This window comes from Lissotriton helveticus, chromosome 3_1 (genome assembly GCF_964261635.1).
Source record: "Lissotriton helveticus chromosome 3_1, aLisHel1.1, whole genome shotgun sequence".
Taxonomy (NCBI): Eukaryota; Metazoa; Chordata; class Amphibia; order Caudata; family Salamandridae; genus Lissotriton; species Lissotriton helveticus.
The window spans coordinates 869,851,992-869,924,080 of NC_136061.1; positions in this window are offsets into that span (position 1 = coordinate 869,851,992).

Sequence of the window (72,089 nt, forward strand, 5' to 3'; positions counted from 1 at the left end):
CGAGGGTGGGGCTGAGCGAGGAGCCTTGAGGTACGCCGCAGATGATCTTGGTGGCTTCTGCGAGGAAGGGCGGAAAACAGACTCTTTGGGATCTGTCGGAGAGAAAGGAGGTGATCCATTCCAGGGTCTTTCCTTGGATCCCGGCGTGGCGGAGGTGAGTTGTCAGGGTGCGGTGGCAGACCGTGTCGAACGCGGCCGAAAGTCAAGCAGGATGAGGGCGGCGGTTTCTCCGTTGTCCAGCAGAGTCCGGATGTCGTCGGTGGCCGCGATGAGGGCGGTCTCGGTGCTGTGGTTCGCTCAGAATCCGGACTGCGATGGGTCGAGAGAGCCGTTCGTCTCCAGGAAGGCTGGCAGCTGTTTGTTGACGGTTTTCTCAATGACTTTTGCAGGGAAGGGGAGGAGCGAGATGGGGCGGAAGTTCTTGAGGTCTGAGGGGTCTGCGGTGGGTTTCTTCAGGAGGGTGCTGATCTCTGCGTGCTTCCAGTTCTCCGGAAAGGTGGCGGATATAAAGGAGTTGTTGATGATGTGCCAAAGTTTGGGTGCGATGATGGAGTCGGCCTTTTTGAAGATGTGGTGTGGGCAGGGATCGGCTGGGGAGCCCGAGTGGATGGTGTTCATCATGTGGGTGGTATCTTCCGTGCTGACCTGAGTCCAGGCGCACAGGGTGGTGGTGGGGGGTGTAGGTTCGGTGGTGGGGTACGAGTTCTGAGCGCCGAAGCTGTCGTGTATGTCGACGATCTTACGGTGAAAAAAGGTGGCCAGAGAATTGCAGAGGTCTTGAGAAGGCGTGATGTCATTGTTGCTGGTGTTGGGGTTGGAGAGCTCTTTCACGACGTTGAAGAGTTCTTTGCTGTTGTGGGTGTTGTTGTACAGACGTTCTCTGAAGGATGACCTTTTGGTGGTGCGGATCAGCTGGTGGTGTTTGCGGGTGGCGTTCTTGAGGGCTGTCATATTTTCCGTTGACTGGTTGTGGCGCCAGGCTTTCTCGAGGTCACGGCAGGATTTCTTGGAGTCTTTGAGATCGTTGGTGAACCACGCGGCTTTCTTGCTGTTTGAGGTTGCTGGGAGGGTTTTTCAGTGGAGCAAGGGTGTCGGCGCAGTCTTTGATCCACTGTGTGAGGTTGCGGGCTCCTTCGTTGGGGTCCGTGGTGTTGGTGGGAGGGTTAAGGCTCAAGGAGGTGGTGAGTCGGTCGGTGGTGATCTTGCCCCGGCATCTTCGGGGGGTTTGTTGAGGGCGGTGGTGGGTCGTTGTTTTCCTGAAGTTGAAGTGTACGCAGCTATGGTCGGTCCAGTGGAGCTCGGTGGTGTGGCTGAAGGAGATGTGGTTGCTGGAGGAGAAGACGGGGTCGAGCGTGTGGCCGGCATAATGGGTGGGGGTGTTGACCAGTTGCTTAAACCCGAGGTTGGCGAGGTTGTCTAGTAGGGCGGTGGTGTTGTTATCCTGGTCGTTCTCCAGGTGGAAGTTGAGGTCTCCTAGGAGGATGTAGTCGGAGGAGGCGAGGGCGAGCGGGCTGATGAAGTCTGCGATGGCCTCACTGAAGTGTGAGCGTGGTCCCGGGGGTCTGTAGATGAGGGTTCCTCTGAGGGTGGTCTTGGGGTCGGTGTGAATCTGGAAGTGCAGGTGCTCTGCGGTGGCGAGGGTGTTGTCGGTGTTGGTCATGATGCGGATAGTGTTTCTGTGGGCGATGGCGATGCCTCCTCCGGTCTGGTTGATGCGGTCCCTCCGGATGATCTTGTAGACATCCGTGATGGCAATGGCATTGTCGGGGGCTGAGGAGGCGTTCATCCAGGTTTCCGTGAAGAAGGCGACATCTGGTGCCGTTTTGTCCAGGAGGTCCATAATTCAACGGCGTGCCTGTGGATGGAGCAGGTGTTGAGCAGGATGCACTTGAGGTGGTTGTTGTTGGCGGCTGTTTTGGCTGGCGCGGTGCAGGACCGAGTGCAGGTGAAGTAGCAGGCGTGGCAGGTGAAGGCTCCGTGGGTACGTTTTGGGGTGGCTTGGTAGCAGGCTGGATGTCGGCCGGTGTTGAGTGAGTGGAGGGTGGCGGCGTCGTAGCTTAGTCGGGTTGGCTGGTTCTGGTGGGGTCCAGGGGTTCTGGCACTGGGCGCGGTCCAGGCGTGGACGGGCATGCCTTTGGCGTGCAATCGGCGCACCCGCCGCGCATGGCCGCTGCGCGTACGCGTGGTCCCCGCCATTTATGACGAAGTGGGAGGGAGAGGCAGCTGGGAGGTGAGAGCGGGGCGGCGAATGGGGAGCGGGAGACAGGAGAAGGGGGCGGGGCCACAGGAGAACAGCGGCGGGGAGCAGAGGGAGGGGTTGGAAAGAGCAGGAAAGCGGAGCAGGGGAGAGCGAGGGCAAGCCTGGGCAAGCCTGGAGAGCGAGGGCAAGCCTGGAGAGCAGGGGCCCTAAGGAGAGGCGGCAGCAAGAGGGCCAAGCAGGCAGCAGCAGCAGAATCCAGGCACACGGGGGCCGTGCGGTAGTGTAGTGACCGGGTCAAGAGCATAAGCTGGATCAAAGTTACATTGATACTAGACATATAGATTTATTAATACACGTTTCCAGGAACACACAAAAGGGGCACACAGTTTTTCACCCCGAAACGTCAATGAATGTTTTAAAGGTTTAAAGGCAATGGTTTGGTGTGCGACCCCGGAATCGTGCTACGTCTGTGTGCATGTAAATATATACGTACGTACCAAGAAGCTGGAACCTCGTTAGGTATCCCAGGCCCGGGATGTACAATCGTGGAACAAATTTGAAAAGGAACTCTCAAATCAGAATGGATTTTTGCTAGCACTTAATGAGTTTCTACTTGTTACATTCACGCATGCAAAACGACCAATGGCTGTTTAGTGCTGTTTAGTGTTCTAAATACGTGTTTATGTGCAACAATTTAAAACTATGTGTCAGTGGTAACAAAAAGACACAACTCGTAACAAGTGAACTAAATATTGAAATTTCGTGAGTGAATAAAGTGCCCCCACAGTTTCAAAAACAAGAGTGTAGCAAACACAATATCCAAACGTCAAGCCCGAATCGATACCATCCTTTCTTCAGCTACTTAACCAATGGCCATGCTTAAGTCACCTTATTTTACCTTTCGCTAGTCGGATGAACCGAAACTCGTCAGTCTGTTGGGTAAAATTCAATTACTCAGAACGAGGTTCCAGCTTCGTGTTACAAGTAGCGGGGAAAGACATAGGAGAATGGGTGCGTGACTCACACGCAAACGTTCTATCAGAATTTTCATTTTATTTTTAATTGTGAGCCATGCATGCCACTGGAGATGACAGTGAAACTACTGCTTATCTTGATTTGATCGCTCTAGCCTGGCAGAAAAATGTGCACCATGATGCCCACCTTGCCCCATCACACTAGCTGAAATCCATGGTGCAATAAAAGACATGGTGGATGAGAAACCACTGATAGCGTTGTTTGATATTCTAATTTTTAAAGATTATCTCAATATTGTGGGACAGCCTATTCTTTTTTTATATTTTATTTCTGAAATTGTATTGGTCTTTAGTTATGTGACTGTGTGTTTTTTTTTGGAATTTTGCATACTAACAGTACATTATCATTCAGGTACATCAACTTACACAATCTTTGTCTCCACGTTGCGGAGATACAAAGGGGCATATTACCAAGCAATAGCTATAATTATCGCTATTGCTTGGTTAGAGACAAAAATGTATCGCCGAACTGCGGCGATTTTTATCGCAGATAAACCTTGGTATTACCAAGGTTTATCGCAAATGCGATTAAAATCGGCCGCAATGCATGAATATCGCGGAAAAGTCAGCGATATTCATGCATTACCGAGCAAATGCTCTTAGCCATGTTATCCACCTCCCATTGGATAACATGGCTAAGAACTGCTCAGGGCAGGTGTTAGCTTTTGGAGATATTAGCGCTTAGCGCGAATATCTCCAAAAGTTGGTAATAGGAGATAGCGATGTTAGCGACTGTTTCCAGCCGCTAACATCTTGGCACGCCCACTTTGCATGTCATTAGTGATAAATTTCTCTGACATGCAAAGCGGGGCCCAAGATGGTCGCTATCTCCTACTAGCTGTCGCTAACTGGTGTTAGCGACAGCTAGGTAATAGGGTGATAATTTTATCTCCGCTTTCTTGGCTTTTAAAGCCAAAAAAGCGGAGATAAACCCCCTTGATAATATGCCCCAAAGTTCACGTTTTACAGGCTCCTGTTGTCATGGCCTCCTTTGAGAATTTTACAGCATATATTCTACATATCCCATTTTTTCAACAATGTTTAACAATAATGTTTAACTTATTCCCCTCCCCCCTCCTAAGGCTGTGTTGTGCCATAGCTTCACTGAGGACAGAATCTATTCTATTTTAATATACCTCATCCTTTAATGCTATTTTTGATCGCTGGGGAAACTCCAGGGGCCACTTCTGCATCTCTTCCTGTCCCGACTGCATCAAGTCTGCCTCCCCCATTGGGGGTCTTTTTTCTTAAGTATGTCTGCTGCCATGAGTTACCAGGTCCTCGCATCTTCTAGCTTATCATCTCATCTGACTTTTTTCATTCGGATTAGCTCCACTGTGGCCCAATCGTGGACGTCCCTAATACATCTTTCGACTGCGAGGGGGATCTGAGCTCAGCCATCTAATTGCTATCCTTCTTTTTGCTATTACCAGGCCCAGTTGAACACATTTTCTACCGAGTTTTTTGTTTGTTGGCATGGGCAGAAGTCCTAGCACCACCACTTTTATAGTGGTTGCTATGTTCCATACTGTTGCAGTTTGGAGGCTGGCAAATATGGTCCCCAAAAGTGTGTTAGTTCAGGGCAGTCCCACATGACATGTATAAAGTGAGCGTCTGTGCATCTGCATCTAAGACAGTGGTTAGGACAGCCTATTCTTAAAATATTCAAGTAGGAAGATGCAAAGGACAACTTGCAGTATCGACAAGGGAATCTCATGCAAGTAATGCTGTTCAAGTCAGTCAAACCTCTGCCACAGTGCGATTCCTACAACCCACTGTCTCTCTTTAATACTGATAACAACATCTTAGCAAAAGTAACAACCAATCAGATGCTGCTGCTCTCAAGTATTGTTTTGCCTGATCATCCACCCTTTAAACCTGGTTTTATACCTGGCAGGTGTCATAACTTGTGCACCCTCTTTGTTCTCATTTTCCAGATCCATTCTGCTGTAAATGCAGCAGTGGTGTTCTTGTGTACTGCAAAAGCTTTTGATTTTATTAAGTGGCTTTTCATAGTCATGATTTTTGAGCACTTAAGGAAGCGGCAAAACTATATAGCAGGGAACAAGTTATGATTCACACAACCAATGACCTTTGTTAAAGTTAAACTTATATGTTAATCAGAAATCCATATATCCAGGGGCTCACGAGAGGGCTCTCCCCTTTTCCCTATCTTGTTCACACTGGCCGAAGAGCCACTCACTGGCATATGCACTACTTTGAAAGTAATCAATGAGAAGGATTAGCTTTTCGGAAGTTAGGCTGTTTATCTCTTAGTATCTAAAAGACGTGACACCTTTCTCTTGTTCAAAAACGCCACACTAGACTTTCATGTTGGTGTGGAAGTTCCTCAAATTTGGTAGCCTATCGGGTTATGGATCCAGTTGAATAATTTAGTAATCTTTCCACTCACTCCTGTTAATATCAGTTGTGAGATGAACTACCTCCTGCAGTGGAGTGAATCATCAGTTAGATACATAGGTGTTCAGATTTTTTTAAAACCCTGCAGTGGCTGTAAGGGAGAATGAAGATGTGTCCTACAAAATGATAACTTATATGATTGATTACTGGATGCACCAACCATCGACCCAGGATAGAAGAGCTACACTATTTAAAATGATTGTCCCACCCATACTATTGTATTTTATCATGATCATTCCTATAATACTGTTGGTTATAAACTGGGTTGGTGGTTGACTGGGGTTTGAACCTTCGGCAATGAACAGCCACAAACCTAATCAGGGTAAGAGGCAGGCATCCACTATTTCAACCTATGCTCACCATCTGGTATCTCGTCAAAGAGCAGTCAGACTTAAATTTAGAGGCAATGTGTAAAGTATTTGTGCTAAACTTCAAACATTAAAACACTGACAACACCTCACATAAAGATTCCTCACCAGGTTAGAAAAAATAGATCTTAATTTAATAAATAATACAAGACCAAACAACAAGAATCCAATAAGTAGAACTTGAGATATTGAATTTAAAACGTTCTGGGGACCTAGGAGCAAAAAGCGATATTTGGGTCATCTAGTTGCACCGGACCGGGACAAAGTCAAAAGTTCAGGCCAACCACAATGGAGCACGGGCCAGCTACAGGGACCCATTTAGGCCCACTGAACATAGTACCTCAAATCAAGATGGCACAGCAATGCATTGATCCGCATCAAAGATGAGGCATGCAGAAGAGGCACTGCGTCATTTATGACATGTGAGGAGGCTGCGGTGCGAAGTCCTGATGCATCTCCATTGAGAATCCTGTCAACGGGGCATGCGAATCAAAAGCCAGAGTCAAGGATGCGCAGTGCAGTGGAGGTGATGTTCAGCATCATCGTCAATGCTGCCGTTGACGAGGGGCGTGAGGAGCTTCCACTGTGAAAAGCATCATGCAGTGTTGGTTCTGAAGGTGATGCGTTGATCCCAGGTGAGAGATGCAGCGGTGATGCCCGTCTCTTGTGATGTTTTGAATCCATGCAACAGTGACGACGAGTTGGTTCTGCTTGAATATGTGCTGCTGAGTTGAGGAGATGCATTAGTTCTGCTCGGAGATGCGTCAATTGTCAAATGATGCATCAATTATGCTGGAGAAACAGCTTAGGTCCACTTCTAAGGGTCCAGGACTCAGATGGCATCACTCGGCAGGGCAGACTCACAGATGGCAGAGTCCAGTTGCAGAAACAGGGTGGTTGGATCTCTTTAACGTCCCTGAGACTTTATATCAGGAGGCCAGACAGCTAGCCCTTGGAGTCACTCTGGGTTCAAGTGATGCAGGTCCAGTGCCCAAGCCCAGGAAAGAGGGTAGCAGGCAGTAGGTCAGCACAGCAAGGGTGTTCAACAAAACAGCAATGCATCAGAGTGGCAGTGCTTTCAGCAGCACAGCAGTCTTTCTTTCTGGCAGCCTCTTCACAGGTCTTGAAGTGCACTGAAGTGGTGATGTCAGAGGTCCAGTACTTATACCCAGTTGGACCTTTGAAGTGGGGAAGACTTCAAATACAGTCTTTGAAGTGCATAGTGATCATCCCTTCCTTCCTGGCTCCAGACTCACTACAGGGGGATGTGCAGCCACTTGTGTGGGGACAGGACACATCCTATTCAGGTGTAAGAGAGTCTGAGTCCAGCTCCTCCCTCCCATCCTGCCAGGGTGGGCCATCAAGACCCAACTAAGGGGCTCTTTATGATGGTGGGCGGAAAACAGTCTGTACGCCATCATAACGGTGATGGAACCGCCTGTCAGACATGTGGTGGTCCCACCAGCCCTATTAGGATGCCCCCGCCATACTGGTGGGCATATCCTGGCCTTTTACCATTGCAGCCAGCAGCACCGTCCGCAATGGTAAAAGGGCATGCACAGCATTTTCCTGCACCACATGGCTGGCACCACGCGGTGCCTGTCACTTGGTGCAGAGAATTGAATGGCCATGGTACCCATCCAGTGCACCCTCCCCAACCCCCGTGGGGGCCCGCAACGGGCCCCCGAAGCCAATCCCTGGCAGCCTTTCCATGGGCTATCATTCACCCTCATCCTAATAATGCGGAGGGTGCCTGCTAGGCACCACCACCATATTAGAGGCCCAGCTCTGCTCGACAGACAATCGTAATGACTGCCACCGACGGAAAAGCGGCGGACGGACTTTTCGTCTGCCACGATACCCACTGCCATCCTAATATTGCAGTGGGTAAATCTCATTTTGATGGTGTAATGATCGCCACCAACGACCTGGCGGTGGCGATCGTTACGCCATCGTAATGAGCCCCTAAGCTCCCATTTTGTGTGTCTAGGAAGAATACACAAACCCCAACTGTCACCCACCTCTGACATGTGATCAGAGACAGGCTGAATCCACCAAATGGCTAAAGTAAGAAATTCGCAAGTGACATTTTCAGAATTGTAATTTAAAATCCAACTTTACCATAAACCAGGATGTTAAATTAGGATTCCAGAGACACTAGACTTGGGAGTCTTATATCTTCCAAATTGGAAATTACACTATAAACTGCAATTAGTTAATCCCAATTTGATCCCATAAATGAAATTGGCCTTGCAGTAATGAAAAACGACTTTGGAACTTTTTCACTACCCGGACATGTAAGACTTAACAGTACATGTTCTGCCTTTGAACCCCTTGCATGCTCATGACGGCCCCCGGCCATCATGCGTAACGGTGGATGTGTGCTGACGACGGTCGGGGGCCATCCAAATCCCGCCCACTATGTAAATCGCCCACACAGCGGTGAAAATTCACAGTGCATGCAAGGGGTTAAGTACATTGCAGCCTGCCCTCTGGGGTGTACAGGGCATAGCTTAGAGGTGACAAATGTATAAAAAGGGAATGTTTGGCCCTGGCAAAAGATTTATTTTGTACATTAGAAGTGGTGAGATGCACACCGACATAATACAATTTGTCAGTATTTAAACCGATTCAAAACTTGGTAGGCGTGCAAGTTTGCCGTGCTCCACCCATTGCTCTGCAATATCAACAAAACACAAGGGTAACCTGCTAAGATTCCACCAAACTGCACAGCCATGTAACTGAATGAATCAAATGAATTAAATTAAACTATTTAAATCCTCTGTTTCTCCATATTGTCAACCTTTACATTTAATCCTTCTTTGTTTCAATGTTTGTTCAATCCATTTTATTCATTCCAGTATTACACGATGATATTCTCACAATCATAGGAGCGCCATTGAGTACCGCATGTCATGAATTTATTAAAAGTAACCCAATGCATTTCGGGATAACAATCCCTTTATCAGGGGCATCTAAAATGTAAGAAAATAATTTTACATGATGCTATCAGCATTAGCATTATACTGCCAATACAACTGACAACTACATTTTTACATCAATAGTCATTAAAAACAATATCACAAATATATTTTAAGACTTGTCCAATGGTGCTCCTGTGATTGTGAGAATATGGTTGTGTAATACTGGAATGAATAAAACGGATTTAACAAACATTGAAACAAAGAATGATTAAACGTAAAGGTTGAAAAATATAGAAAAATAGAGGATTTATATAGTTGAATTTAATTCATTTGATTCATTCAGTTACGTCTCTGTGCAGTTTGGTGGAATCTTAGTAGGTTCCGCTTGTGTTTTGTTAAAAGATTTATTTTGCCAGGTCGACATGGCAGTGTAACTGCCGACACAGGCTATGGAAAAGGCAGGCCAGAGACACGATTATAGGTTTCCTTTAGTGGGTGGCACAATCAGTGCTGCAGGTCCCCTAGTAGCATTGAATTAATTTTCAGGCCCTGGGTACAGGGAGTACCACTTGACTAGGACTTATACGTAAATAAAATGTGCCAATTGGAGATGAACCAATATTACCTTGTTTAAGGGAGAGAGCACAAGCACTTCAGCATTGGTTAGCAGTGGTAAAGTGGACAGTGTTCTAATGCCAGCAAACTCGAGGTCAGAAAAGCGGAGGAGGCAGGCAAAAATGTGTGGGGAAGAATACCCTAAGGCTGTCCGGTATAACACCTACCCAGAACTTTTTCATGTCAGTTAGGTCACTTATGATTAGGTCACTGTAGGAAATTGGGTTACTGGTTGAGACGTTGAAATCCTACTCAGGCAATAACCACAATTCTTGTCAGGGTTAAACATGAGCACACAACAACTTGACCTGTGCTTAACCCTCGGGTAGCTTGGTGCAAAAGCAATTAGGCTTATCTTAGAGGCAATGTGTAAAGTATGTATGCAGCACACAGACAGCAATAAAGGGAAAACACAGCACATGAAAAATTGCACACTAATTTAGGAGAATGGATTAAAATTAAGGGTCAGATGTATGACCTGCCAAATAGCGCCTCGTATATTGCGTCGCATTTGCGAGTCGCAAATTGCAAGGCACTATTTGGCATGTACAACAGTGTGTTTAAACTGTTTGCGATTATTATTAATAATAATAATAATAATACTGAAGTTTATTAAGCGTGACAGCTACCCCTAGACACAGGGGTGTCCCGGCGTTAAAACAACTGGGGTGAAAACAGGTAGCAAGCGCAGTAATGCTACTATTAGTTCTGTAACACCGCTGTCTTGAAAAGCCAAGTCTTCAAGGCCTTTTTAAAACAGAGTTCTGACTCGGCGCTACGAAGTGAGGCAGGAAGGTTGTTCCACAGTACAGCTGTCTTCACTGTGAAAGCTCTTCCCCCAGTCGTGCTTTCTTGAAGCCCGGAGTTTGCAGCCAATTGAAAGAGTTAGAGCGCAACGCCCTGTTTTGTTGGTAGGGGCAGAGTTTTTCCTTCAGATACTTCGGGCAGCTTCCATTTAGAGCCCGATAGGCCATTGTCATGGCCTTGAATATGATTCTTTTTTCCACTGGTAACCAGTGGAGTTTGTCTAAATGCGGAGAGACATGTTGTCGGAAAGGAATCCGGCAAACCAGTCTCGCAGCCGCATTTTGAATCATTTGGATAGCATATTTTGGGAGGCCAAGGTACAGCGCATTGGCATAATTTAGCCTAGATGTCACTGTGGCATGTACAACTGTTTTGCGGCAATCTTCTGGAAGCAGGTGCAGCATTTTCTGCAGATTGTTTAGCTTACTAAAACAGATAGCAGAAACTTGTTGTATTTGGGCTGAGAAGGTCAGATTTGTTTCCCATTTCACTCCCAAATTTCGAATAGAGGCGGCCGGGGATGGAGGAGTGCCCATTTCCACTGGCCACCATAGTTCTGACTCGGGCATCCTACCTTGCCCAAAAAACATAACCTCTGTTTTTTCCACGTTAAGCTTTAGTTTATTAGAATTCATCCACTTGGCTATATCGCGTAAGCACCCCTTAAAATTTTTAAAACCCTTCGCTGTCTGCTCTCTACAGGGAAAAACCAGCTGCGTGTCGTCAGCATAAGAAATAGCCTTCACCCCCCAGTTGGCAATCAGAGTGAACAGAGGAGCTAGGTAAATGTTAAAAAGAAACGGGCTCAATGCTGAGCCCTGAGGTACCCTGCACCAAAGTGCTTCGGTTGCGATTCACATGGCATGAGGACGACTTTCTGAGAGTGTCCACTCAAATAGGAGGTCAGCCATGTGAGAGCATTTTCCTCCAATCCCGCTTCTTTTAGGCGTTCACTCAGGGTAATGTGGTCAACAGTACCAAAAGCCGCTGACAGATCCAGGAGCACCAGTAATACTGGTGCTCCTGAATCCAGTGACCACCTAATTGACTCTGCCACCTCCAGTAGAGCAGACTCTGTACTAAACCCTGCCCGAAAGCCTGATTGAGTGTCGTGCAGAGACCTATTCTGCTCAATGAAGTGCATCAATTGCCGTTGAACCAATTTTTCCAGCATTTTTCCCGGGGCAGGGAGGAGAGAGATAGGGCGCAAGTTTTTTAAATCACCCAGGTCTCCATTTTGGTTTTTTTTCAGTGGGAGCAGCGTCGCATGTTTCCATATATCTGGAAAGGTACCAGTTTTCAGGGAGGAGTTCCAGATATATAGCAGCCCATCAACCACTTTCCATAATTTAGGCGGGCATGGATCATCTGGGACTCTAGAATGGCAATTCGGGATTTCCATTAGGGCATCCTGAGGCATAATAGGAGAGAATTCACACAGCCTAGGTAGCTCCCCCTGGCGTGGAGATATATCCTCTTTCACAGTGGCCTCAGGGGTTAGAAATTACTCATAGGCCTTTACGATCTTGTCATTAAAATAGTTTGCAATCCGTTCGCACAGGGCTGTGGATGGAATTACTTCTATCTCCAGTGCCCGGGGTTTAAGAAAGGATTGAACAACCTTAAAAACTTCACTGCTCGACTGCTTTGCATTTCGAATGCTTGACACAATATAATTCCGCCTAGCTGATTTTAACTCCTTGTGAAACACTTTTAAAGCCTCTTTGTAATTAGCTTTTAATTTTTCACAATATCCCAGTCTCCATTTGCGTTCCAACTTCTTACACCTACTCTTGTTCTCCCTAAGGGCATCAGAGAACCAAGGAGAAGTGGGTGATGACCTCCTTGATTTCCCCACTCTTCCTGGTGCTACCGACTCCACCGCTGAAGCAATCCAATAATGTAATGAAATTGCATCAGTATCTGGATCGGCTGATAGGTGGAGAGGATTGGCCCGCAGAATGGGGTTGAGTGTTGTTTCAGTTAAATTCTTCCAATTTCTTTTAAGCGTGAGGCGTGTTTCTTTAGCTTGCCCTGAGTTTGGTAGGGGGATAGAAAACGGGACTAAGTAATGATCCGACCATGTCGGAGGGATAGGTGTATCCATAGTAATACCATCGCAAATTGAGAAGACTAAGTTCAGAATATTCCCTGCTATGTGTGTGGGGCAGGAGACCCATTGTTTGAGGTTCACCCCCTCTAAAGATGTAAGTAACTGTAATGCCTGTGGGCAGCTTCCATTATTTACGTGCAGATTAAAGTCTCCCAGGGCCACGAAAGATTCCCAAGCGCAATTAGGGTCGCAAAACATTGGTACATAGCTTTGGGGTCACTATTAGGAAGGGATCGCCCCTTCGTAATAGTGAGTCGCAAAGCAGTATTTTGCGAGTCGCAAAATACTGTTTGTACATGGGACCATGCTTTTTACCATGTGCAAATGGGTTTAAAACCCATTTGCACATGCTAAAAAGTGTTGTGCATCTGGCCCTAAATAAATTATTTGACAGCTAAATGAGAAAAATCCAATTAGTGGAACTGGAGTTATGCAATTTTAAAGGTTTAGGTAAATCTGGTTGTGCTGGACCGCGACAAAGTCAAAGGTTCAAGCCAACCATGAAGGAGCATATGCCAGACACAGGGACCAAGTTAGGCCAGCTTAACAAAGTAATATAAATCCTGGTTGCGGAGCATCGCTAGGTCTCACGTTGAGGATGCATTGCACAGTGGCAGCTTTGAGGAGCTGCGGGCTGAGATGTGAGGTCCTGCATCAAGGATGTGTCGTGCAGCAGCAGTTCTGAAAGTTGCAATGCTGCATTGTGAAATCCTGCATCAAGTTATGGTACATAGAGGTGGTTCCCATGAGCTGCAGGGAGACACATCACGCTCCATCAGTTCCGTTTGGACCACAGCTTGCCTGGCAGAGTATCTTCAGGCCCAATTTTTTGTGTCCAGGACTGGGGTGGCACCACTTGGAGGACAGGACCCACAGTAGACAGCTTCCAGGCACAGGGTTTAAAGTTGTTCGAGCCTTTTCTGTCCCTGAGGTTCTGATCAGTACGCCAGCCAACGTGCCCTAGGACTCACTCTGGAGATCTTGGGTTCAAGATGCAGGTGCATTTCTCCTCACACAGGCAGCAGGGCAGCAGGCAGCAGGACAGCAGAGTAGCAGGGCAGCAGAGTAGCAGGGCAGCAGAGTAGAAGGGAAGCAGAGTGGAAGTCCTTCTTGCAGAAGAGAAGTACCGCAGTCCTTTTTCTGACTCTACCACAGATCTAAAAGGGTTCTAGAGTTTTCCACCACAAAGGTGTTGGAATTTCCTTACTCTCTGCCCTAGACCCAGTTTTTCTGGGGGCATAAAGATTAATGTGAGAACTTGTGATGTGCAAGAATGGTAGGGGACAGCTCTGCCCCATCAAGTCACTGTGTTTCGCTGTCTGGGAGTAATACACAGAGACCAACTGCCAGCCACAAGTCTTATGCACTGTTGCTTGACTAAACCACCCCCACACTGCTGCTTTTCTTAATGGGGGCTGATACTGCAGCACTGCTGCAAAACTGGCCCCAATTAAGAAAGCTGGCCCCCACTCCTCCAAAACCAGCCCGCCCTTTCAGACTCCAGGGAAAACACCCAATGTCCGCTACTGCCAGTCTGGCCCTGGTCCCAACGTCCTTGTCATTCAACAGCATATCACTCTGTTATCTGTTGGAGCAAAGAGAGCTGGACAGCTTGATAAAGTTTATATGATTGTAATAATTAATACCCATGCCACATGGGACATGTAAACTGCTAACAAGTGTTCTTTTCAGTCTCATATTGCTCTCCAGTTCTGTAACTGTGTTTGAACTTGAAGGTTTAAATACAAATAGAAATATGGCACATTCAAAGTTCTGTTAGATAGGTAACCGGGCCGTGATCCACCATTGAGACTCAGCTGTGCTTATGCCGGAACTTCCTAAGAGTGCTTGACCCGGGCACATTCGGTTGGGGGAGGACTGGTTCAACAGGAAATGCTCCTCCTCGAGCCCATTCAGAAAACCTTGTAACTTCTGAGCTCAAGGGGCACGATTCAGAGAATTAACTTAAGACTAAATCCTAAACTTACTACTATTTGGTATTCACAGAATGCACTTACTACTATTTGGTATTCACAGAATGCACTTACTACTTTCGGGATTCACAGAATGAACTTACTACTTTCGGGATTCACAGAATGAACTTACTACTTTCGGGATTCACAGAATAGACTTACGACTACTAACTTTACGTCGGCCGCCGGGCCATAATTTCCGCCATCGGGCCGGATTTTACAGCACTTTGGCGGAATTAACGGCAGATTATCGCAAAATCCGATTATGGGCCGTAATTTACGATTAAGGGCCGTAATTTACGATTACTGGCCGCATTTTACGATTACGGGCCGTAATTTATGATTACTGGCCGTTGGTCATGTTAGCCAAGGGGAAACACCTGGCCAAGGTCCACCCATCCCCCAACATGGATCAGCTGACACACAGCAGCCAATCCCAGCCAACAGCTCCATTTTGCCATGGTGTATGCTGCCACTGCCTACCACCCCCCACCACGCTCTAGCTGAAGCCAATTAACACTAATTGACCAGTACCACAAAACACATCAAAGTAGCACACAGTGAAGGACCAGGTTTGGCCACAGAGAGACTTTTACTACAACGCTTCCAGTGCCAGAGAACATGGAGATGAGAAGAAAAAAAAATTTCACAGCAGAGGAGACCACCATGCTTGTGGAATACATAGTCAGGCACCACAAGCGCCTATATGGGCTACCACCATACTGCACCAGTGGGGCACAAATGTAAATGTAAATGTACAGGAATTTATATAGCGCAAATCACCAAGCGGTTTCTAAGCGCTTGTTTAGGGAACCCGTCCTGGTATTCCCCTGTGAGATAACCCCGGCAGGGTATCCGCAAGGTGAAAGCCAGGCATCCCGCCACGAGGGGCTGTTGTGGAGATTAAGCAAGCTATTGCCCAGAGTCACAGAGTGTGAACCTGTGAATTGAGTAGGCACCGGAGCGAGAATTGTCGAGTCCATGGACATTTTAGGACTCAAGACCACGCCGAGCCGGGAATTGAACCCTGGTCCCGGGCTGACCTCTGCTTCCAGGTCTGCCTCCTCTAACCAGTGAGCCACACTTCTCCACAAAAGCAAGAACTAAGGCAGCAGATAGCCACTGCTGTCTCAGCCCTGGGGGAGGAGAGGCGAACTGTACAGGACATTACAAAAAAGTGGCAGGACGAAAAGCAGAGGGTGAATGAGAAATACTCCAGGATAGAACTGAGCAGAATCCTCCCTGCTGCATGCCCTGGACCCAGCATCCGGCTAACCCCACTGGAGGAGGATATCCTGACAACAATACACCACCACTTGGTCCATGGGCTGCCTGTTAGTGACGTCCCCTACGAGGTACCAGGTAAGTGGAATGAAAAGAAAAAGTGCATGAAGAGATTGTCTGTGTTACACTGTCATAGTGATCATGGAAATTGTCCAAAGTGTATATAAATATATGGTTATTCAGAGACTCATGTGTCACCCACTACGTAGCACCACAAGTCCCAGAATCCTTTGCATCAGAAAAGGCTAATACCCCCCACCCTATTAAAAACATGTGCACAGTACTGCTGCCATACATACACAACCCAGCTAATTCAATAACTGTACATATTGACTGAAAATGTGCAATAACAAATGGAAATTTAAAATTAAGTTAAATAAATAAATTAGCTAAAGACAAACATTAGCAGGGAAGCGCCAGTACCAATGTGACATGCAATTCAACCCTTGCGCAAACACGGATGTGTCGTGTACATATGGTGGTGCACTATGGTGCAGGGATAGACAGATGTGTGTTTGATCTGATGGTGTCTAGGGGGGGCTTTGTTGAAGTTGTGTCGCAAGAGCGTTGCAACTTCAACAATGTCCATGCACTGCCCATACCTAACGTGCTGTGCCACTCCTTACATCTGCTTCAAGCAGGCGTAAGGTTGCGTCGCAGCCGCCTCTGATAAGTGATACTGTGAAATCATGTAGATTACACTGACTCACTTGGACGCGGCATATCCCAAAGGAGTGCACACCCTGCCTACCTCCAAGCTGACGTTGCGCAGGGCCTCACAACATGACGATTCACCATAGTAGCGTCACGGTGCGAATAATCCTAAATGTGTTGTCTGTTGTACACCACTGTTGTGTCACAGAAGTGATGCAACAACAGTGTAAATTCATTTTCTAGGGGGTTGTAAACCTGCCACAAAATCTCCAAAAAGTACATCACCCTGTGCCAGCCTAAATCACAAAGCAGATGGTGAGAGTATCCTCTGATGTAAATATGTCCAACACATATCCTGTTGTCCAATTTCCACTCTGCCACGCCATTACATCCCCAACACACCACTGCTCCTACCTGCCTCGTCTGCGGCAGTTCCGCGCAATACTGTTATCACACAGAAGATATGGGCAAATCCCCGAAACGTTACACAAGCACATTTCCCATTTGACTACTTTTCTCTCTTCTCACCCATTGACACATCCAGCCAGAGCACAGACAACTGCAGTAGCAGAGGTCACCGCATCGCATATGAGGAATCGGCAACGTACCGAGGAAGGCATGTCAACCACACCAACTGGTAAGTCAAAGTGGACAGGAGATGGTCAAAATGCATACATCGTCAGAAGACGACAGAGGGACAAATAGTGCCCAGCTATGTAAGTCAACCATTTATGCTACATTTGCTGCATTACAATTGGAGTTGTCAATGGACATTCACCTTTAACATATGGCATTTGTGAACAGCGAAAGACAAATCATAAAATGTCTTGGCTCATCATACCTTTGTAAATGTGGTACACAACATGTATTACACCAACAGACCCAGAACGGGGAAAGCAATCCTGTAATCGAGGGGCGCAACAAGTCAAAAGGGTGTACACACCATAGTGTAATAGTGTTTGTAGACTTAATCAAGAAATAGCATTTGCACCGATACGGAAACGAAGACCAAACAGTGAGATACCAGTCTCTGTAGTATTGACAATGCATACACTGTCCAACTTCTAATCTTTCATACATACTTTATTCAGCACAGTCCACACAGCTGACCATGTACTGCGTACATTGGATGGATAATTTCCGGCCATCAACAAAACACGATAGTGGACTGTACCTCTGGATTCGTAGGCATGTCATTGTGATATAGGTAGCATCAAGGTAGTGGGCCCAATCTAAGTTATATGTGGGATCACTCATTACATAATGTATGACACACTTCTGCAACGGTGGTGACCATGACTGCTTGTGCCCGTCCTGTGCCAGAAATTGAATGCATCACATGTGGCAGCAGGAATGTAAAGTTGCTAAACAAACTTATCATTGTAGGTACAATGCGGTCCTCCCAGAACCCCAGACGCCCACTGACTTCTGCTACTAGGTTGGACGTGACATCTGTCCAGGGACTACATACTGCTCCGGTGCTGGGCCACGGTAAGTCAAGCTTGCTGAATGCTTATTAATTGTGTCTTTCACCTCCACCGTATGTGTTGTACAACACTGTTATCCTGCATCACAATATGCTTGTTGGGGTTCAAGGGGGCCTGGTTCCTTCTGTCTAGTTCCCCGTTAGTGCCAAGTGCATATGCGAATCTAATGACGCTCCCTAGAGCTCGCTTTAAAAGGGGGCTGCCAACAGGAAACAGGTGCTTGCTTTCTTTTTTGGTCCCTTGCCGTGTGTTTCCTGTTCCTGTGGTTCTACCTTGTTTCCCTTCCTTCGAGCTCCATTCCAGCGGTCTTTTCTAGTGCTGGGTTTTGATCCCCTATTTCCCCTGCTCCCTTGTTTTCCTATTCCCTTGGGCATTTCAGAACCCTTTATTGGGGGCCTGTTTTTGATCTTCGGTGACGTTCTGGGATTCGCGGCTGCGTTTCCTTTGAGTTTTAACGTCCCGTTATTATCCCTTTTTTGTATCCAAACCATCTTGTTATACGCTGTGTTTGGGTGGTTTCACGAAGGAGCTGAATAACTGCCGTTTTTGTGCTACCTTCGTGTTCTTTTTTAGATTCCAGGTTTTTTTTGGGTGTCTTTCGTATTCCCTTTGATACCATTTTTCCCCTGTCCTTTTTTTTGTCCTAAGAATTGTGAATTCCACCCCCTTTGTCATTCTCGGTGTTTCCCGAGGGGGCGTGGTTGGTCTGGGGTTACGCAAGAAACAGCCAATACGATTGCAGTGGAAGAATTCCTGTTTCGTATCAAGCCACTCCCGTTTGTTATCTGGGCGTTCTCGTCTGTGTCAAGCTGCCAGCTGCCAAGAAGCCAGAGGAGACGAGTTGTGTTCCCCAAGACCTTGGGTTCCCTTGTTTTGTTACCCACCTTCTCCCGGTGTCGTGTTCTCCACCACCCGTTTTGATTGCGGGTGTTGGGGGTCACGGTGAGGGTAGAGGATTGGGACGTTCTTCACTCCTGCGGTGTTGGGCCGGTCGGCATCGGAACAATGCTCACATAGGGAAGTTGAACACATGGCCGATCGGACCCTGGTGGCAAATGAGATGCTGACACAAAATGTATGCCAAGTGTGTGCACAATGGACATACAATAGAACAATGTGTCATAAGAAACGTCCACAACACAACAGGCTTGCAATTCAATGCTATGCTAAATCCCTAGCAAAATTAACATGGTCAAATCAATATGAAATTGGTATGGCTGAGGCACACACTGTTGCCAGTTGTGTACCTGAAAGATGGGTGTAGGGGCTGCTAATGTGAATCTTCATGCAGTTACACCTTCAAAATGATTTGGCTGAAGAGCAACAGGATAATCCAGTGCAGGTGGGAAGATTCAAAGATTCTCACCTCATCTGCAATGTGTGATCTAAACCAAATGTTGTCTTCTGCTTGCCTCCATTCTACCATATTCACATGTATAGGTGAGTATATGAAATATGAGGTTTGGATGTCTGCTGCACAAGACACTATCCCTTGTCATTTAAGTAGTACCATGATGTTGGAAATGGAACATGGGAACAGAGAACACTCAAAGGATGGACATTAGTAATCTGTGTTCTGTCATTCAAAAATGAGCTGTGTGACCTCATGGGTAGGGAAGCACAAATGGGCAACATCAGGCCCCTGACAACTGCACATCTCACACATGAACTCCTTTCTGACTTGTCAACAGACAACATTACACCCATGAAAAAAGTCAGTCGCAAGGGTGAAATCAGTAACCTTCTCATACAAGTTCGTCAGTTGATGTGTCATCTTATTGGTGTCAGTGCTGCCTGGCTGTAAGCTTGCAAATGCTGCTTGTGAGCAAGTGCCCACATGTTAAGTCAATGAGCTACACATGCTGTACATCGTCGTTGATTATCCACAAATGGCTAATGAGAATTTAATTTGATTTCATAGCTACAATCTGTTGTACTAAAATATGGACATGTATTTCTCATCACAGGTGCTGACAGGATGAGACCACTGCAGCGGACACCATCCCGGGGGATGCATGACATCCTGGCTGCAGCTGTGAAACCATCGCGCACCTGTCCCTCAGGTAAATCGGGCATGAGGAGTGTCAACAGCTTAGATTACAAAGCCATTACAGAGATCGATATCCCCTTCTACATGGAATCAACAGTTGTTGATTACAAAGTGAAATACAGACCAGGAGTGACACATATGCATGTCTGTTATTTGGTGAGGCAGATCGTTGAGAATGTTGTTTCTACCCTCTACAGCTATGTCTACAACAACTATGATGAGACAGGTGCAGCAGGATACACCAGGAGGGAACGTAAAGGGACAGAGAGTTGTGGCTGGAGCTGGTGAGTTTGCTAGTATCATGTAGATCTCCGTGTAACACCTCAAGGCTATGGTGTGAGCGGCCATTTGTGGCGGTACCCTAACCTGATCACATGATCCACATCTGCTGATGCAAAGTGCAGTAAATACAACCCTGGTGTTGCTGCACATGTAATACCTGGTCAATCACCAATACAGTTGCAACCTCTGTGTTTCAGATGATGCTGAGGGAGAGGCTGACAGACCGACAACCAGTGCTGGTCGACGGGCAATCCGAGGGGAGAATCCCCTGATCCTCCAGGCAGCAGTGTTGGCTGCAACTCATGCCCAAGAGGAGGAGGATCAAGATCAAGAGGACGTTGACTTTGAGGAGGATGATGAGTACATTTTCATTGACTCCGGGGATGACAATACTGACGTCCCGGCCTCACATCCTCTGACAAGCAACGCCCGTCTGCCTCCTCTCAAACCATCAATACCACGACATACATCAAACCAGCCACAGCTCCCACACATCCACTCACAGACATCACTCACTCACAGCCCTCACGTCTGGGACGGACATGGTGGTTCCCCTACCCACTCTTCCCTATGCAGTGTATCCCTGCTATCCTGTCCACCATCTGTGGGAAGTACCAGCCCTGTTGTGGACCAGGTATCCCCCGGGGCACCCTTCTCCTGCCCACAGACTTCTTCCTGCCACCCCCCCTGTTGTTGGACCTGCTCATCTCATCCCTGGCAGACACCAGCAGAGGGGGCCTGCACATGACGATGGTGGCCAGTGGGAGCAGGACTTCTTCCGATAGAAGGCAGATGTGAGGCAGGACATTCGGGCCATAGGGGCTACCCTGTCTGACATTTCTGGGTCCCTGCAGGACATGGCCCAATTCCCTCAGGTGGTGGACAGGGTGGGCCAAGCTTTGGATAGGATGGATAGCACTTGGCAGGAAATGTCTAGAAATATGACGGACCTGATATCCATCCAAAGGGAAGAGAGTGCAAGACACCATGCCTTGGCCATGAAGATGATGGAGGGCATGGTGAGAGTGATCCGAAGTCTACCTCCACGGCCAACGCAGGGAGGGGAACAATCATGTCGGCCTGTAGGACAGCACATCCCCACACCTGTAACACCAACTGCACAGCACCACAGCCAAGGTACACAAACACACCCACACCCTGAACAGGCACGCCCACCACCCCCATTACCTGGCCAAACACCACAAACCTCTGGATTGTCACTCCCCCACCCCCACTACCTGCCCAAACACCACCAACCACTGGACTGTCACTCCCACCACCCCCACTACCTGCCCAAACACTACCAACCACTGGACTGTCACTCCCACCACCCCCACTACCTGCCCAAACACTACCAACCACTGGAATGTCACTCCCACCACCCCCACTACCTGCCCAAACACCACCAACCTCTGGACTGTCACTCCCCCCACCCCCACTACCTGCCCAAACACCACCAACCTCCGCACAGTCACTTCAACCACCTGAACAACCAGCCCTTGTCCAGCCACAGACACCTAATGTGCAGACACCATCGGCACCTGCACCTCTTGATCAGCCTGGACAACACCCACAGACACGAAGGCGACAACCTCAACCTCACCCCTCGCCGCGTACCTCCCCCCCTCTATTGCGGAAACGCAAACATGACCGCCATTGACATGGTCAATTTGTTTTGGGCTCCTTAGGAGTATTTTGACAATAAATATCTACTAAAGTAATATCCTGTTGTGTACCATGTCCCTTCTGACGATGTAGGCATGTGTGTGTGCGTGTGAGAGACAGGTACAAGTGTAACACATCATAGCAACACGTTGTAATGTGCATAGCATATGACTTACTAAATATGTGTCAATATTTGGGAATAGACATTCAAAATGAAGTCAAACTAGTCAGACAAAGTATAATTCAGCAAAGTTATTTATGTAGGAACACAAACAAACCATCCGTTTGGAAGGGAGAAAGGAAAACAAATGATGATCTTAATGCAGAAGGAGAAGGGAACTTGGATTTGGGTGGGGCAAAACAAATATAATACGTCAGGTAGCGTCATGGGTACCAGTCTATTCACAAGGGGAAAAAGAAATCTTCGTCCAAAACAATGTCTCAGTCCAACAGTCAAGTGTCTTTCTGGTCATCCTCCAGGACCACAATGTCTATATCCTCATGGTCGGGACACATCCACACGGCTGGCTGATGCAGGAACAGGCACCACACGGGAACGTGACACACGAGGAGTATGGGGGGAAACAGTGTGGGGCAACGGACAGGGGGACACATTGATGGTGGAATGGGAAGGCACTTGGGAGATGAAAGACGTAATGGCTGTGTTCAGAGACTGGACTTGGGTGCCGAGGTTGTCCATAGATCGGACTAGGTCCGTGTTCAGGGACTGGACTTGGGTGCCGAGGTTGTCCACAGATCGGACTAGGTGCGCTTGCATCGAGCGTATCTCCAGACACACCTGTAGCAAGATGCGAGCGGACATGTCAGGTTGACCCTCAACCATCCAACTCAAGTCCCCTGGCACAGCCACAGGAGGAACAGCACTGGCACTGGGAGGGGGACACAGAAGGGATGTGGTGCCTCAGGTCCGGAGCGGACGGGTTCGGCTTGGTGGCTACGAGGAGGGGGACAGGTATCAGGGGATTGAGCTGGTGCCCCCGATGGCATGGGGGACTCTAGAGGTAGGGAGGGGCAGATGGCAGGCCCAGATTGAACGTTGATACACAGCACCAGGCCTGTCACCCTAGACACTCTTAATTAGTTTTTAGTATGGCATGGATTGTAGTGATAAAAAAACTTTTTTATTACCACGGGGCAGTTTTTCTTTGGCTATTCACATCCATCCAGGTGTCAAACATTAATACGGTACACACACGGTAAACGTTCACTCTGTCGTGATACCATCACCCACCAAACAATACTTGTGGAAAAAGTGTGGAGAAGAGAGTGAGCCCCTCACGGAAGAACCGCCAATCGGGTTGTCTGACTAGTATTTGCCAGTATACCCAATTATCATCATCGGTGACTCACTCTCATAACAGTGGGAAATGAAAACAGACACCAGAAAAAGACCAACAACATATAACAGTGCTTCTTCTCAACATCAGCCCCACAATCTGCTGACTGTTCCTATCAAAGCAAGTCAACGTATTACCCTTGCTATGCTTGTGTGCACATATAACACAAAAACAGAAACCCCCAGTGAGAAAGAAACGTGAATCTCACACAATTAAAATAGAAGAGTTCACTGGCCACTCTGGGTTTATTCTGGGCTGTGAATCCTTCTAACTTAAAAATGACTCACACCATACACAGTCTCAGGTGGGTCATAGTCGCCAACATGTTTCGTTGCTCATATTTTCTGCAACTTCTTCAGGGCAAATGGGGGTTGCCCACTGCTATTGCCACTGTCTTTCAACACACACCTGTGATGGTAGAAATGACAGATTTGTGAAATAAAATGAGCCGAGGGTTCAAGGCCCTCCCATATTTGCTAATGAATTTAGTTTTAAAATGTAATATAAGGTTGTGTTACTGAGAACAGGCAACCCTGCACATAATCACCTGGGGTTAGCGTCTTTCACGCATACCTGCTACCCCTTTTAAATAGTATGCCCGTGTCCTCAAAGATCACGTGTTGATTACGAGAACCCGTTATCGTCGGGTGTCCTGCACACAGAAACAAAGACAAGGACCGAATTCAGTCGATGTGGCACTGCATCGTATAATGTCACACACTCAATCACCTCATTAGAACATAGAGGACTTGTAATTAGATATAGGGCACCAAATTTTCACAATGCGCCCTTCTCAAAAGAGACCCGTCGGTAACCGCCCCTATTTCAACCAAATACCTCCACCATTCGATACTGGTTCGATCACCTTACCGATCGAGTGGGAAGGCTTACCCACGCTCGGTCATCGGCACTTCCAAATGTCACCCGCGCCCCGTCCCGGCTTCGGAAGCCGGATATCAGGAGACGCGTGATGACGTGTAAGACGTTGCGTGACACGTGACAGGGGTACGTACCACGTGGCGGCCATCTTATAGTGTGTTCCATGTCCCTAGCAGTGGGCAAAGCATACTTCTTGGCAGTACAAAGCATTGCAAACCAACATTCAAAGAACTGAAAAAACTGAAAAGGGAGGGGAATGGCATATAAATCAATATAATCTGGTGTCAATCTACCATGTCTTCACCGGCAACTCGTTCTAGAGGGGCAAATTATTTACAATCAAAACATCTGCAATCTATGTGTGGGCATATGTATCAAAAGGGGTTAAATAATGACGAGAGATACACGTGGGTGATTTAAACTATACTATATGTATTGTATAGTCGGGAGTTGAGGATCCAAGGCTACACTATCGATTTTTCAAAGATATACATCATCATGTGAGCTCATCGTTTGGTGATTTTATTCCATTCAATAAGGTCGTTCAACCCCTCACGATCAACCTGTTCTTGATAGATCCAGCGAGCTTCCTTTCTCGCCAAAATGTTTTCAACATTATGACTCTCACACATCACCCTCTCCAGTACAACCCACTCCAAATCCTTGGGATCATGTCCCATGTCATTAAAGTGTTGCACCAATCTCGTTGTCAATTTTTTCGCTCTGATGGTGCTAAGGTGTTCTTGAATGCGGACTTTTACCTTTCTGGACGTAAGTCCAATGTAGTGCAGCCCACATTTGCATGTCAATCTGTAGATTACATTTACAGTATTGCAATTACTGAACTTGGTGAGATGCCAAATTCTGCCATTTCTCAGGGTCACTGCCTTCGTAGTCTTTGTTAAATTGCATACTGAACAGCTCGTACATGGGTGATGGCCAGGTGGTAGCCTTTCTGTATATACAGGTTGTGAGGTCCGGGTGTGGACCAATTTATCCTTTAAATTTGTAGCTCTTTTAAAGGCAAACCGTGGCGGTGGCATCTTTCCCATATTCGTATCAAGAATTGACCAATGCTTCCTCACAATCTGCCTCAGTTTGGTGGATAAAGGATCAAAAGTTGTTACTACTGGTATACACTCCTGTTTAGTTCTAACATGGCGTTCAAGGAGTGCTTCCCGGGGCGTATTCAGTGCACGTTTACGTGCTTGCTTTACCACTTTTTGGGGATATGCCCTGGCGGCCAATTTCACAGCCAGTTCTTCCGATTGTTCCACAAATGAATCTGTAGTGGAGCAATTTCGCCTGTAGCGCAAAAATTGTCCCACAGGAAGATTATCACGTAAGGCTCTAGGATGGAAGGAATTGTAGTGGAGCAAGGAATTCTTGTGAGTTTTTTTGTGATGTACGGTCGTCACCAATTTATGGTCAACTGCTGCGATATCAACATCCAGATAGACTGCTGTGGTTCTATTGATAGACCAAGTGAATTTAAGGCAGTCATCTATCTGGTTGAGCCATGAGAGAAATTCCAGGAGGAGGTCCTCTGTACCTGTCCAGATACACAGGACGTCATCAATATATCTCCTCCAAAGGGAGATATGTTCCCTAAAGGGGTTGTTGTTCCGATGGAGGACCACATTCACCTCAAACTGGCCCACATAAATGCAGGCCAGACTTGGAGCAAAAGTGGCCCCCATAGACGTCCCAGACACTTGCAGGTATAGTTGGTTCTTATACTCAAAAAAGTTTTTAGTCAATGCAAGCTCAATGCACTGCATGACAAACGTGATGGGCGTATCGTAGAACCACTCCAGGTCCCCCAGGGCCCGCGCTGCTGCCACCAGCGCGGCGTCCTGGGGGATGCTGGTGTAGAGTGACTCGATGTCGATGGTTACTAGCAGTTGCAAAGCAGGGTCAAAATGCACTCCTTCAAGGACATTAAGAATGTCAGTCGTGTCCTGAACATAGGACTCCTGAGTGATTACTGCTTCACGCAGAAAAAAGTCCGCGAATTGTGACAGGGGCTCCAGTACTGACTGGATACCTGACACTATCGGGCGTCCAGGGGGTGGCCTCTGGGGTTTGTGGATCTTCGGCAAGATGTAAAACGCCGGAATGCGAGGCTTTTTGTTGAAAATAAAGTCTGCCTCTTTAGGTGTTATCCACTTCTTCCCTAAAGCATCTGCCACCATGCTTGTGATCAGTTCATGTAAGTCAGATGTAGGATCTCTGGCAAGGGGGTGGTAGTTGGTACGTACACTCAGTAGTCTCAGTACTTCTGCCTCATAGTCGCTTGTATTTAACACAACGACAGCGCCCCCCTTGTCAGCCTGTTTGATGGTTAACAGTGGGTTATCTTGAAGAGATTTAACAGCTCGCCAGTCTGATATACTCATATTGCAGCCCTGATGTACTTGGGGGGCTTGCTCTAAGGTGGCCACATCATAAAGCACTTTCTGTTCGAAAACTGCCACCTCAGGGCCCAAAGAACCACTGGGTGGACAGAAATTGGAAGGGCGACGGAGGTCCGTACTGAACAATGATTGGTCAACTTTTTCTTTATCAGTGAAGAACTTGTGCAATTTGATTTTCCTCATCATTTCATGTAGTTCTAATCTACAGGTAAAGGGATCATGTCGGGGGGTTGGCACAAACCCCAAACCCTTATTTAGAACCCTACCTCTGCTGGTGTTAACACATGATCAGACAAATTCACCACGATATCATTAGGTGCTCTCTGTGTTTCGGCGGAGCTCATAGCTGAGTTGTCCTGCCCCTCTGGCGGGTTACCCGAGGAGAATATAGTTGCCAATTGGGCTGGAATTGTCCTCTGCCCCTGCCTTTACCTTTCCCTCGGAAAGTTTGATTTCCGCCACCCCGTGTTCCTCCCTGGTTTTGGCCTAAAAAAGACCTCAACAATGCGCCTAGATCTTCGTCTGTCCTTGTTTCTGGTGCAAAGTTCACCCTGTTGGTATTTTGAGGGGCCTGGTTGGTAGGTACGTCCTCCTCTTCACTGCTAGTGTTGTAGAACACCCAGTTGTTTGGTGTTCGTCGCTGTTGTTGTCTATTACCCCCTCGCTGTGGATACTGCCCTCTTTTTTGAAAGTTGGATTGCCTTGGCTGGTCTATCTGGGTATCGTAGTATTGGTCCTCAGTGTATGGAAAGGCCCATGCGTGAGTGAACCTCTCCAAATTCTTTTTAAGCCCCCTTATCTTTTGATTGACCATGTAAGTTTTATAATCGGCCAAATCACTTTGGATCCTTTCAAGTTGTTCTTTTGCAACAGTGAGTGCTGAGTTACCTCTTATGTTTTCCTCCAGCTCTAGTATCTCTTTGAGCAGCTCATCACTGAGTCTTTTAGCGGTATTAATAATGAGGATCAGCCAATCCCGCGTGCATTTATTAGAAATGTAACTCCAATCCACGCGGAACTGTCTATCCTCCAAAAAGATCTTTGGCTCAAGTTTGACTATAAGACTTGGCGGTGCTGCTCCTGCCTGCAAGTACTCTGTCATCAGAGCCCCATGCAGAGCTACTCTAATCTGCCGTTTTTTAAGTGTCGACAGCTTGTCCCATTCCTCCCGTTCTGTAGAGCTAGACCCCAGTGGGACGTCGGGTAAGAGGGACGGGCCAGCCAATATTAGGGCTATTTGCTCTTCTGAAAATGCCAGGCAATTCATCACTTCCTCCAATGAAGGACCAGATCGCAAACCGATTATGTGCAGGGTCATCAAAAACCGCAACCAAAAATTATCGTAAAATAAGCTCAAATCATAAAAACCGTGAGTACCGAAGAAACCTGCAATCGCAGTTAGACAACCCGATTGGCGGTTCTTCTGTGAGGGGCTCACTCTCTTCTTCACACTTTTTCCACAAGTATTGTTTGGTGGGTGATGGTATCACGACAGAGTGAACGTTTACCGTGTGTGTACCGTATTAATGTTTGACACCTGGATGGATGTGAATAGCCAGAGAAAAACTGCCCGGTGGTAATAAAAAAGTTTTTTTATCACTACAATCCATGCCATACTAACAACTAATTAAGAGTGTCTAGGGTGACAGGCCTGTTGCTGTGTATTATGGTTTGAGTGGGGGGCGGCCTGTACCCTTTTCTTTCCCCCTTAGACTCCTATTATTTGGACCAGATTGAACGTTGGCCTGCCCCGGGGACACCTCTTCATGGCCCACTGGTGATGTATGTGTGGGTGAGTGGCTATCCCCCACATCATGGTTCGAGGTGTCCGGTCCTTCACCCCCCCTTTAATGTCCACAGCCTCCACCCGGGACATAGTACCAGTGTTGTGTTCTTCTTCCCCGGTGGGTGAAACCCTCTGGCCTGCAGATGTTGAGGGCCCCTCCTCCTCCTCCTCCTCCTCCTCCTCCTCCTCCTCCTCCTCCTCCTCCTCCTCTCCTTCATCGCTGGTAGAAAGAGGGTGTAGCCGCCGCCAAACTGATGGTCTCCTTCTCCAGACTTGTTCCTGCGGATCTCCTGTCTCACCAACCGTGCCTGCAGAAGTGTGAGCAAAATCCTGATGTGGTGCTTGTTCCATGCATTACGCTACACATTCATAGAATAGCCTAGGTCCGATTTTGTTTGCCTCTGATCACACTGCACAGTTATCAGGGGCCGATTTGCAACTTCTGGCGCATCTCCGCTAATCAGCAGAGGTGTGTCTGATGAGTTAAAACGCATCAGCCCACCCGTGCGTCACCCCTGATGGACCGCATGTACAAAGCGGCACACCGTGGCGCTTGGGTGGGCAGATGTGTGATGCATCCCCGGTGGAATAGCCGGGCTTTGCTGGAGTGGCGTGGCAAGTGCGACCCCGCCTCCAGCAAGGCTCGGGGGTGCACGATCGCTAACATGCTGCGGCAATCCTTACACCTGCTTCAAGCAGGTGCGTAGATTTGACTCCGCTTGGCCCTAATAGTGACTGAGTGAAATCTTGTAGTTTCACTCAGCCACTTTTAGGATGCGATCCTGCACCGTATGCGTCACGTTGTAATAATCCAGCAGCATGGCGCTTTGTGTGCTCCGCCGCTGCATCACTAAAGTGACCCAATGGTGGTGCAAAGAGGTGCAAGTGCCTTGTTGATCTGCCCATCAGTCCTTTTGGACTTAATGGTGGTTGGGAGCACACTGCCTCACAGTCCCAGCACAGTTTGCCCCTTTGCATCCGGGTAAATGCTGTTTACAGTACTAACTAACTCCTGAATCATCTGTGTTTGCTGGGAATGCTGCCAAGTTCCTCTCAGGTCACAGTAACACTCACAGGCACACAGCAAACCCAGATGATTTACTTTGCTCTCTGAAACTGCTGCTCTCTACTGATGAAGCGCTCATTCCAGGAACACGTGTCTAGAGATATACAGCAAAGTGAGCAGTAAATTTGGTGTATGACTCCAGATTATTCCAAAGTAAGTTAGAACTGTGTACTGCATTTACCAGGATGCAAAGGGACAAACCGTGCTGGGACTGTGAGGCAGTGTGCTCCCAACCCCCATTCTGTCCATGCACTTACATTACATGTATGCACACTGTCATATACTGATTTGAGTTTGACATGGACATCTCATGTGTATTATTGTGGCTTGCGCAACTGCATTATCCAAACCTCAACCTTGGCATTGTTGTGATCTGTGTGTCGTGTCACTGCTGCATGTGCCAGTTCAACTACAAGTCCACCAGAGGAGAACATGAAGAGTCCAGATATAATAGATATTGGCCATTGATATGGATTTGCAGCAATTTAACGTCTGGACAAGTGTCATCTGCTTTGTAGCATTGTATGGGACAAGACAAATGTGGGTCACACATCCACGTGGGGTCTGGAGTACTCCTCTAGCTACATTGTGTGTCTAGCCTTTTGATGTCCCCACACATCTTCGGACAATCCAGTGCCACATAGTGGCTTACTTGACTTACAAGGTAGTGCAGTACACAGCTGAACAGTGGTGGCCGGTTGTGACAGCTACCTGTAAAATGTCATACAGGCCACTGAGGGTGAGACGTCTGTCAGTGGACACACCTTGCAAACCTATGAAAAGGATCTCAAAATCTGTCTTGACTCCAAAGCACATGATGATCTGTCTCAATTGGAACACAACGCTACAGGTGCAATGCTATTATTTACAACAAGGGGTGGTGAGGGACAGAGTCTCTGAATTAAGCAGAATACTCTCACCCAGTCAAGAGATCAGGGCTAGATCCAACACCGTTTTTTAGCTCATTGCACCATCCCAGTTTCAGAACCTGGCTGTATGAAAATTAGTCTGTTCCTGTCCCAGTGCATGATGGGAACAGGGCAAACCAAACTACAAAAGCCAATTCTTACACTGGGAAGGAAACAAGCTCCCGGGGACCGGTTTCTGGCATTACAGCCGTCTTCGGCCCGGCTTGCTTGAATCCTGATGGTGCAATGAGCAAGGGACTCATGTCTGAGTATACCCTTCCACGCTTAGGGTGGACAAAATTATTTACAACAAGGGGTGGTGAGGGACAGAGTCTCTGAATTAAGCAGAATACTCTCACCCAGTCAAGAGATCAGGGCTAGATCCAACACCGTTTTTTAGCTCATTGCACCATCCCAGTTTCAGAACCTGGCTGTATGCAAATTAGTCTGTTCCTGTCCCAGTGCATGATGGGAACAGGGCAAACCAAACTACAAAAGCCAATTCTTACACTGGGAAGGAAACAAGCTTCCGGGGACCGGTTTCTGGCATTACAGCCGTCTTCGGCCCGGCTTGCTTGAATCCTGATGGTGCAATGAGCAAGGGACTCATGTCTGAGTATACCCTTCCACGCTTAGGGTGGACAAAATTATTTACAACAAGGGGTGGTGAGGGACAGAGTCTCTGAATTAAGCAGAATACTCTCACCCAGTCAAGAGATCAGGGCTAGATCCAACACCGTTTTTTAGCTCATTGCACCATCCCAGTTTCAGAACCTGGCTGTATGCAAATTAGTCTGTTCCTGTCCCAGTGCATGATGGGAACAGGGCAAACCAAACTACAAAAGCCAATTCTTACACTGGGAAGGAAACAAGCTCCCGGGGACCGGTTTCTGGCATTACAGCCGTCTTCGGCCCGGCTTGCTTGAATCCTGATGGTGCAATGAGCAAGGGACTCATGTCTGAGCATACCCTTCCACGCTTAGGGTGGACAAAATTATTTACAACAAGGGGTGGTGAGGGACAGAGTCTCTGAATTAAGCAGAATACTCTCACCCAGTCAAGAGATCAGGGCTAGATCCAACACCGTTTTTTAGCTCATTGCACCATCCCAGTTTCAGAACCTGGCTGTATGCAAATTAGTCTGTTCCTGTCCCAGTGCATGATTGGAACAGGGCAAACCAAACTACAAAAGCCAATTCTTACACTGGGAAGGAAACAAGCTCCCGGGGACCGGTTTCTGGCATTACAGCCGTCTTCGGCCCGGCTTGCTTGAATCCTGATGGTGCAATGAGCAAGGGACTCATGTCTGAGTATACCCTTCCACGCTTAGGGTGGACAAAATTATTTACAACAAGGGGTGGTGAGGGACAGAGTCTCTGAATTAAGCAGAATACTCTCACCCAGTCAAGAGATCAGGGCTAGATCCAACACCGTTTTTTAGCTCATTGCACCATCCCAGTTTCAGAACCTGGCTGTATGCAAATTAGTCTGTTCCTGTCCCAGTGCATGATGGGAACAGGGCAAACCAAACTACAAAAGCCAATTCTTACACTGGGAAGGAAACAAGCTCCCGGGGACCGGTTTCTGGCATTACAGCCGTCTTCGGCCCGGCTTGCTTGAATCCTGATGGTGCAATGAGCAAGGGACTCATGTCTGAGTATACCCTTCCACGCTTAGGGTGGACAAAATTATTTACAACAAGGGGTGGTGAGGGACAGAGTCTCTGAATTAAGCAGAATACTCTCACCCAGTCAAGAGATCAGGGCTAGATCCAACACCGTTTTTTAGCTCATTGCACCATCCCAGTTTCAGAACCTGGCTGTATGCAAATTAGTCTGTTCCTGTCCCAGTGCATGATGGGAACAGGGCAAACCAAACTACAAAAGCCAATTCTTACACTGGGAAGGAAACAAGCTCCCGGGGACCGGTTTCTGGCATTACAGCCGTCTTCGGCCCGGCTTGCTTGAATCCTGATGGTGCAATGAGCAAGGGACTCATGTCTGAGTATACCCTTCCACGCTTAGGGTGGACAAAATTATTTACAACAAGGGGTGGTGAGGGACAGAGTCTCTGAATTAAGCAGAATACTCTCACCCAGTCAAGAGATCAGGGATAGATCCAACACCGTTTTTTAGCTCATTGCACCATCCCAGTTTCAGAACCTGGCTGTATGCAAATTAGTCTGTTCCTGTCCCAGTGCATGATGGGAACAGGGCAAACCAAACTACAAAAGCCAATTCTTACACTGGGAAGGAAACAAGCTCCCGGGGACCGGTTTCTGGCATTACAGCCGTCTTCGGCCCGGCTTGCTTGAATCCTGATGGTGCAATGAGCAAGGGACTCATGTCTGAGTATACCCTTCCACGCTTAGGGTGGACAAAATTATTTACAACAAGGGGTGGTGAGGGACAGAGTCTCTGAATTAAGCAGAATACTCTCACCCAGTCAAGAGATCAGGGCTAGATCCAACACCGTTTTTTAGCTCATTGCACCATCCCAGTTTCAGAACCTGGCTGTATGCAAATTAGTCTGTTCCTGTCCCAGTGCATGATGGGAACAGGGCAAACCAAACTACAAAAGCCAATTCTTACACTGGGAAGGAAACAAGCTCCCGGGGACCGGTTTCTGGCATTACAGCCGTCTTCGGCCCGGCTTGCTTGAATCCTGATGGTGCAATGAGCAAGGGACTCATGTCTGAGTATACCCTTCCACGCTTAGGGTGGACAAAATTATTTACAACAAGGGGTGGTGAGGGACAGAGTCTCTGAATTAAGCAGAATACTCTCACCCAGTCAAGAGATCAGGGCTAGATCCAACACCGTTTTTTAGCTCATTGCACCATCCCAGTTTCAGAACCTGGCTGTATGCAAATTAGTCTGTTCCTGTCCCAGTGCATGATGGGAACAGGGCAAACCATACTACAAAAGCCAATTCTTACACTGGGAAGGAAACAAGCTCCCGGGGACCGGTTTCTGGCATTACAGCCGTCTTCGGCCCAGCTTGCTTGAATCCTGATGGTGCAATGAGCAAGGGACTCATGTCTGAGTATACCCTTCCACGCTTAGGGTGGACAAAATTATTTACAACAAGGGGTGGTGAGGGACAGAGTCTCTGAATTAAGCAGAATACTCTCACCCAGTCAAGAGATCAGGGCTAGATCCAACACCGTTTTTTAGCTCATTGCACCATCCCAGTTTCAGAACCTGGCTGTATGCAAATTAGTCTGTTCCTGTCCCAGTGCATGATGGGAACAGGGCAAACCAAACTACAAAAGCCAATTCTTACACTGGGAAGGAAACAAGCTCCCGGGGACCGGTTTCTGGCATTACAGCCGTCTTCGGCCCGGCTTGCTTGAATCCTGATGGTGCAATGAGCAAGGGACTCATGTCTGAGTATACCCTTCCACGCTTAGGGTGGACAAAATTATTTACAACAAGGGGTGGTGAGGGACAGAGTCTCTGAATTAAGCAGAATACTCTCACCCAGTCAAGAGATCAGGGCTAGATCCAACACCGTTTTTTAGCTCATTGCACCATCCCAGTTTCAGAACCTGGCTGTATGCAAATTAGTCTGTTCCTGTCCCAGTGCATGATGGGAACAGGGCAAACCAAACTACAAAAGCCAATTCTTACACTGGGAAGGAAACAAGCTCCCGGGGACCGGTTTCTGGCATTACAGCCGTCTACGGCCCGGCTTGCTTGAATCCTGATGGTGCAATGAGCAAGGGACTCATGTCTGAGTATACCCTTCCACGCTTAGGGTGGACAAAATTATTTACAACAAGGGGTGGTGAGGGACAGAGTCTCTGAATTAAGCAGAATACTCTCACCCAGTCAAGAGATCAGGGCTAGATCCAACACCGTTTTTTAGCTCATTGCACCATCCCAGTTTCAGAACCTGGCTGTATGCAAATTAGTGTGTTCCTGTCCCAGTGCATGATGGGAACAGGGCAAACCAAACTACAAAAGCCAATTCTTACACTGGGAAGGAAACAAGCTCCCGGGGACCGGTTTCTGGCATTACAGCCGTCTTCGGCCCGGCTTGCTTGAATCCTGATGGTGCAATGAGCAAGGGACTCATGTCTGAGTATACCCTTCCACGCTTAGGGTGGACAAAATTATTTACAACAAGGGGTGGTGAGGGACAGAGTCTCTGAATTAAGCAGAATACTCTCACCCAGTCAAGAGATCAGGGCTAGATCCAACACCGTTTTTTAGCTCATTGCACCATCCCAGTTTCAGAACCTGGCTGTATGCAAATTAGTCTGTTCCTGTCCCAGTGCATGATGGGAACAGGGCAAACCAAAATACAAATGCCAATTCTTACACTGGGAAGGAAACAAGCTCCCGGGGACCGGTTTCTGGCATTACAGCCGTCTTCGGCCCGGCTTGCTTGAATCCTGATGGTGCAATGAGCAAGGGACTCATGTCTGAGTATACCCTTCCACGCTTAGGGTGGACAAAATTATTTACAACAAGCAGGTGCAATGCTAATCACAACATCCAATCCCCTATGGCCTGCCATGTGCAGACTGGACAGTCTCAGTACCATCGCTCATCCAATGCACACATCCGTTATGATTGACTTGGTTCAATTGCAGTGGTGCTGGCAGAGCAGAATTCAATATGGATGCATGAGTGTGGTTCATTTACCCAGTTGTCATTAGAAAACTACAACTCCCAAAATGCACTCTGGCCTGTATAGTCCATATGCCACAGTGTGCCTCTTGAAACGTGGTGACTGCTGCTTGGACATGGAATTGGCTAATGGAGGCATGGGACACACAATGGTACAGCACTGTTTCACTCACATCATACTCCCAGACTTATATTGCATATGATGCACTTACTAGGTCCATGCTGCACGTGCTCCTCCAGCTGAGCATGGAGGGTCGGCCAAGCTGCTCGCAGGACCCTCCTGTACAGTGGTGAGAGGCAAGGACGATGTACATGGTGCTGGGAGGACAGGCCAGCCAGCTCCGTAGCCTTGTGACAGGCCCACCGCTTCAGGTCCTCCCAGCGCTTGCGGCACGCCCTAGCCCTCCTGGTGGCCACTCCCACTGCACTGCAGCGCTCGGCGTTGTTGGCCCATAGTCTGCCCCGGGCTGCAGTGCTCAGCTGGGGCTCAGGGTCCCCATATAGCTGAGGGAATTACTCCAGCACCCCCTCCTCCAAGCTGTCCAATTCCCTGTCTGAGAAAGGGGGGGCCTCTCCTCATATTGCTCAGCCATTATGGGGAAATAGGTCACATGAGAGCAGCAGGATGCCTGAGGATCTGATCAGTGATAGAGGATGACTCAGAATGACCACAAAATGGCTGCCAACTACTTCCTGTGATGTATTTCCTGTCTCCCACTTCATGTATTACCTTGCCTGTATGAAATTCATAGTTTCCGGTTCCGGGGCATCGTTTACGCGCACGCGCATTACGATGCGACACCGGTAATTACGATTTTGGGCCGTAACTTCCGAAAATGACCCGGAACACATTATATCATACAGGAAATGTTATACAGGTAGTGGGAGATAAGAAATACATCACAGGAAGTATTTTGCAGCCATTTTGTATTCATCCTGGGCCATCCACATTCAGTAAACAAATCCACTGCCATCCTGTTGTTCTGATGTAGGGGAAAGTGAAATGACAATGCAGGTGTGATTCATGAATATGTATCAAAAGGGGGAACAGATCATTTCATGTCATTTATGCACTGACAGGGGGTAGGGGGCTGACAACATCCATCCCACTTTCCTATTCTCATACTTTGCATTATGGGACATGTAGTTCATATTGAGTACTCAGTATCAGAGTTGAATGAAGTGTTATGTAACATTGGTGTGGAGAAGTGTGGGTATGTCAGATACATATGGGGGCAGCTATACGAGCCCTGTGTGCCCCAATTGCGCCACAGTAGCGTAACTTTAGTGGCGCAGCAGCGCTACGCCACCTCCATGCTGTGGGGTATCTTCAACGAGACGCATCTGTGAAATGTGTCATATTGTAAGGCCCTGCCCCCCAGTTGTGCGTACCTGCACAGGGGGGGCGTTCCAGCACACAAACGCCTCCGAACAGTGGCAGCGTGAAATGTACAAAATTACACTCAGTCATTTTCATGGCCATGCTGCGTCACAACACTGCGCCTGCTTGTAGGAGGCCTAAGAATTGATGCATCATGTTAGGCATCGGCTCGCCGCTTGTCTTGCTGGAGCTGCGTTGCGCTTGTGACCCAACTCCAGTGGTGCTTCACCTTTATGACAGCATATGCTTCACGCTTCTGTCTATACTTGGCCCACAGCACACAGCTTTGTAAATGCGGCACAGCCATGATGGCGCAAGGGATGTCTGCTGTGAGGCACAATTACTGGGGCATCCCTGCTGATATGCAGAGATGCAACTCTTATTGTAAATCTGACCCATGGTGCATGATTCTCCCATGACATCATCACTCACATTCTGGGCCCATCATTTGTGGGGGAGTCAATTCTGTAGTGGTCATAGGCCTGAGTATGCAACCTTTTGTGATTTGGTGACCCATCCTTATGAGGTCCAGGTATGTCTCTCAGGACATGTATTGTTTGTCATCAGCGTGAATAGTTTGTTTAAGGGATGTCCACTACGCTACTCGCTGACATGGGCACATGACCTGAGGCACAATCCACCTTTTGACTTCTGTCAGCAGCTGTGATTTGCATGCAGTTAGAGTGGTTTGCAAAGTCGTTTCAGGGTGGGATTTATGGACACTGTTGTGTCTGTCCACATTTCATCATTGACAACAGACAGCAAACCACATGTTGTCCGTGACACTACAGGTTGCTCATGCGAAATACGTGGCAACGAGCTGATCACGGACTTGCATGCCCTGACGTCTGTCATGTGCAATAGCCCGGTCTCCCACATTCAGAGCTAGTCGAGGTTTGAGAGGCATGTGTAAGCCATGCATTAGAGCAATGTTGTGCAAAACACAACAGGCTAGTATGATCTTGCACACAACTACTGGGGAGTACAGAAGCACACCCCCTGTACGGTCGAGACATCTGAATCGCGGCTTCAACAGACCAAAAGTGCGCTCGATGATGGCTTGAGTACGTATGTGTGCCCTATTGCACCTACGCTGAGGTACAATGTTAGCACGCCTGTAAGGGGTGAGGAGATGTGGAGAGAGTGCATACCCAGCGTCGCCTGAGGGGGGAAGAAAGGGCAGTTGGTAACATTTCACTCTTTGACTTTCACAGAACATGATCTATACGTTTATACATGCAGTATCTGTTGGGCCATGTTTCTTATTGTACAATCGTTACTATTGGGGGCATTCAGACATTTCAATGACGCATATCACTCATTTTCAGTGCTTGGTACTTACCCAGTAGCCACATGTGACCAAATTCTCCAGCAGCCATACGCCGAGCAAGAGGTGACATGCGGAATATGAAGCTGTCATGTGTACTGCCTGGGAACACTGCATGCACATTGATGAACCTTCCACTGGCATCACAGACTGCTTGAACATTGATGGAATACCATCTGTGTCTGTTGCAGAAGATGTGTGCAATGTGGCGGGGTGGCTGAAGGGCCACATGGGTGCAATCAATTGCACCCAGCACTCGTGGGAATTGTACAAGGAGATAAAAATCTCTTGCTGCCCTTTGTCTCATGGCCAGTGTATATGGCATTTTGATGTAGGTGGGGGCTCTATCAGTGATGCATCTCAGTACCTGATGCAGGCACCGCGACTGGCTCGCCTAGGAAATGCCCACATGGTCACTGGTGACCCTTTGGAAGGACCCAGTAGCAAAGAAGTGGAGGGCAAAAAGGATCTTGAGGTATGCTGGTATTGCATGTGAGCAGCAAGTCACAGAGTCAAGTTCCTGCTCCCACTTATATACCATATCTAAGATGACTTCAGGTGGGAAACGGTACCTGGCCCTTACATCCTGGCTGGATGTTATATCCTGATCATCTCTTTCCCTGCTGCTCAGCCTGTGTGTGTGTGATGTCATTAGAATGTTCGTGTATGCATGGTTTGAATGTGCGGTCAGTTTGAATGAGTGGGGCTGAGCAGCTGGATGCTGCTCCCGGTGGGGCCTTCCTATTTACCAACTTTTAACTAATAAACATCTACTTAAGAACATTTACGGCTATTGGATCTACATACATAATTAAGTACTTTTAGCATTGCAACACTGGACATTTCAAATAGGTTGATCCTCTGCCTGTAGATCCTCTCTGCTCTGCTCCTCCTCCTCAAGTAGTTTTGCCGCATGGCAAGGGGTAGTGCGACAAACACATTCAGTGACATCCTGAAAAGGGATTGTTTGTGTCTGCTCTGCATTCATACGTGCTGCAGGGCTGGGATTGGCTGCTGTGTGTCAGCTGATCCATGTTGGGAGATGGGTGGACCTTGGCCAGGTGTTTCCCCTTGGCTAACATGACCAACGGCCAGTATTCGTAAATACGGCCCGTAATCGTAAAATGCGGCCCGTAATCGTAAATTACGGCCCGTAATCGTAAATTACGGCCCGTAATAGAATTTTGCGATAATATGCCGTTAATTCCGCCAAAGTGCCGTAAAATCCGGCCCGGTTGCGGAAATTACGACCCGGCGGCGGACGTAAAGTTAGTAGTCGTAAGTCTATTCTGTGAATCCTGAAAGTAGTGAGTTCATTCTGTGAATCCCGGAAGTAGTAAGTTCATTCTGTGAATCCCGAAAGTAGTAAGTGCATTCTGTGAATATCAAATAGTAGTAAGTGCATTCTGTGAATATCAAATTGTAGTAAGTTTAGGATTTAGTCTTAAGTTCATTCTGTGAATCGGGCCCTACATGAATAACTATGTCCTTAAGTTCTAATATACCCTCAACCCTGTACAGTCCAGGAACACCTCTGATGGCCAATTGTTGAATTTCTGCGGAATTCACTAGCAGTAGAGTAAGGATGCCATGGGCCATGGTGCAAATAAGGGAAAATTGCCCCCTTGCCTTTTTTTGGGCTAGTAAAAACAGCTATTATCAAGTTTTAAGAGTCCCCTCAGGGCTCTGCGCCCCGGCGCCACTGCACCACCTGCACTAATGGTACTAGCAGAAAATGCCTGAGCATTATTAGTTATCCTATAATCTAAAATACAGGGATCTGAACTTTAGTCAACAGCTTGGCATCCCCTAACACTAGGGAGATCCTGGGCACTGGTAAGAGGCATGGAAAGGCTAATAGTTGTAAAATAAATGCAAAGGGAGTTTATTGCCGTTTGCACAACACTCTGCATTATTTACAAGGACGCAGGTATAGACGGAGTTCTGATTCACACAGCTGGAATACCATCTACAGCTTCAGATTTGGGATGTGACACTCGACCCCAAGTTAGGAGGCTCCCGCGCTCCAGGGATGTCAAGAAGGCCTCTGGTCAGGCTTCAGATTCATCCTTCTGCATGTTACTAATAGGCCATGCCCCTCCCCAGTGGCATAATGAAGCTTGCATGACACCTATTCATTATTTTATATGATGACATTTCAATTACACCACTTAACGTTATTATGCGAATCCTGTAGTCAGCGTAAACTCTTGTGCTCCAACTGTTTGCCTATTTAAGGAGGAACATTTTCACCCATAAGGCCGGGTGCAAATTTCGGGGTACAGTGATAAAAATGACTGCTAAAGCATATGCTTGGCAAAATCACACACTCCCTTCATAACATAGCTGACTAGATCTTACCTAAAACATCACCCTAGCAAACATTCAACCTGCACCAAGATCCACGATCAAGCGCCTGCCCCAACACATGCACTGAAAGAGGACATTCATTAGTGTTGGACTTGGCCCTTCTGGCAGGTTCACCCCTAGACTTTTTGCTTTTAATGGTGAGCTAGTGATGGTGATTTTTGGGTTCTGCGCACTTTCACTGTGTCCCAGTGGAAAGTGCGTGCACTCTGAGTGCATGTGGTGAGATAGGCCTGCCCTCCCATAGGAATGCATGGGGAATGTATGTGTCCCTGGTAGTTCCTGATGCGTGGGGTGTACAGGCTCGAGTCTGGTATGTGCGGACTCGTGTGATTGAATGTTGCGAAATGATGTATGCGGCGTGTGTGTGTCTAGTATGGAAGGGCCACTTCTAGACATGGCTGTACGTGTGCTGTGAGGGTGCTGGCGTGTGATTGGCTGGAGCTGGCAGGGATGCCAGGCTCCATGAGTCATGAAGGGTCTGCCCCGGTGGTGAATGGAGGGATTAACATGCTGATGTGAGGGAGGGGCTGCACCTGGGTCCTGAATAGGGCTGGGCTTTTCCCACACAATGCTGGCCCCACCCCCTGTGGTGCGTCTAATGACCCTAGCCTCCCTAGTAAATAGAAAGGGTGGTTGAGCACATCAAGGGTGCTCCAAAACCAGCTGCGACTGGTTTCTCCCCCACCCTGCACCTACAGACAAAGGAATTTACAGTATCAGAAGGGGCTGTGTCCCCTTACAATTTGTTCTCTTCCAGGATCCTGAGGGGGCTGCTGCTGTTGCTGGGCAGGAGGACCGCCACTTAGACTGAGTATAAGAAGGGGCTGTGTCCCCTTACAATTTGTTCTCTTCCAGGATCCTGAGGGGGCTGCTGCTGTTGCTGTGCAGGAGGACCACCACTTGGACTGCCTCCCTGCCTGGAGGCCCAGTGAGCTGGCTCTGGGCCCAGCCTTGCCCCCCCTGCCTACCTTGGAACTTTGCTGGAACCTTGTTGGGCTTATAGCGCCTGGGAGCGCTGTATTTGTCTCCTAGCGATTGGGAGGGCTGTGCCTTTCACCCCAGCGCTGGGAGCGCTGTAATTGTCCTTGAGCGCTGGGAGCGCTTTACTTTCCCTTTTGCGGCTGCCCACGCCTCTTTTTGCCGATTTTAACATCCCCTGGCAGGTACCCACCCTGCCAGGGACCTTGCGCTGTTTTTGGCCCGAGCGAGTGCCCACCTCACCTTATATTTAAATTAGAGGGAGCACCGAGTTCACCGCCGCAGCCCCGGAGTATTTTGAAACGTTGCCGGGCCGCTGCCTAGTGTGACCCGGAAGTGCCCGCCTCCCTGCTCGGGGCGGCGCTGTCATTGGCGGACACCCGAGGCAGGAAGCCAGGCAAAACCAGAGAAGACGTGGGCGGGACCTCCAGACACCCGGAAGCAACCTCCCTCCCCCGGGGCTCCAAGACGAGAGGAGAGCCCCGGGGTGAAGCAGCAGAGGCGTGGCCGCTGGCGAGGCCCCGGAGGAGGGGAGCCCCGCCCGCGGCACCTGAGGAGCAGCCAGAGCACCAGAGAAGAGCCCCGCCAAGACCCGGTAAGCGGAGACCCGGGCGGGTGGTCGTTGTAAAGTGCGGGCCCTTCGCTCCCACAAAGCTTTCCTGTCACGGGGAGAGTGAGGGCATTTGTTGTTTCCAGCCTCCCGAGAGAGGCTCCAGGCATTTCTTCTGAGCCCACGGAGGCTCCAACAACGGGATCATTGTGTTAATGAGCCCTGAGAGGCTCGGGCCATTGCTTAAGTTCGGAGCCCTGAGACGCTCAAAGGCAGTTTCCGGGCTTCCGAGTCCCCAGGAGGGGGACTCCAGCAGCGGGGCCATTTTGCGTTCAGAGCCACGGAGGCTCAGGACAGCATTTTGTTTATTAGGAGCCCAGAGAGGCTCATGAGGGCATTTCCTTGTACCGAGCCCAAGAGAGGCTCAAGGCATTGTGTGAAGAGCCCTAAGAGGCTCTGGGGGCATTCCTTGTTGTAGAGCCCCGAGGCTCCCAGCACCCCTTTTTGTTCTTGAGCCCTGAGAGAGGCTCAGCAGCGACACATTTGTTTTAAGAGCCCAGAGAGGCTCAGGGGGACACGAGTGATTTCACCAGAGCCTGTGAGGCTCCAACGTTGTCCCCACCATTGTCTCCCCAGCTGCCCAGCACTTCGTGGGCAGCTGCCACGGTTAGGCCCCTGACACTGGGACACCGGGCATCCTAGCCCCAACAAGGCCAGAGGGCCTAGGGACAGTCACAGGTGGTGACTAATGTGAGTTTTGCGCAACTTGTGATTTACTTGCTAAGGTGATTTCTGCGCAATTGTTCTCCTGCACCTCTAAATGTGTTTTAATGCATCATAGGCCTTGTTCCTTACACCTCTGAATGTATGTTATGCATCATGTGTTATGTGCTTATACCCCTACAGGTATTGTGATACTTAGGTGGTTGTTCTCCTAGTACAGGTGGTGCTAGTGAGGTCCTGGTTACCAGTGGTTACTGGTTGTGTGTTAATTTGTGCTACAGTGATTTTACATTCTATGTGCTATGTTCTAAAAGTGTTACTTCTAAAAGTGCTGATTCCTGACAGTGGTCCAGGTGGCCCTGTCTTGTACATATCCCCTGTAAATTCTGCCCGTGCCTGTTGGCACATTGTAAAGTGTGTGTTTTTATCTAATGTGTTTTGGTATAATACAGAGGTTATTTTTATATATAATCTTGTGTGGAGTTTCCTTTGTGGTGGGCCTTGGGTGTTTTTGCTGGGGTGCGTGCGCAAACACTTAACTCACATTGCCTCCGAGTTTAGCCTTACTGCTCGTGCTACGTTACCAAGGGGGTGAGCAGGGGTTATCTTGGCGTGTAACTCCCTTGCCCCGACGTTGAAGTGGTGGTCTCTGACTGACTTTGGCGCAAGCCCTGGCCAGCCAGGGATCCCATTTCTAACAATTAGCGTATAGGAAGAGAATTTTACTAGAGGTAGGGAGTAAATATGAGTGGAAATTATTAAAAGGACCCATTTATGTAAGTTGAAAATTCCACTATATTTGTTGTGGGTTCTATGTTTTCTTTCAAAAGATATTTTTGAAGTATGTGGGCCTAAATCATAAAGCCATTTTGACAATAAGAAATAGTACTAAAAGCAAAAATACCATCGGGAAAGCAAGGGCAATTCACAAAGGCTTATTCATAAACACATGCAAAGGTATTCTCTATGTTTTGTTAGTGCCAAATTATTTCTCACAAACAGATTTGTAAATGTGGGCCTAGCCAGTGGAGTGACCGGAAATGGAATTACAGGGCCATAGGTGTGATGCATTTTACCAGCCGTTTGTGACCTTGAAAATGCATTTTCAAATGCAACAACCCTGTTTTGCAAGTTGGCCAGGGGTTTCCCTTCCTAAAAGCAAGTCGCGCTGGTATGTAGAAATGCTTTGCTACTGTGAAATAAATGCAGTCACAAAACATTCACAGTTTACCACCAATTTCATACTGATGTTAAGCCATTCACAGATAGGAAGGGTACCCAGGGACCTCTTCCCATTTGTGAATGGATACCAACATTTATTCAGAGCAGGTAGTGGTCCCAAGGACTACTGCCCCCCTGAAAAATTTAAAAGAAAATTTAATTTTTATTTTTTAAAAGCTTCCTATTTTCTTTTTAGGGGAATGGGCTGCATTGCATAAACAGTTTTATTTAAAAAGCAGTCACAGACATGATAGTCTACTGACCCGAGCAGACCACCATCACTGTGAGTGCCAGCCATTCCCAATGGGTCGCATATTGCGACCTGCCTCATGAATATTAATGAGGCAGGTCCCTTGCGACCCATTTGGGAATTACAAAGTTTCTCAGACACAGTCGGGTTTTGCGGCTTGCAAATTGTGAGTCGTTAAAAATCACAATTTGCGAGTCACAAACCCTGATGGTCGTACACCTGGCCCATATTCTCTAAAATGTGAGATGCATGGGGACATGAAGGGGGAGAACAGAACAGGTCATGCCAAATCAATGACCCTCCTCATACCACCAACACACTCTAGGCCAGTGGTTTTCAAGCATTTCAATGTCGCGGCCCCCCGCACCCGGATACAAAAAAAAATATCAGTCCTTTCTACAATTTTTCACAATTACTCTGTTAAACTGGCTATGTTTAAATATGTCTGCATATATTTAAATATTGCACTTCAGTTCTGTTATCGCTTATAAAAGTGCAATCAAATACAGGATTGCCAAATATAATAATCTGGTCAGCCATGCCTTAGTAAATTATAAAATGTATCCATAGTGTAAATACTAGAAATGAGGGTAAGGAAGGGTAGGTTTGAAGAATATTTTGAGCCCTTTCCCTTTCACACCTGCTCCCACCCAGGATATAAATGACAAAAGATGTCAGTGACGGCCCATTACAGATTAGCTTACTGCCACTTATTTTTCACTTAAAACAAAGTACTGTTATCTTGATGTTTTTCTTGGCCGGAGCTTGCCTCCCCGATCAATAAAGGGTCCAGGGGGTAGGGGCGTCCCCCAATTTGAAGACCTCTACTCTAGCCCAATCCACATGCCCTCAAGTAGTACTGCAGGCAAATCAAGCACAAACATCAACTTTAGTTCGTTCTAGCCTTGAAGTAAGTCCCACATCACACCACATCACTCTTAAGCACAGTAGTGTTATCACAAATCAATAATAGCAGAGAAGAATGCTACTCGGATGAGGTAAAAAAATGTCCAGCGTTGCAGTAGTGTTGACACCTGCGAGCACTAAGGAAAACACACTCGCAAGAAATGTAAAGAAAATAATTATTATGCACTATTGTATAAAACTGACATGTACATATGTCGTACGCCTTAACACACAGATGAACAAAGTGGCTCGTTGCATAAACAAAAAGGTATGAAAACAGTCTAAAATACAACACATCATTGAAAAATGTACAAGCAGGAAAAGAAAATACATATGAGAAAGCACATCTCCGGATATAAAGCAAGTCATGGAGAACTCATGCAAATGACCTACCCCACACCCATTACTAATTAGGAACCAAACACTTAAAACTAAGAACCAAACATCCATAGCGCCTAGAAGAGCAGAGAGCAAAGAAAGTCAGTACAACTTTTCAAGAATGTTAGCCTCAGAGTTTGTGACATTACAAGTCACTCAGAGGAAAAACTACTTGAGGAGGAAAGAGAGTACTTACAGACACAGAATCACTCCATTAATAGAGTAAGTATGAGTAAGTGGGTGGAGACACAGAAGGTAACTTCACCAAAACTCTGCTCCATTGCAATCTGTACCCATTTCAAGGTACTCACTACAATCCTCTCTCTAGCCATTGCATTTATTTAGTGGACCAATGGGGATATGGCTGGAATATCACAGGCATTTCAGGTGCCAGCATTAAAGAAAACATATTCTGAAGGATGGAATGCTGCAAGGGTGTTAGCCTTTGGCAATTCCCCAGACTGTATTTCAATACACTGTTTATGTTTCCACTTCTCCACTACCAACAGGTACCAACCATGGGTCCTGCTCCAATAGGAATAGTCAAAACTGTCGCTGTGTCCACTGAATAGGAATGCAAGCAACACCAAATTGACATCAGTCTTGCTGGGCCTCATCACTGAGGTACATTTTGGATTCTGTTGCATAGCCAGCACAGGACTCATGCTTGGGCATGCCAATCACACTTGGGTTTTATATTAAAACAATGAAAGTGAGGCTTAGAGAAAACTCACCATTTACAGTCACTTGAGCCACTTGAGCCATGTGCCAGATCATCATGTTTTTGCCCTTTGAACCACTGCAGACAGGGATGTCAAGCTTGTAGTTTGTGATATGGACTTGCTGCGAATCCTGGTCTTTTCTGCATCTCTCTGAGGTGTTTCCAACTAGCACATCCGAACACTGAACGTTGGGGTAAATAGGAAAGGGTAGAAGAGACACCGGACTCTTGCCACTGGAGAATGGGGACGGTAAAAAGGTATCAAGCTAAGTGGGTACTTGAAAGTGTAATAAACATGAGAATACTCCTCTAACCCTTTGCAATGGATGTTGCTGTGATGAGATCAATCATCGCCCAGGATAATAGCGCTGGACGCTACAGAGCAGGTTCCAACAAAATGATCATAAACTGGACAGACAAATACAAGAGACAGATAGGAGAAACTACGCAAATCACAAGTGTTAACTTGAAAAGGGAGAACAAAACAATTTAAGGATGTTAAGCTGAGTGTATGAATTGCGGAAAAGCCAATGAAACCAAAAGATGCTGCCAGCCGCTGAACCAAGTCTCTAATGGTGTTAAATGTGGTCTGCTGCCATTGCCCAAGAAAAACTCTAATTTTAGGAATCCCACCCTCACGGTGATTAGTGTTCTAGTTGTTCAAGCATGCCATCGTCCTGTCTTCCATAATAGCCAGTTGTGACCGTGTCCCAATGGGTGACTTTGTAATTAATTCGATGGGGTTTGCCAGTTTGCTTATTCATGCCTGTGGGGTTCAGTGACAAAATCCTGATGAGCGAAGAACCATGTACAAGTGAGACTTGGTGTTTAGACTTGCTGGGATTCAACAGTGAGGTACAAATTAGATCTTATAACATAGCTAGGAATAATCTAATATTGGAACATGCTCATTAAACCTAGAGTAACTCATTAAAGCAATAAAAGGTGATAGGTGGGATGCTTGCAAAGGTCCCGTCCACTGCCTCATTGACTGCATACCTGTGAAATTGACAAAGGGCACACCATTGTCATTAATCAACACTTGTGGCATTTCATCTGTTTACACGCTGTCTTTGATGTCTGGGTCATCTTTACATGTGTGTGTACACTGCATTTCCTGGTCTAACTCACAACAGCTCCATTGTAAGGTTAAATGTGTCTGTTTAATTGGTTTAGCAAGTACACATGGAGAATGCATCACATTGCCCGGCACACATCACAACACTCTTACCAATATCACGTCTGGTTAACTCTTTCAGTGCTAGGCCTCCCTCATTCTGTGCTAAACCTTTTTCTGGCTATTTGGGGTAGTTGGCAATTAGGCTCTTGTAACATTTTGTCCACATAAGGTATTCATGCCAAACATCATAGGGATTATTAAGGTACCCAAGTTTTGTGGATTCCCATGGAGGGGACCCAGAAATTAGCCAAAATGCAGCTACATTATTTATTTAAAAAGTGTCTTTTTTCCCCCTTCAAATGGTATCAATAAAGGCTTTATGGTGTTGAAATCACCATCTTTCCAGCTTTCAGGGACAGGCAGACTTTTACCAGAAATCCCAACTTTTCTACCCAGTTTTGGCATCTTACTCGGACATAGCCTATTTTTTCACTTTTTGTGCTTTCAACCTCCTTCCAGTTAGTGGTAGAAATGGGTATGAAAGCAATAATGGATCCTGGAAAGCTATACATTTCTGAGAACTAGACAAAATACTGAATTCAGCAAGGGGTCATTCGTGTAAATCCTTTAAGTTTTTGTTTTATAGAAACTAACAGTTGTAAATAAGAAATATTGGAAAAAAGTTAAAAAAACAGCAATTTTTGTCAACATTTTCACCTGTAACTTCTAAATATGACAGCATTTTTAAAGCAATATACTGTTACATACGCTGGACCCTTCTGAATGTAGGGATTTATAAGACTTGTAGGTTCACCAAGAACCCAGAGCCAATAACTGAGCTGAGTCTTGCAATGTTTTAATATTGTGTAAGGGGTATATAGCAATCTGTTTGGTAAAATATAAATCGTGAAACATAGTTAACAAGGACACCTATGTATTTCCAAAATGGGAATAAAATGTAGAATTTAGAAGCAGAAGTTATTTGTACATTGCCAAAATTGTGGGTACCCATACTAGCATGTGAATTATGGAACATTTTTCAAAGTGACTTATTTTTTACACATTGTCTTAAATTTGTAACAATGAAATGCATAGAAAGTCAATAGGAAATAACAACTGTTCTACAACTCTGCGTTCCCCTAAGTCTCCCGATGAAAGCAGTACCTCACTTGTGTGGGTAGGCCTAGTTCCTGCGACAGAAAATGGACTGAAACGTAGCATGGACATATCACATTTTCTAGTGAAAACTGACTCTTTTTATCATTGTGCCTAGAAATGGATTTTGCACCCTAGCTGGGGAAACCTAGCAAATCTGTACATTTTTAAAACTAGACACCCAGGGGAATCCAGGATGGGGGGACTTGTGTGGCTCTCACATGGTTCTGTTACCCAAAATCCCTGGCAAACCTCAAACTTTGTAAAAAAAAACATTTTCCTCATATTTCTGTGATGGAAAGTTCTGGGATCTGCGTGCATCCACAAACTTCCACCCACTTCGCATTCCCCAAAGTCTCCCAATTAAAAATGACCTCACTTGTGTGGATAGGTCTTGTGCCCACAACACAAAATGGGACACAACTCAACGTGGAAACATCACATCTTTCCACTGGATACTGACCCATTTTTTGCAATGGGCCTAGCTGTGGATTGTGAACCCTAGCTCAGCCGGCACCTAGGGAAACCTAGCAAACCTATGCCCATTCAAAAACTAGACGCCCAGGGAAATCCAGGATGGGGTGACTTGTGCAACTCTTGTGCGGTTCTGTTATCCAGAATCCCTTGCAAACATCAAACTTGGTCTAAAACATTTATTTCCTCACATTTCTGTGATGGAAAGTTCTGGATTCTGCGTGGATCCGCAAACTTCCATGCACCCAACATTTCCCACAGTCTCTCGATAAGAATAATACCTCACTTGTGTGGTTAGGCCTAGTGACCGCGACAGGAAACGGCCCAAAACGCAACGTGGGCACATCTCATTTTCCAGTGCAATGTGCCTAGCTGTGGATTTTGAACCCTAGCTCAGCTGGCACCTAGGGAAACCTAGTAAACCTTTATAGTTCTGAAAACTAGATGCCAAGGGGAATCCAGGATTGGGTGGCTTGTGTGGCTATCCCTATGTTCTGTTACCCAGAATCTCTTTCAAACCTCAAACTCTGTAAAAAATATCACATTTCCCTCACATTTCGCTGCTGGAAAGTTCTGGAATCTGTGTGCATCCACAAACTTCCAACCATCCTGCATTTCCCACAGTCTCCTCATAAAACTGGTATATCACTTGTCTGGGTGGGCTAAGTGCCAGTGGCAGGGAAGGGCTAAAATGCATTGTGGAAACATTGGAAACTTCAAATCGTGGAAACATCAAAATTACCTACCACAAAACGACCTAGTTTTGCAAGGGGGTCGCCTGGATTTTTACCCCCAGGCTCTTTGGCCATCTGGAGAAACCTACCAAAAGATTTCTGAAAACTAGACACCCATGGGGATCCAGGGAGGTATGACTTGCTTGGTTACCTCTAACATTTTCCTTCCCAGAATCCCCTGCAAACCTCAAATTTAGCTTACAAAAATCTAATTTTCCTCAAATTTCTGTGATGAAAAGTTCTGGGATCTGCATGCATCCACAAACTTGCTCCCACTAAGCATTCCCCAAAGTCTCCCGATAAAGATGATACCTCACTTCTGTGGGCGGGCTAAGTGCCCATGGCAGGGAAGTGCCCAAAACGTATTGTGGGGACATCAAAATTGCCTATCACAAGACAACCTGGTTTTGCAACGAGTGTCACCTGAGTTTTTGCCCCTGGGCTCGGCGGTCATCTAGGGAAACCAACCAAATCCAGACATTTCTGAAAACTAGACACCTGGGGAGGTCATAGATGTGTGGCTTGCATGGATCCCCCAACGTTTTCCTACCCATAATCCCCTGCAAACCTCAAATTTAGCTGAAAAAAGCTTAATTTTTCTCACGTTTCTGTGTGGGAAAGTATTGGGATCACTGAGCTGACACAAATTTTCTACTACCCAGTGTTCCCCCAGGTCTCCTGATAAAATTGGTACCTCACTTGTGTGGGTGGGCCAAGTACACATCAGAGACAAGGGCCCAAAACTTACTGTGGAGACATCAAAATTATCTATCACAAAATGAACTGGTCTTGCAAGGGGGGCAGCTGAGTTTTTGGCCCGGGCTCGGCGGCCATCTAGGGAAACCTACCAAACGCAGACATTTCTGAAAACTAGACTCCCGCGGGAGTCCAGGGATGTGTGGCTTGCATGGATCCCCAATGTTTTCCTAATTAAAATCCTGTACACACCTCAAATTTAGCTGAAAAAAAATCACATTTTCCTCACATTTCTGTCTGGGATCGCCATTCCGGCACACATGTCCTACCACACAGCGCTCCCCTCATTCTCTCAATAAAAATGATACCTCACTTGTGTGACTGTTCAATGATGAATCGCCTAAAAATATATATTTTTTAAATATAGTGATCAGAATGCGCTGTGTTATTCCCTCAGTCCCTACGTTTTTGGCCCTTCGCCTGCCCACACAAGTGAAGTATCATTTTACTCAGGAGACTGAGGGGAATGCTGGGTGGTAGAATACTGGTTATGGCAATGTGATTCCAGACAGAAAAGTGAGGAAAATGTGAACTTTTCAGCTAAATTTAAGGCTTGCAGGTGATTCTGGGTAGGAAAATGTTGGGAGATCCACGCAAGCAATACATCCTCAGACTCCGCCGGCTGTCTAGTTGTCAGAACTTTCTGGGTTTGGTAGGTTTCCCTAGATGACTGCCGAGCCTGGGGGTAAAAAACCAGGTAACACCCCCTTGCAAAACCAGGTCATTTTGTGATAGGGAATATTTATGGCTACACAATATATTTTGGGTCCTTCCCTGCTGCAGGCACTTAGCCCATCCATACAAGTGATGTACTACATTTATCAGGATACTTTGCGGAATGCTGGGTGCATAGTTGTTTGTAGATCCACACAGATTCAGGAACTTTCCATCAAGGAATTGTGAGGAAAATGTGATTTCTTTTCAGCTAAATTTGAGGTTTGCAGGGGATTCTGGGTAGGAAAACGTTGGGGGATCTACACAAGCCATACCTCACTAGACTTCCCCGGGTATATAGTTTTCAGAAATGTTTGGGTTTGCTAGGTTTCCCTAGATGGCGGCTCAGCCTGGGACCAAAAAATGCAGATGACTCCCTCGCAAAAACCATGTACTTTTGTGATTGAGAATTATGAAGTCTCCACAGTACATTTTGGAGTGTTTCCTGTCGAGGGCACTAGGCCTACCCACACATGTGAGGTACCATTTTTATCCTGAGACCTGGGGGTACACTGGGTGATAGAAAATGTGTGGCAGCCCAGTGATCCCACAACAGTTCCACACAGAAAAGTGAAGAAAATATGATTTTAGTAGCTACATTTGAGGTTTGCAGGGGTTCTGGGTTTGAAAATGTAGGGAGATCCACACAAGCCGCACCGACCCGGCCTCCCCTAGGTGTCTAGTTTTCAGAAATGTCTGGGATTGGTAGGTCTCCCTAGATGGCCGCTGAGTTTGGGTCTAAAAACACAGGTGTGTTTTTGGTCCTGGCTTTGAGACATCTAGGGGAACCTAAAAAACCCAGACATTTCTGAAAACTAGACACTAGTGGGTGTCCAGGGAGGTGTGACTTGCGTTGATCTCTCCATATTGTCCTTCCCTGAATCCACTGCAAACCTCGAATTTAGATAAATAGTCATATTTTCCGCTATTATCTGTGTGGGAAAGTTGTGGGATCACTGCACGGCACACATTTCCTACCACTCAGCATTCCTATATCTCTCCCAATAAAAATGATATCTTACTTGTGTGGATTGGCCAAGTGCCTATGACAGGGAAGTGACAAACATGAATAAATTTAACGGTGCCCAAGGCGAGTCCAAAACGGCAGTTTCTTTATACATTTTTAGGATAACGCTAGTTTGGGCACCCACACAAGGGAGGTATAATTTTTCTCGGGAGACCAAGGGGAACGCAGAGTGGTAGGAAATTTGAGCATGTGTGGTGATCCTACAACGTACCCAAACACAAATGTGAGGAAAATTTGACTTTGCAAGTAAATTGGAGTTTGCGGGGCATTCTGGGTAAGAAAACACTGAAGAAACCATGCAAGCCACACCACCAGCCAAGAGTCAGTACACGTACACCACCTTCCATGCACACCGCCAGCCAAGCACTGGCAACGCACACCGCCACACAAGCACCAACCATGCACACTGCCAGCCAAGTGCCCCCCACTCATTCTGTCAGCCATGCACCTACCCTGCACTCCACCAGCCAAGTGCCATCCATGCACACCATCAGCTAAGTGCCAGTCCATGTATACTGCCAGTCAAGTGCCACCCCACACATACCACCAGGCAAGTGCCAATCTACACACACCATCATCATGCGCAAGTCCACACACACAGTTAGCCAAGTGCAAGCCCACATACACTGCCAGCAAAATGCCAGCCAAAGATCGGTACACGCAGACTGTCAGCCAAACTCCAGTTCACAAACACAAAGTCTCTCTGGTTTCTTGTAGTTTTCGGCCCCCAATTGGGGGTAGATGAGACTAAAAATATCACTGAAATAGTCAAAATGTGTGCCTAAAAAAGCAGAGTGACCGTTGCCTATGTGGCTTCTTCCTGACATGCCCATAAACATATCCCTGGTTCATAGTGGGCTTTCTGCCCCCCTGGAGGGGCAGAGAAGGGGCTATTGCCCCAATCTGCCTTCTGGGTAGGCAGGAAGACATGTTGGGAGTGGGGCATTAGCATGCCCATTCTGGGCAGCCCCCACCCCTATGTATAAAAAAACCAACATAATCCCTTGGTGCCTAGTGGGCTTTCTGCCCCACGGGGGCAGATCAGGGGCTAATGCCCCCATTTGCCTCCCGGGGGGGCAGAAATACTCTGGAATTTTTTGGGTGGGAAGGAGGCATTGGCATTGTCATTTTGGGCAGCTCCGCACCTATATACATTTAAAAAATCCCTGATGCCTTATGTACTTTCTGCCCCTCGGAGGGGCAGATCGGGGGCAGTGCACCATCTGCCTCAAGGGGGGGGGGCAGAAAGTCTGTGGAATATTTTTTGAAAGGGATTGGGGCATTGCCGTGCACATTTTATTATGCAGCCCCCACCCCTGTATGCATTATTAAAGAAATCTCTGGTGCCTACTGTGCTTTCCGCCCCCAAAGGGGGAGACCAGGGGCTATTGTCCCCATCTGCCTCACAGGGGGGGCAGAAAGATTGTGGAATTTGGGGGGCATTGCCATTCTCATTTTGGGCAGCTCCCGCCCATATATATATAAACCTAAAAAATCCCTGGTTCCATTTTTATCCTGAGACCTGGGGGTACACTGAGTGATAGAAAATTTGTGGCAGCCCAGTGATCTCATAACAGTCCCACACAGAAAAGAAAATTTAGAAGCTAAACTTGAGGTTTGCAGGGGATTCTGGGTTTGAAAATGTAGGGAGATCCACACAAGCCACACCGCCCTGGCCTCCCCTGGGTGTCTAGTTTTCAGAAATGTCTGGGATTGGTAGGTCTCCCTGGATGGCCGCTGAGCTTGAGTCTAAAAACGCAGGTGTGTTTTTAGTCCTGGGCTTTGAGACATCTAGAGGAACCTAAAAAGCCCAGATATTTCTGAAAACTAGACACTAGTGGGTGTCCAGGGAGGTGTGGCTTGCGTTGATCTCTCCATATTGTCCTTCCCTGAATCCACTGCAAACCTCGCATTTAGATAAATAGTCATATTTGCTGCTATTATCTGTGTGGGAAAGTTGTGGGATCACTGCACGGCACACATTTCCTACCACTCAGCATTCCTATATCTCTCCCAATAAAAATGATATCTTACTTGTGTTGGATGGGCCAAGTGCCTATGACATGGAAGGGACAAACATGAAGAGATTTAGTGGGGCCCAAGGCGAGTCCAAAACAGTAGATTCTTTATACGTTTTTAGGATAATGCTACTTTGGGCACCCACACAAGGGAGGTATCATTTTCTCGGGAGACCAAGGGGAACGCAGGATGGTAGGAAAGTTGAGCATGCATGGTGATCCTACAACGTACCCAAACAGAAATGTGAGGAAAATGTGACTTTGCAAGTAAATTGGAGTTTGCGGGGCATTCTGGTTAAGAAAACACTTGAGGATCCATGCAAGCCACACCACCAGCCAAGAGTCAGTACACGTACACAACCTTCCATGCACATCACCAGCCAAGCACCGGCAACGCACACCACCACGCAAGCACCAACCTTGCACACAGTCAGCCAAGCTCTACTCACACAATTAGCCAAGTGCAAGCCCACATACACTGCCAGCACAATTCCTGCCAAAGATCAGTACACGCAGACTGTCATCCAAACTCCAGTTCACATACACACAAAGTCTTCCTGGTTTCTAGTAGTTTTTGGCCCCCACTTGGGGGTGGATAAGACTACAAATATCACTGAAATAGTCAAAATGTCTGCCTAAAAAAGGAGAGTGACCCGTGCCTATGAGGCTTCTTCCTGACATGCCCATAAACATTTCCCTGGTTCATAGTGGGCTTTCTGCGCCCCTGGAGGGGTAGAGAAGGGGCTATAGCCCCAATCTGCCTTCATGGTGGGCAGGAAGACATTTTGGGGGTGGGCTATTAGTATGCCCATTCTAGGCAGCCCCCACCACTATGTATAAAGAAAACAACCTAATCCCTTGGTGCCTACTGGGCTTTCTGCCCCACGGGGGCAGATCAGGGGCTAATTACCCCATTTGCCTCCTGGGGGGGCAGAAATACTCTTGAATTTTTGGGGTGGGAAGGCGGCATTGGCATGCCCATTTTGGGCAGCCACGCCCCTATATACATTTAAAAAATCCCTGACGCCTTATGTACTTTCTGCCCCCGGAGGGGCAGATCGGGGGGCATTGCACCACCTGCCTCAAGGGGGGGCAGAAAGTCTGTGAAATATTTTTGAGGGGGATGGGGGCATTGCCATGCACATTTTATTATTCAGCCCCCACCCCTATATGCAATATTACAGAAATCCCTAGTGCCTAGTGTGCTTTCTGCCCGGCTATTGCCCCATCTGCCTCCCAGGGGGGCAGAAAGATTGTGAATTTTGGGGAGCATTGCCATGCCCATTTTGGCAGCTCCCACCCATATATACTTAAACATAAAAAAATCCCTGGTACCTAGTGTGCTTTCCGCCCACCCCCCCGGCTGCAGATCTGAGGTTATTGCCCCCATCTGCCTCCCGGGGGCACAAAAAGAACGTTTAATTTTGGGGGTGTGGGGGCATTGCCATGTTCATTTTGGGCAGGTCCAACCCCTGTATACATTAACATAAGAAATCCCTGGTGCCTAGAGTGATTTCTGTCCTGGGGGGCAGATCAGGGACTACTGCCCCCCTCGGACTCCTAGGGGGGCAGAATGACTGTGGAATCTTTGGGTTGTGGGGGCAGTGCTATGCCCATTTTGGGCAGCTACCACCACTATATACATAAAAATAAAGAATCCCTTGTGCCTAGTGTGCTTTCTGCCCCCTCAGGGCTGCAGATAGGGGGCTTTTGCCCCAGCTGCCTCCCAGAGGCGCAAAAAGAATGTGGAATTTAGGAGGGGTGGGGGTATTGCTAAGCCCATTTTGGGCAGCTCCCACCCCTATAAACATGAAAATAAAAAATCTCTGGTGCCTAGTGTGCTTTCTGCTTCCCGAAGGGGCAGATCGGGGGCTATTGCCCCATCTGCCTCCCAGAAGAGGCAGAAAGACTGTGGAATTGTATTGCCATGCCATTGTGGGCAGCTCCCATCACCATATACATACAAATAAAAAAAATCCCTGGTGCCTAGTGTGCTTTCTGCCACCCCTAAGGGGATGGATTGGGATTAATTGCTCCCATCTGCCTCCCAGTGGGGTAGAAAGATGGAATATCCCCAAAATAATGGGGGGAGCAAAAGCCCTTGCCCACGGTACTGCTTCCCCCTCCCTGGTGCATAGTGGGTGCATCCATTCTGTGGGATTGCCCTCCTGAGGCAATTGCAAAGCAGGCATCCACTAGGAAAGGGGAGATTCCCTCCTTCCCAATGATACCTCTCCCATCTGCCTTGGTGCTCAGGGGGCTGAGCTACCCCCAGGAGCACTGAAGCAGTGAAACTGAAACTGAGTTTCAGTTTCTCTGAAACAACATCAGCGCGACATGAGCACAGATCGTCATTTCGGGACAAATGATCAGAACACCCTCAGGAGCTGGGGAAGCCCTTCCCCAGCTCCAGAGGGTGTTGTGAAAGAAAAAACAGCCCTCTGGTTCTTGCACAAGAGGGTTTTCTTGTGCAATATGCGAGGACAGCTGGGAGCCGCCCGACGACATGAGCACTGGTGCGTCGGACAGCTCCCGGCCCGTCCGAAACACTTATGGGGTTAAAGATGATCATACAGGCCTGAAGGAAATGTGAAGAGGAGCAAATGTATAGCAACTCCGAACTGCTTAGTCCTGTCTTACTTGTAGGTAATAGTGCATACAGCCTCTTTCATTAACTTCTCACTGATGTGATGTGAGATGTCCAAATACTCTCCTCAAAAAAGATATAACAAATCGCACACCCAGACCTGGGCATCATAGAGCGCACAATAGGCATCCTCAAGTCAAACCTCAGATAAACTGATTGCTCAGGAGTGCTTATATGATCCACTGAAGTATTCTACAAGTTCATTCTTGCATGTTGGGTGTTGCACAATATAATTTTGCAGCAGGGAATACACATAGTGCAATACCTATTACAATGACACCTTCCATATCACTGAGCTTAACCCCTATCTGAAAGTAAAGTCTGAATTTGGCCAACCAACTTGTGGCTTAATTTTCACCAGAGATACATTTGTAGTTAATGCATCACAGTGCTAAGACATTGTCTTGTCAATGACAACACTTTGGTCACAATATTTAATGAAACCTGTGGGGGGTTCCGCTTCTCTTCTGAATGGCTCACAGAGCCAATTGGAAGAGGGGTGGAATTGTAATGCCTTGAATGATGGCGGTGCCAGCCTCCACTCCGCCGTCGAGATTACGATGTTGGTTTCTGACAGCCTTTCCATGTGGGCCTTTCCGACATGAAAAGGTAGTCTGAAAGCAACTTTGGTAGCTCCTTGCAGGGCCCCCATCCTCTCTGGCCCTCCGTTATTAGTCCTGTGAGTAAAAGTGTTTCTTCTAACCAGGAGCAAAGAGTGGTGTCAGCTGACAAGTCTACCACTCCATAGAAAACTGAGCCTACCTCTTTCATCCTTTCTACTCCCACTGTGATAAGCCAACTCTCCATGGGAAGCCAAGGACCATTTGTCCCAGCACCTCCCACAATTATTAGTTTTGCTTTCTAAATATACTGTCCCAGAGCCAGTCTATGAGCTGATTTAGAATGTGGTAGTTGGGCATACTGCTATCCTGAAGGCCTGGTAGAGGGAGACTTTTATTATGGAGAAGGGGTAAAGCATCATACTTGGTTTATATAAGCTGCCCAGCAACAGGAGATGACATGCCTCCTTTGGTCCTAGACTGTCCCCATGTTCTAACCGAATCCATCCCAGTGTTCTAACTGAATCCACTTCTCCCTTCCTATTGTCTTTGTTATCCCACCCATCATACCACCATTGCCCATGGATTTTTCTATTCAGAACAGGAATTGTCAGGTTCTGTGTGCACTGTGCATGTGGACGTGCCAGCACCTGAGTAGGTGGTGTGTTTCATGCTAAAGTTGGGAAATTATTTAGATGGCCGCAAATGCCTATTGCCAAATCTGGACAATGCCCTATCTGGGTTCGGGGATGCCTTTAATTCGCCTTTGGATTTGAGTTTTGTTGGATTTTGTAATCCTGCTTGCTATGCCAGCCTTGTGTTGAACATTTCTACTTGAACATTCATTGTAGTTTTGCATACTTGTCCAATTTCTTTTATCTGGATTTTTAAGAGAAAACATGACTTTAAATGTTATTTCCGTACATCCTGAATGGCATGATGGATTTATCGAGGAGACATTCTTTAAAATTGGAAAATACAATTTTCGGTTTCCATTTATGACTATTATCACAGTTATGCAAAAATGAATTGGATTCCCTAGTAATCCTCTAAAATCATACATTTAAAACAGATGACATATAATCCAAATATAATACGTTGACACTATTGCCATTTAAATCTGCTGTAATTGTATTTAAAGATTGCGTGTGTCTCTTGTAATTCTGCAATGTCTCTGGAAATGAAAGTTTGCAGCTAATTTGCTGAGTTAAAAAGACCTCTAACACCATTATTCAGAAACCTGAATGAATACGTCTTTTAAAATACAATTTGGAAATATAGATAGATGTTTCTGAGAGAATTTTTCAACATGATTTTTAGATGTTTATCGATTTGTTACAATTTGAGAAATGTTTAATAGAGTATTATATCGAATACTTGTCTGTGAGATAGCTTTAGCTGTTTTTCCAGACTATTATTTTTCCCAAACAAATCACACAAAAAGATTGGCTTTTGGACTGTAGGCTTCATCCATTGGTCAGTTAAATTGTCAATCGCATTTCGCTTCTTCAGCCCATCACAGCATGAGGCCGTGGATAATGCACTTTACCTATTGACTCCCTTCGCTTTGAGTGATTGCACAAAGCCGGTGCACATTGTTCACATTTGCCTAAAATAGCTTCTTTCTCTTCAGTTGCAAGGCTGGTTTAAAGTTTGCTTTTTTATTTCTTTACTTGTGTGTGTTAATTGATTAATTTCAATTACTTGCCATTTGTTTGCCTTCACTTCTTGTTTAAAGTAACATTGTAGCATTGTAGCTCTCTGTGATCTGAGTGTTTAAGTGGTGATTTAATCTAGTCTCCTTGATAAATACTAATGATAAAATGCATGATGCAGCTGAAGGATTTGTTGTTTGAAAAACATCACAGGTTAACCACCTGTTTCAATGAATATTATTTCAATATAAAGCCAAGCACCTTGAGACCCTCTGGGTGAGTAGTACGCTATATAAATTCTTGAACTTGAACTTGAACTAGATGGATTTACATATTTCTTTCACTTTTATGTTTTTAAGCATTTGTTTGCAACAAAAATGTAAAAAAATAATTAATTATTGCATCGCCTTGCAAGGTCATATTTATGGGCTTTGCCAATGACTGGTAAACATTTTATTTACAATACTCAGTGAGAGATACTATGGACCAAATTCAAAAGCATTTTACATAGATTTTGCATCATAAAAGTGACCCAAATGAGCACTGAGGGCCTCATTTATTGCAATTCGGAGCAGGGCAGTACAGCAATGCACCTTGCTGCTCTGCCCTACGTCAAAGTGAAAGGACAGGAATACACCATATTGAAGCAAAATGGTTCATTCCTGTCCATTCTGCCTGTGCTGGTACCATTTTGGCAGCCTAGTGTGAACGTAGACACCTTTGCACCATGGTGCAAGGCTGCTTCCATTGCAGGCAGGATTGTATTTGGGCAGGACAGAGCACCTTCCTGCACAAAAACAATCTTAAGCACACAGGGAAAGTGGAAAAAAACTAGGCAAAATAAACATATTTCTCCTCGTTCAGTCTCACCTCAGGAGGCATATGGATTTAATGCGTCTTCAGGTTTACATCACTTTTTAAATCTGTGGCAGCATCAAATTCCATGGGTTTTGCATGGAAAATCCCTTGCAATGCCCATGAAATGCCTTCCGGTGCAGAGTAAGACAGCTCTACGATTTGCACTGCGTCGCCTTACTCATGATTTATAAGGCCACTCATAACCATGCACGATGGCTTTCCACGATTTAATAAATCTTTATGAGAACCCTGTTTCATGCATGTACCACTCTACGCACTGCAAAAGAAATGCAGGGCTCTCATAAATGATCTCTATAATTGTTATTATCAGATTATTGTTCAGTTTAAAACACTATTTGCTCTGAAAGGTAGATCCAAAGTAACACAAAGTAGCGCTTAGTGCTACTTTGTGCTAGTATGCATCAATGGGACATTTAAGGGATGCTACATGAATGTTCGCAGGTTTTCAGTACAAAACATATGCTTGACATCACACACACTCTTGCAACCTAGTGTAAGTGTGTGTACATTGGTGCAGGGCAACCTCACGTGCACTAGCAGCCATACAAACATCACCCTTTAATGCAACGTAGCGCAGCTCATCAACTTGTATTGCAGTTCTGGGCTGCCTGAATTCTTTCTAAATTTGCCCCATAGGTTGATCTTTTTATTGTTAGTGTTTTGATTATGATGCCTTTCGTACGATCTGAAACAATAAAGATAATACTTTGCTTATTTGTGAATAGATGGGTATTCTAACGGCTCATTTTTCGAATGGTGAAAACACGGAGGTTTCTCGAGTCGTTTTGGCACTATTTTAAAGAGACAATCGACTTCATAAAGAGCACCCTCGATTTACAGTGTGACTGGATTAATTCTGAAAAAATAAACTATTTGGCATATGAAGCCTAAAGTTCACCCAGGATCCAGGCAAGTATAGAACATTCAAAACGCATAGAAACATATATGAATACACTTGTGCAACTCTTAAAAGTTATGTTCACTCTTTCATAACACATGTTTAAGCAGGTAAAGTGGTAATAGTCCTGACCTTAGCTAGTATTCAAAAAATGTAATCTCTTTTTCACCTATCATTTCAACATGACATAATTTCGTGGTGAAAAGACAACTTGAACTTGTGCCTGGCCGCAAACTCTGGTCTCCTCTATACAAGTGTAGAAAGTTTAGTGAATCTTTAACTTTTCTTCGTGGAGACATTTATGGCAAGGAATGTAGGGGCATATTATCAAGTAAGGGCGTTACATTATCGCCACTTTTATCGGCAGGAAACTGCTGTTAAAGCGGCGATAATGGGCTTGATAATATGCTCTATGAATTCCAATCGAAGCCCATGTTAGATGTCTTCACATCTAACATGGGCTTCGATTGGCATTCATAGAGCATATTATCATGCCCATTATCGCCGCTTTATGGGCAGTTTCCTGCCAATAAAAGCGGCGATAATGTAACACCCTTACATGATAATATGCCCTGTAATTTTTATATGGTAGTTGGTTGTATAGAGCATAAGATTCCCATACACTGTTTAAGCGAATTGAAGGTAGCTTTAACACTCAAGATGTGTGAATTAGACCATTTTAGTGTTATGATATGTTAGGTTGGGATGCCGTGTAAACTCAGCAATGTGGGGTATTTAAAGTGCAGTAGTGAGTGCTTAATTGGAGGTGATGGTTGCTAGTGGGACCACTAGCACGTATTTGTGGAGACCAGACTTATTTTCCCTGATTGGACATTTCTTGAGAGCAAGACAGAGAAAAACACCCACAGGGTGTGGTGATTTGTTCTTGGGAAGCAATAACCAGGACAGGTCAAACATAGAAGTAGGACTAACGCCTTTTGTGTTACTTTAGGTTGCATAACAAGAGCTGGGACAGGACCTCCACCCTGAGCTTCCCTGCCCTTCTACCTACTGTGATTCACTATACTGGAGCATGCAGTCAACCTCATCCGGTGCTGCCTGAAAGAAATAGATACATTTAATATTTTTTAGAAGCGTGTTGTTAGTTTAATTTCTGCCATACAAAATGACTTGACAGTTGTCCCAAAAACCAGGACATTTATTGAAAATTAGGAAATGGGTTGAGTGTGACGGGACAGTCCTCTGAAAAACAGGACTGTCTGGGGAAATCCGGGATGTCTGGTCTCCGTATTATAAGGGAAAGAAGGAGGAAGTGAGAGACGGAACAACTGTCACAAAAGGAGAAACAGGAACTTACAAGAGTGGGATAATGGGGAATGTGGTTTATGGTAGTGGATTAAAGAAGCATGAGGTGGACTGAAAACTACACAGCCTTGGTATTCCGCAGACAGCCATTTATTCACATGGACCTCAGGCTTCTAAGGAAAGCTTTGGGCACAACACTCATTCTTTAACAGACTAAGCACTGGCGGTATGGTCAAAAACCTTGGGATAGGTGATACGGAGGACTTCTTTGGGGCAGTGGACATCAGGATTTGGGATTAGAGTTTGTTTCTCACCTTTGCCTATATTGGGGTTTCAATTACTGACCCCAATTAGTGGTGCTACCACGATGTACATTGAGAAAAGTAAAAACATAACTCCCCACTCAGTCGGGCGATTAGTTGAGGGTATGAGAGTGAACGTCTGTCTGTTTGTCTTCAGAGAAACAAGCCTGACTCTGTCCATCAGGCAAGTCTTCAATTCAGATAGAAGTATACACGGATGTCTTTAGTAAAAAGCATAGTTATAAACCATGAATCAAACATGTAGCACTTTCAAGTGGGTCCAGTTTAAGTGTGTACAAATCGTTGCTGGGAAGCAATCATATAAGAAATCTAAGGGAATGAGTTCCCATGTACGACCAAACTGCTTCAACGAAATGTTCTCAAATTTACTATTGCTTTTATAGGGCTTGCATGCCACATGTTAGATTATCTCAAAGCACGTTTGAGTAGGGTGAAAGAGCAAATCAAATAATGGCACAAAATGTTCCTTCAAGATTGACAGTGGAAGGAATTCACGATTGTAAAAAATCTTTCTAATTTAATGAAATGATACTTAAACCTCAGCCTGGACTTAGAAATAATCCTTCTTAATCTAAAGAAATGACAGTAAAACCTCAGCCTGGATTTATTGTATGGCCAGAAATAAAACTTGAGAATTAGTTGGTGAGCGAGTAAAAGACCTGTCAGTCTTTTACATGGGCTGCTTTCTCTTCTGAGCCACTAGATATAAACCATGCCTAAACCATGCCATGCTTTAATAAACCTTTGGAGAAGTCTGCTTGGACCACCAAAATGTTCGAGTTAGATTGATTTATTGGTCCAAGTGAGAAGGGCAAAATGATGAAAGACTGATGAAAGTGCTGTCCTTAGCCTTGAGTAAACTACTTGTGAAATAATACCAGCATTGGATGGACGTCTTAGGTCATCAAGGTTTCTCAAAAATAGAGCTCATAAACAGGCATGGCTGATGAAAAACGGAGGAGCTAAAGTGATTATTTCCTGCTCTTGAGCTCTAAATGAAATCATGTTTGACCACAAAAAAGAAAGCAGGTGAGGCATCCTCTTTGCAGATGTTATGACTATTTATTACAGATTTTATCTTTTCAAGGTAGAGAAAACACTAAAGGTTGCCTGAGTATAGAGTTTGGCAGATGGGATACTCCATCGCATTATACTTTATGGCACTTGTAGTACAGCGGATGGAATCCAGCACATGTGTGATGGAGTAGTCTATTTCCATTTCTAAATCAGGCCCAATGTGTGCCATACTAATACAAAACAAGGAGTAACCTGGTATTCCTGTGAACCTGTGCAATGCAATGAACTGAATACTATATATATATATATATATATATATATATATATATATATATATATATATATATATATATATATATGGTTCACCTCCGCACGGCCAAGGGAAGCCGTGTGTGAAAATGGATTAGCAAAGTTGTTGTCCCTGCAACAATAAAAGGTTGTCAGGGCTATGTTGCGATCTCCCTTCAAACCCCCTCTGCAGCCACCTCCATGATTACGGGGCGTGTATCGCCTTGAAACGCGTCGGTATTAATTGAATCAAGAAGAAGCTCAGGAATGCGAGCAGACACAGGCGGACAGAACCGGAAGGCTGGTGGTGCACAGTGTTCCCTCTGAAAGCTCAAGGGCTTTGCTAATCCATATATATATATATATATATACAACACAGTGAGGGGACCCATTAGGAAGCAGCCACACACGAACTATATATATTCAGTGAAAAAACCATAGGTTTCAGCCACGTTATAGTTAGGAATTAGCATTTAAAAAACCTTCGAAATTCACTTAAAAAACCATAGGTTTCACACATGTTATAGTTAGCTGGAAATTTCATTCATACAAAACCATTGAAATTCCCCCGTTATAGTTAGTTCAGCTAACTATAACTTGCGCAACAGCAATGCACTGCTGATGACGTCACATATTACATCACTCATGAAATGGTCAGTGACATCACTCAGCTCAGCTCCTATGTTGAAAGTTTATGGGTGATTCGTCATGAGGGGGCTGAGATAAAAGGGGGGTCCCAAAACATGTTTTCTACATGTAAATTTCTATAGGAAAGTTTAGACAAGGCTACAGGTCGAACGGGTGAACGGAATTACCCCAAATTCGGCAGGGAGAAGAGTCTTGGTGTAGAAAGCATGCTTTTGTTTATTTGGTCTAAATCCATTCAGTAGCTTTTGAGAAATATCAAAATTTATAGATATCAATATTTGGGAATTCTGCCATCTGATTGGCTGAGGCGTTATGAGCAGGAGCTTGCTGCTTATTGGCTGTGATGGTGTTGCAACTAGGAAGTATTGGCCACCATTTTGTGATTCCGTTGAGGTGAGTAAGGAGAAAAACAGGGCAAAAAAAGTAGGAAAGGAGGGTAGGAGCACTGTAAGCTTTGTGGGGGAGTGCAAAGCGAAGTAGTCACTCCTAGAAGTCTGAAAGTGCGGTGTTGCTCAGAGTGACATGGTACTGATATGGTATGGTGCTACACTCGGTTATGAAACCGAGAGTCTAAACCGTGAGGTCATTGCTGTAAAGTGATGTGGTCTGGAGTTTGTCGCATACGTGTGCAAGTAGTGTTAGTAGGGGTTTATACCATACAGGGAGTGGGAAGCAAACTAGTGACCGCTACTGTGTGTTGATAGTATACTGGAAGCGGGAAGCAAAGTAGTTACACCTATCGGTGTAAAGACTTGGGGATAAAATCAAGGTGATTGCTGTAGAAGGATGGGCTCTGGACACTGTAGTATATGTGTGCAAGTAGTGTTAGTAGGCGTTTATACCATACAGGTAATGGGAAGCGAACTACTGACTGGTACCGTGCATTTATACAATATCGGAAGTGGGAAGCGAAGTACTCACTCCTACCGGTGTGAAAACTCCTGGATCAAACCGAGCTGATTGCTGTAATGTGATGGGCTCTGGGCGCTGTAGGATACTAGCAACTGTAGTATAAGTGTGTAAGTAGTGTTAGTATGCATTTATAATATATAGGGAGTGGGAAGCGAACTACTCACCCCCACTGGTGTGAAGACTCGGGGACTAATCCGTGAGCATAAATTGTGAGCTCATTGCTGTAAAGTGATGTGCTCTGGACGCTGTAGCATACCTGTGGAAGAAGTGTTAGTTTACGTTAATATAATATAGGGAGTGGGAAGTGAAATACTTACCCCTACCGTTCTCAAGACTCGTGGATAAAACCATGAGCTCATTGCTGTAAAGTCATGTGCTCTGTGTAGTATTCGAATGTAAGTCATAGTAGAATGTTTGTGTGTAATTCTACTAGAATCTTAGTATGTAAAGTGAGAATGTAGGGCTGTAATGAGGGGAACCTTGCGGAATTTGTACACAGTGCTGGAGAAGACGGTTGCCTTGCTGTCTGCTCCTGTTGGTGGTTGTTTCAGGTGTCTTGTTTTCTTGTAATAAATCTACTTATTGGATCCACTGCTCTCTACCGCTTCAATAGATACATTTGGCGACGAGCAGGAGAAGGTAAAAAGAAAGCACCACTCACCAATATTTCAAAATTGGTTGCGTTGTGCTGAAGACCTGTTTTCTTCGTGTAGATGTTTCTATCCATGCCAGGGTCGTCGGCTCATTGAACTGTCATCCGGCTTCGGGTAGGATTTATATTTTGCGCTTCCTCTGCTTCTTCACTACATTCTGGGCGCTGTACTACACTTGTGTAAGTTTGCGTTTATACTAACAAATGTATCATGTCCTAGGGAGGGTGACATGTCAGGCGCAGGTCATACAATGTCCCAGCGTGTGCATTCGCCGGACAGTTGTGTTTGCTATTAGAAGGTTGGTGCATGGCTTCCACCCTGTGATAGCAAATATGTGTTTCACTACTTGAAAGGAGAGGAGGAACACCTTGTATCGCGTTAATAGAAGGGATGCGGATGGTAAAAATGGAGAGAAAAAAAAAACAAAAATAAGCGGGGTCTCACCCGTTCTTTGAAATGAGGCCCCTGCCTGGGTAATGTTCCGTAGCCAATCCAATTATTATATTGTGGGGTCTCTATAGGACTGGGGATCTTAATGTCACATGTAAATTAGGCGCAGAATGGCACAGAGATGTTTTGCAGGCTACGGGACCACCACCTTCCCGGCTATTGTTTACTAATTGTTCGGGGGCATCGAGGCCAACTGAAGTCCAGGGATCGCCACACTCCGGGACTATATTTAAATATGCAGGGTGGGCCCTGGCAGTCCCTGAAGCCTCGGTGGTCCTAGGCAGTGCCTTACTTATTCGGTAATCACATGTGCAGTACTTATCGTGTTATAAAGTGAGACACTCATAGAACTCTTGCAGTTGTACAATTACCCAGGCTTCATTTGTCTAATAGTCAGTTATATTATGTTTGGTAGGTGCACTCTAATATTAGATAACTTTGGGCCATATGTATGAAAAAACGAATTTGCGATTCTCAGATTGCGATTTGAAGCGAATTGCATTTTGAGAATCGCAAATAGTTATGTAAATAAAAATTCGCAAATAATTAGCGATTCCTTAAAAATCGCGTATTTATTTGCGAATACCCAAATAGTGATTTCTTAATTGCGTATTGACAAGATTTACGAACTCTCAATTAAGGATTCGCAAATCTGCTAAGCAGAAATTCAGTTTCAGAAGCAGAGTGAGAGGCTGGAAGGAGGGCTAAGGCACCAGTGCACTGCTACAGAGACAGGAGAAATGGCCACAGAGGATCAGCAGCAGGGTGAAACAACCAGGAAGAGAAAACTAAACTTTTCTGAAAGGGAGCAGGAGGTGCTCATCCAGGAGATGGTGGTGAGCCATGAGCTGCTATTTGGCAAAAAATCCCTTCATGTGCCAGAGCCCCGCAAAAGAAGAATATGGGCAGAGATACAGGATAAGGTAAACTCCATTGGCGTCACCCACCACAGCGTTGAAGAATTGCGAAAACGGTGGTATGATATGCGCCAGTGCTCGAAGGAAAGGGTTGCTGCCAGGCTGCAGGAGGTAAAAAAGACCAGTGGAGGGACTTCCACTGTCACCGCTTCCATGCCACTGGAGGAAATGGTCGAGGGGACACTGCTACCGGAGACTGTGAGCGGTGTGGCAGACACTGACAGCTCTGACCCCCCAGAACCAAGACACGGTAAGAAGTATTCCATCACACCCCTGATACCAACCTACTTCACCACCACACCCAGGAAGGACCCAGGCACAGATCAAAAATGCTAATCCAGTGCAGGCACACAAGCAACCACAGCAATGCATTATGGGAGATATAGTCACATGAACCTAACAGTGGAGCAGTGAAAACCCAGCTAGGCTCAAGCAGTATGTGTGTCTCAGTGAAGGCAAAATACAGACAGTCAGGACCCATGTAACTAAAATAGTGTGATTTATTGCATTACCAATGCAAGGCAGGGCAGTAAACTAATGTGTGCATTTACATCCACAGAAGCACAAGAAACATAGGGACAGAGGCCCGGGGGAGGATGAGTCCCACAGCGCAGCAGTGCCAGGGCAAATGGAGGAGGAGGAGGGCAGGCCAGTCATCCCAGCAAAACGCCCCCGGCGCATCGCAGTGGCTCCATTGCCACCGCTGGAGGATGAAATCCGTGTCACTGATGCTGAAGCCAACCAAGTCCAGGGACAGTCTGAGCCACAACCCGGACCTCGAGCACTTCCAAGTCCCATACCAACCATTCTATCCAGGTGCAGGGCACGTCCATCCCCAAGTACATCTGCGGTAGGAGAGGAGACAGTGTTCAGTGGCCGTGAAGGGAACATGCTTGAAGTGCAGCGCCTGCTGGGAAGAAGCATAAGGGCAATTCAGAGACAGCTTAGGGTTGGATTCAGGGGCATTACGGGTGCCCTGGAGGCATTCTGTGTGGAGATAAGGGTGGACTGTGCTGCTAGGCGCAGGGAGAGGCAGCGCCTCAACACACGCCTTGACCTATTTACAAGGGCTTCAACCGTCTGGACTCAGCCACCACAGTGCAGTGACAGTGCAGCATCAGCATGCAGCGTGAGGTGGCACATTGCAGCCAGGACGTAGCCAGGGAACTAGTCCAGGTCTCATGTGCTGTGGACCAGCTGCTACTGGTGGAACAGGAGTCCTCCGTTCACTGGAGGAGGACACCCAATCAAGCAGGAGCAGCATCACTCCGCTGCTTCCACCGGACAGTCGCCGTAGTGTGTGTCATGGCAGAGCTGCAGATGCCACTGAAGAGGGCAATGTGCACTCAGGGTGAGGAGCTATGGGACGTCAGAGCCACCGTTGAGGTGCCCTGACTAACAAATGGCAATGGGTGGATTAACCCATTGCACACAGACAACTGTGAACAATTTTTTTTTGCGCTGTGTGTCCAACATGTGCCGGACATTAATACCTACATTGTGTTCTACACAGGCTGTGCGATGTAATACATCCTGAACTCAAGGATATTAAACGCAGTTTAGCATGAATACATAACATTGTGTCATCATTTCTCACCTAGAAATAGTTCTGTGTTATTTCATCTCCCCTCTGGCGCCTGGCAGCCGCACCAATAATACCAGCTGGCCTGCATCCTGGAGCTGGCCCCTCCTCGTCAGATGATTCCGAATCAGTGAGCTCCACTGGGGTGCCTTTCCTGGTGGCGATGTTATGCAGCATAGCACACGCAACCACAATCTTGCAGCAGGTCTCAGGACTGTATTGTAGTGCCCCTCCACTCTTATGTAGGCAGTGGAAATGGTTCTTGAGTATACCAAAGGTCCGCTCAATGGTACTGTGGGTGGCAGGTGTGGGCACTGTTGTACCTTCGCTCCCCAGCGTTGGCAGGATTAAGGTACGGCTTCAATATGTAGTCATGGACAGCATACACACTGTCACCTGTGAGGCAAGAGGAAATAGGTGAAACACTGTCCTGCCACTGCTGTATTTTACTATTGTGTCACTGTTTCCTATGCAATTACCTAGCAGGTAGCCCTCACCAAACTCCCCATTTGTGAGTCGACGGTGGATCCCACTGTGGCAGAAGATGAATGACTCATTGGTGCTGCCTGGGTATTTCGCTACAATGTCAGTGATAATGTGCTTGGCACTGCACAACACTTGTATATTCAGGGAATGGTAGGACTTGCGATTCCTGAACACATACTGCTTCTGGGAGGGGGGGAAATAGTGACATGGGTCCCATCAATGCAACCGATGACGTGGGGAAATGTTGCAATTTTTTAGAACTCCTGCTTGGTCTGGTCTAGTGTCTGTGGTGTGCTGGGGAACTGGATGTGGTGATGCAGCCTTTGGACCATTGCACTGAGGAATGCGTGGAAAAAGCGCAAAAGTGCATTCTTTGAGACCCCTCCTGCTGTGGCTATTACCCCCTGGAAGCTCCCTGATGCCAAGAGGTGCAGTGAGCACAGGACCTGTACATGGGTGGGGATGGTGTGTGTCCTGCGTGTGGGCTGTTCAAGTATGGGTTTGAACTCCTCAATTAAGTCCAGGATGTTCTCTTTATCAAGCTTGTAGTTAATATGGATCTCCTCCTCAATCCGCTGGAACAGGGAAATGCATGCTCTGAAGATCCTCTCCTGGCATCTGTGCAGCAGCTCTGAGTTGCAGTATCCTGGCTATTACATACAGCCCAGCCATTGTGGAAAAGTACTGTGGCATTATGGGCCTCCTTAAATAGGTTGCACCTGGTTACCATCTGTTCAGACTTGGTGGTAATTGTGATTAGCAATTTGCGAATTTCGAGTTTTTGCAATTTGCAATTTTTTGATGCATTGCATTTTGCTAATTTGCAATTTAGGAATTCCTCATTTGCACTTTACACAAATGTTGTGTGGCATTTTTCAAATCCGCACATTTATTCTCCGGTTCCTTTTTTCGCACAATTGTTATTCGCTAATTTAGCGATTAGCAATTTTGAGATGAGGATGTCGCTCATACATAGAATGGCAGATTTTTGCGATCGCATACACCCTTTTTTTGCGTTTCGCAGTGTTTGGGATTGCAAAACAGCTTCATACATATGGCCCTAATCCTTAAAATCTCTTATAAACAGATGATTTGCACAATAAATAAGTGTTGTCTAAAAAAGAAGACCTATACACTCAGTTATTTATTTGAGTAACCTTTATTAAAACACAGATAAATAGAAACTTAACTTTAACCCCTTCGCTGCGGGGGTTATTCTCCAGCTGTGCTGGGGGGGGAGGGGGGCACGCACAGCGCCCCCATCCTCATGATGAGCTGAGCTCGTCATGAGCTACGGCGCTCCGGTACTCATGACGAGGTGTATTACCTTCCGTGGAATCCTCAGCACAGGAGGGGAATTCTCCCCGCACCTGAGCGTTCCACGGCTCATGACGAGCTGAGCTCGTCATGAGCACTGGAGTGCCGTGGCTCATGACGAGCTCAGCTCATCATGAGCCTCGAAGAGGTTAATAGAAGAAACAGTAGATTAAAAAAAACGTGAGTTGGACTCCAGTGGAAGCAGCGTAAGAAACCTGCAAGACAAAAATGAAGAAGTAAAGAAAGGAAGTCCGAATGAAAGGATGATAGTCAGAATGAAAGGGAGGGGGAGTGGGTGGAAGGGAGAAGGGGAGGGAGAGTAAAAAGAAGACAGGGAGGAGGAGACGAAGCATTGGCCTACTGCACCCTTAGGGGCCGATTATGATGGCGGACGGACCTGAGTCCGTCCGCCACCATAGAGAAGGAGGGACCGTCCGCAGGGGCAGCGGCGGTCCCTCCATGCAAATTAGGATGTGACCGCCAACCTGGCGGTCACATCCTGTATTTTTATCATTGCGGCGGGTGCTGCTTGAAGCAGCACCCGCCGCAATGATAAAAAAAGTAAGTTGTGCATTTGCATGCACAAAGCGGCAGGCACCTCGCGGTACCTGCCGCTTTGTGCAGGCAAATGCAGGGGGGTACCATAGGTACCCCCCATGTGCACCCCCCACCCCCTCCCCTTCACCCCTGGGGGCCCGCAACGGGCCCCCAAACACAAATCCGTATGCCTTTACACGGCGGAAATGCCGCCGTGTAAAGGCATCTTTCCGCACTCATCCTAATATGGCTGGCGGTGTCTGATAGACACCGCCAGGCATGTTAATGCTTTTCCGCCGCGGGTGGAATCCGCCCGCGGCGGAAAAGCGGCGGACAGATAGTGAGACCCACCAGCCATCCTAATGTGGCGGTGGGTCTTGCAAGGCTCCCCGGCGGATTTCCCGCATACTCCGGGCCGGCGGTGGCTTCCGCCGGCCCGGTGGATGCGGGAAATCCGCCATCATAATCAGCCCCTTAGTGTTTACCCTCCAATCACCAGTTTGTCTAGGACGCTGGAATCACGAGAAAGAGTGTGGTTCAGCAAGTCCTTAAAATGAAACACATGAGGCCAGAGATTATGGGCCATATTATCAAGGACCGCAATGCCATTATTGCCACTTTAGCGGCAGAAAACTGCTGCTAAAGCGGCGATAAGGGGTTGATAATATGCCCTTGTGAATTCCCATAGAAGCCCAGGTTATGGTGTGTACCTGGGCTTCTATGGGAATTCACAAGGGCATAATTTCAAGCCCATTACAACCGCTTTAGTAGCAGTTTCCTGCCGCTAAAGTGGTGATAATGTTATTGCCGTTCTTTGATAATATAGTCCTACATTATTATCTACGGGAAAATCGCTTGCATGCACCTGTGCACCCAGGGTGCTGCACTACAGCCCCTTTCCCCACACTGTGCTCAATTGTAGGTCTTGCACACCGAGGCTTCACTGCTAACCTGCCTCCACCGGTGTGTCCCATGACCTATTGGTGCAAGCTCCGAGACTGGGTACGTTTGTACGGAAGACCAGGTCTCTGGTCGGGGACGGTGTCTTGATACCACGATGGAAGGTGTCAGAATGCCCAGGGCATCATTGCGGGGTCAGCTCACATTCTGCCCTTCTTGAGGCAATCTATGGAATGTCTGAAAAGGGAGAAATAATTTAATGGTGGAAACGTCTGGACGTAAATGAAGCTTAATTTCAAGCTTGATAGAAAATAGGAGTTGAGTGCATCCTTCGTTTTTGAAGTACGATCTACCAACTGTTACTGGTAATCGTTGTTCAAAGAAGAGATGGAGTGCGCGAGAATTCGCAATGGTAAATAATTA